Source organism: Bidens hawaiensis, unplaced genomic scaffold (genome assembly GCF_021521415.1).
Source record: "Bidens hawaiensis isolate Kalapana, Puna unplaced genomic scaffold, B.hawaiensis_p1.1 tig00019361_1, whole genome shotgun sequence".
NCBI lineage: Eukaryota > Viridiplantae > Streptophyta > Magnoliopsida > Asterales > Asteraceae > Bidens > Bidens hawaiensis.
In genome coordinates, this window is record NW_027492942.1 from 294,806 (window position 1) to 366,894 (window position 72,089).

General features: G+C 36.1%; 2 protein-coding genes and 2 pseudogenes across 4 annotated transcripts in view; 1 reads left to right on the top strand and 3 right to left on the bottom strand.

Annotated features, from left to right (window-relative positions):
• Window positions 1-12,505: 12,505 nt before the first annotated feature.
• On the bottom strand, window positions 12,506-21,319 carry LOC143558218 (putative CoA ligase CCL13). 2 transcript variants are annotated; one of them, XM_077047101.1, is made up of 2 exons: window positions 21,069-21,319; window positions 12,506-13,955 (listed from the first exon to the last, which is right to left on the bottom strand). In XM_077047101.1, the coding sequence occupies exon 2, from the start codon at window positions 13,923-13,925 to the stop codon at window positions 12,528-12,530; it is 1,398 nt and encodes a 465-aa protein (XP_076903216.1). In that variant the 5' UTR covers window positions 13,926-13,955; window positions 21,069-21,319; the 3' UTR covers window positions 12,506-12,527. The 2 variants fall into 2 exon arrangements, with proteins under 2 accessions (XP_076903216.1, XP_076903215.1); XM_077047100.1 differs by having other exon boundaries at window positions 21,124-21,242.
• A 1,556-nt stretch (window positions 21,320-22,875) lies between these two features.
• Window positions 22,876-25,234, top strand: LOC143558216 (isovalerate--CoA ligase AAE2 pseudogene; annotated as a pseudogene).
• Window positions 25,235-25,540: 306 nt separating this feature from the next.
• On the bottom strand, window positions 25,541-29,670 carry LOC143558220 (protein DETOXIFICATION 45, chloroplastic-like). The gene is made up of 12 exons (XM_077047103.1): window positions 29,406-29,670; window positions 28,518-28,660; window positions 28,267-28,410; window positions 28,019-28,143; window positions 27,791-27,926; window positions 26,950-27,046; window positions 26,774-26,874; window positions 26,470-26,705; window positions 26,273-26,389; window positions 26,070-26,165; window positions 25,861-25,982; window positions 25,541-25,774 (listed from the first exon to the last, which is right to left on the bottom strand). The coding sequence occupies exons 1-12, from the start codon at window positions 29,666-29,668 to the stop codon at window positions 25,711-25,713; spliced, it is 1,644 nt and encodes a 547-aa protein (XP_076903218.1). The 5' UTR covers window positions 29,669-29,670; the 3' UTR covers window positions 25,541-25,710.
• A 39,083-nt stretch (window positions 29,671-68,753) lies between these two features.
• Window positions 68,754-72,089, bottom strand: part of LOC143558217 (butanoate--CoA ligase AAE1 pseudogene) — a 7,777-nt pseudogene continuing 4,441 nt past the window's right edge. Inside the window, exon 2 of the transcript XR_013139699.1 lies at window positions 68,754-70,199. The product of XR_013139699.1 is annotated as a butanoate--CoA ligase AAE1 pseudogene (transcript). The remainder of the gene's footprint in view (window positions 70,200-72,089) is intronic.

The following is a 72,089-nucleotide window of genomic DNA, read 5'->3' on the forward strand; positions in this document are numbered from 1 at the left end:
TATTGACACATTAGTTAAAAAACTTAAGGATCAGAGATACTAACTTGTGTTTTCCTTGTAGGCAAATCTGCTCCCGTTTTCGTTCTTGACGACATTGATAGTATGGTCTTCACACGTAGCACCAAAAAGAGGGAAACCATTCCCGTTACCCAGCCAAAGCCCGAAAGCAGTCGAGCCAAGGTTTCAAAAAAGAGAAAGACCCAGGATACCTCTGACTCCTCTCCGACGTGTGATCTTGAGTTCAATCAAGTAAGTCTTATCCTGTCCTCATTTCTCGAAGATAATGTATGCTGAGGATAGTTTGTTTTGAGCAGGGTCTAGGGCTGTTGTCTGCTAAGTTCAACGATCTTCACCATGAACTCCTTGATGCCAATACCCGCATTGCCGAAATGCTGAAGATTGGGATTGCTAAGACCAATCTCCTTTACAAGAAGACCAAGGAGATTGAGGATCTGAAGCAGGAACTTGCGCTGGCCAAGAAGGAACTCGTTCATCAAGAAGCGGATTGCCTGGTGAAGATCCAAGAGGTTACAGAGGGGGGCAAAGAGGTCAGCTGCCGTTTCCATCTTCCAATCACGCCTTCGTATGGCAAAGGAGGCCTAGGACGCTAGCCTTGATACTCCCTTTTAGGATGTAACTACTTGGAAGAAGGTGCTGGCGGAATTGACCGGGGAAAGCTTAGAGAAACCGGGTTCGAGCGAAGTGGATAAGGCAGCAGACGAGGCGGTGAAGGTGGCTGTTGGCGAGGTGGCGATTGGTGATGCTGTGAAGGAGGCTGAAGGTGGCAAACAGTTGTGCGATGAGGGCGATAAAGACAAGGCCTGAGCCCAATTTTTAAAGATGTCTGTTTGTAGTTTGTTAATGGTTTGGCGTTAGATTGTGAACAATTTACTTTTCTGTCTTTGAACAATTATGCTTAGGATAATAGGATGCATGGGTGGAGGGATCTTGGTTTTCAAGACGAAGCCCGGACATTGCCCTTTTATTTTCCTGCACTTATGGTTAGTAATGACATAATCTTTTGGTTTTAGCATTGTGTTTTATTTGTATGTCATTTTAGATAGCTTATCTGAATAAGTTTTGATAGAAACATGTTTATGAAATATTCTTAAGTTCTTGAAATAAAATATCTTGAGGATAATGTATCTTAAATATATTTCTCAAACTCATCATACTTCAGTCTAAAATATCTTAAGGATCATATTTCTAGAAAATATGTTTTCAAATCCTATTATTTACTAAGATAAAACATCTTTAAGGATAATATATCCCTAAGTCTTGTGCAAATCTGAGTTGTCACAATTAAACCAAAAGATCATGTTTTTGAAAGATAGAACGTGCAATAAGACTAAGTGTAAAGAGTACCTTTATAGACAGCACTTATGAGTTCTCATATGATGTCCCCAACTATTGATCCTTTTACATATCATGCTTTTAGAATTTTAAAAGCAATTTAGTAACATTTCAGCACTTAGCTAATCTCCGACCTGCCAAAATAAAGTTAAACAATTCTGGCGATAAAGCCCATTTTCTGGCGATAGAGCCTATTTTCTGGCGACAAGGCCTACTTTAGAGACATGAGAATGTCCAAACCTTAGATAAAACTGGGGAAATTCCCAAACGAGAGCGACATGAAAATGCCGAAACCTTAGATAACATGAAAATGTTATAAACCTTAGTACGTATGTGTGACGCGTCTGCCACTTATCTTGAGGATCCGATCTATAGCCAACAACAACCGGATTATCAGCTGGTCTAGTCCAGCTGCCTCGAACTATAGTCGATCATCGTGCGCTCCAGGCAGGGTGTTACCCAATTCGTGGGAAAGGTGAAGACCTTTAAACCTTAGAAGATGTCAAGGATATCTTATTCGTGTGGGAGGTGATCAGCCTATAACTATTGTCAAGATAACATATCCTTAGGATACCTGCAAGACACTGAACTCTTGATGAGGGGTGGGTGTTATCCTAGCTAACACCCCTCCGATGCTTAAGTCAGTAAACTTGAAAAAAGATAAGGTTCAAATACGTAAAAATTTAAAGATAGGTTAGGGAGCATACCTTTATCCTAAGATGTTGAGGGTATGAACGTACAAGTTAAGGATACTAACAAAAATATGCCTTAAGATGGATAGCATTCCAAGCTCTTGGTATAGGGACTCCTTCCATAGTGATTAATCTGTAGGCCCCTTTGCCTGCTTCTGAATCGATCAAGGACCTTCCCACTTTGGAGCTAGCTTTCCATCTGCTGGGTTAGTGGTATTCTGGAACGCTTTTCTTAGCACCATATCTCCTACTTGGAATCTTCGAATTCGGATATTTTTGTTGTAGGATTTGGCCTTTCTTTGTTGATATGCTGCCATTATGATCTTAGCTAGATCTCTGAGCTCGTCAATAGTGTCCAACTCTTCAATAAGGCTTTGGTTGTTGGACTCAGTATCTTGGATGCTGGTTCTTGCTGTGGGGATCACCATCTCTGTAGGGATAACAGCTTCGGCCTCAAACACCAAAGAGAAGGGTGTTTGACCCGTCGCATTTTTTGAAGTGGTTCTATCAGCCCAAAGAACGAATGGCAGTTCTTCATCCCACTTTCCCTTCTTGGACCCCAACTTTTTCTTCAAATTGTTAATGATGATCTTGTAACTTGATTCTGCTTGACCGTTGGCTTGAGATGTACTGGTGTTGAAGTTACCATCTTGATTCCGTAGCTTTCACAAAAGTTGGTTGTCCTACTACCGATGAATTGTGAACCATTGTCACAAACGATCTCTGCCGGGATATCAAATCTTGTCAAGATATTGCATTTGAGAAATGAGATCACATCCTTCTCTTTAACTTGAACAAACGCCTCAGCTTCGATCCATCTCATGGCAAGCATAAAGACTTTTCCACCAGGAGCCTTTGGCAACTTTCCCACAATATCCATTCCCCATTTCATGAATGGCCAAGGGATATGATATGATGTAATGGTTCAGCTAGTTGATGAAATATGTTGCTGTGTCTTTGACAAGCATTACATTTCCTGGAGAAATTCATTGCATCTTTCTTCATTGTTGGCTAAAAGTCGTTAGGCGGTCGACTGGGGAGTTATGAGTACTCGGGAGTAGTCGGGGATTACTCGCAAAATACCTACGGAGTACTCGGCCGAGGCGGGGAGTACTCGATCTAGGCGGGGAGTAACCGGGGAGTACTCGGCCGCCTACTCGGGAGTTTTACAACATTGGTCCTCAGTATCTTCGATACTAAGGCTCTGCCCCCAGTGTGGTTTCCACAATCGCCTTCATGTTTGTCTTTGAGAACTTCTTGTGCTTCATGGTGTTCCAAGCATCTCAAGTATGGACCTGCAAGTGACTTTCTATACAAAACATTATTTAGGATAATATACTAGGTTACCTTCATTAGAAAGGCTCTGGGATTTTCTCCTTCTGGGATCTCGTTATCCTAAAGATACCGTATTATTGGACGGGTCCAAGATATTGGATCGTCTTCAGGTTTTGAAGTCTTCATGACTTTGTGGTTCTCTTTAGTTGTTGGAGCCAGGATATGCACGATGGGTATCTTGATATCATCTGGTATCTTGGAGAGCTGATGCTAAATTTGCTAAGGCATCTGCTTCAGCGTTCTTTTCTCTTGGTACCTGTACTATATCAAATGTTTCGAAATACATAGCTAATTGCTTAACTATTTCTAAATATTTCGCTAAGTTTTCTGCATTTACTGCATAAGAGCCATTAAATTGGTTAGCTAATAATAATGAATCAACATAAACTTGAAGATACTTGACCTTCATATCCTTAGCTAATTGTAAACCAGCTATTAGAGCCTCATTATTATTAGCCTGAAATTCACAAGATATAGATAGAGGTATAATGTCCCCCTGTGGCGATTTCAGCAGGATACCTAGACCTGTTCCCCTTATGTTGGAGGCACCATCGGTATGCAAGGTTCAACTCTCCTTGACCTCCAGTTGTTGAACTTCTTTTTCTACTTCTTCAAGTATATCCTGGCTAAAATCAGCCACAAAGTCGGCGAGTGCCTGAGATTTGATGGCTATCCTTGGTTCATACACAATATCGTATGCACTCAGTTTTACAGCCCACTTTGCCATCCTACCTGACATTTCTGGTTTTCTCAAAACAGCTTTAATAGGATAGTTAGTTTTTACGTAAATAGCATGAGTTTCAAAGTAATGTCTTGATTTAGTAGAAGCCATTATAAGTGCTAAAATTAACTTTTCAAGATAAGAATACCTGGATTCAGCATCTAGTATACTTTTACTTACATAATATATCGGATGTTGTTGACCCTCGTGATCCTTGACTAAGACAGCACTTATAGCACTCCCAAAAAAGGCGTACAAGGATAATGGTTCACCATCAACTGGATTCATCAGGAGTGGTGCTGAGGATAAGTATTCCTTCAGGGATACCAACGCTCTTTCTTGCTTCTCTCCCCATTCGAATTTTTGATTCTTCCTCAAGATATCATAGAAGTCTTTACACTTCTCTGAAGATCTTGAGATGAATCTGTTGAGAGTAGCGATTCTTCCGGTCAATCTTTGTAAATCTTTGACGTTCCTTGGCGATTTGATATCCAGGATGGCCTTGATCTGTTCAGGGCTTGCTTCTATTCCTCTTTTGGTGACCATGTATCCAAGGAATTTTCCTGCTTTAACTCCAAAATGACACTTGGCTGGATTTAACTTCATGTTGTATTCATCCACGATATCAAATGCTGTTGCCAAGTCTTTGAGATGATCCTCAACCCTCCTTGATTTTACCACCATGTCATCTATATAGACTTCCATCATGTCCCCCAGTTGGTCTTTGAACATCATGTTGACTAGCCTCTGGTATGTTGCACCTGCATTTTTTAATCCAAAAGGCATTGCAATATAACAGTATATAGATGTGGGAGTCATGAAGGCTGTGTCTTTTTGGTCTGTAGGCTCCATTTGAATTTGTTGAAATCCTGAGGATGCATCCATGAAGGTTAGCAGTTCATGGCCAGCAGTTGCATCCATCATTGAGTCAATATGTGGGAGTGGAAATGGGTCTTTTGGACAGGCCTTATTCAAGTCTGTGAAGTCCACGCACACTCTCCACTTTCCATTCTTCTTCTGGACTACAACTAGATTGGCCAACCATCTAAGATAGTGTACCTCTCTTATCATCTTGGTTTTGAGCAGCTTCTGCACTTCTTCTTGTATGATAACGTTTCTCTCAGGAGCAAACTTCCTTCGTTTTTTATGTACCGGCCTGAAAGATTTATCTATACCAAGTTTATGAGTAATTATGGATTTAGATATACCTGTCATATCCTCATGTTTCCAGGCGAAGGTAGAAACTCTTTTCTTCAGAAAGGATACCAATCCTTGTTCGATATCCTCAGACATACCCGATCCTATCAAGACTTTGATTTCGGTATCCTGAGGATCTAAGGATACTTCCTTCACATCCTGGTCCCTGGCTTGCAGAACCTCCCCTGGTTGCTTATGTAATTGCTATGCTTGAGTGGGCTTTGTAGTCCACTTTATTGATGAAGCATAGCATTCTTTAGCATCTTGCTGATCGCTTTCAATCTTGATGACCCCCCATGGGCTCGGAAGTTTCACACATTGATGATAAGTTGAGGGTACTGCCTTCATGCTATGGATCCAGGACCTGCCTAATATCATATTACAACAAGATAATGAGTCAATAACACAAAATTTTTGTAGGCCAAGTGAACATGGACAATTTGTGACTGCCTACTGGAACTTCCGCTATGGGACGTATTATCCTCGGGATATTGGAAATCATATCCTTCATTTTCTGCAATTCCCTGGCTATCTCAGGGGATATCCCCTTATCCTGCACAGATCCACGGTTAGTGCATAAATTAGCATTAAATAAATTGTTATCGAGATCGTGGTTAGGTCTCTGGTATCCTGAGCCTTGATGACCAGTTCTTTCATTGTGGGTATCCTCAGAATAAGGTGACGTCTGCATAGGGATATCGCCCCCAACATGCACTTCAGAAGACACCATGGGAGATCCTGATGAGAATATGTCAGCTGGCATGGTTGAACGAGGCTGCTTGTTGACGGAGTCTAGCCTGGTTGGTCTAGATAACTCCGAGGATACCGGAGGGTGAATTCTCCAGTATCTTGACTGCTGCTGAGACGGAGTCCTCGTTGATTGTGTCCCCAAGGATCCAGGATTCTGAAGGATAGATGATCCTGGAGAACCAAAATCAAGAGCCCTGGGCATGATTGGAGTAGCCTCCTGCCCTGGTTTTTTCTTGATCCCTTTAATCTCCTTGAATAGCCTTGAGTTGGTCTTCTCTTGCTGCTCCATGTGAGTTTTGACCTGTTTCATCAAAGCAAAAATATCACTGGTAGAGATAACCGGATCCACCCGTGTAGAGGTTCCCAGGTACGGTGGAAGTTCTCCTCTGGGTTGAGTGTTCTTCTTCGGGACTGATGGAGTACCAGGGTTAACACTTGAAGCAGTGGTGACCACCGGAGCAAAAATGGGGCTAGTTTTTGGTTGTGAGGCCATGATGAAGGGATGAAAGTAATTGAGAATGAAACAAACGGTTTTGATGGATTAAAACACCGATAGCCCCACGGTGGGCGCCAAATGTTTTGGTCAAAAATTAACAAAGGAGATTTCGTAACCAAATTAGTAAATGGGACTTGTGCTTGCTTGAGATGAATGCAAAAATGCTAGAACACAAGTATTTGTTGCGAGGAAAAAACCGTTATCCTGAGGATAACAAGAAAAAAACCCCGGGTGGTGAAAACTATCACCACCAGTTTATTACTAACAAAAATGATCACAAGTGGTGGAGCTTTGATTGGATAGTGATTACAAAGTGCGAGTACTACTAAGTCTTGAGTGATAAGAGTGTGTGTGTATGTTATGATCCAAATGAGCTCTATTTATACAAATAGTTAGCTAACAATAATCCCTATAATTTCTGAGATAATTGACTCCTTCCAATTAGTCGTTTGATTTCCACGTTTCCTTTTTGAAAACGTTCTAATTGAAGTAATCCAACTGCAAGTCCGAGATTTTTGGGAATCGTGGTAACGTCCCTTGACCTGATAAACAAGGAAAAACAGCGAACAATTTGTTAATTATACAATATATTTCGGATACCTGTTGCATTGGAGGATACCATATCCTGGAATTATCCTGTGGTTGGATCTTTCAATATAATATCAAGTATACACGTAGTTAGGCGGAAACTAACCACATGGTTATTTAAGAACAACAGTAAAATATGAATGATGAACACGATAACTTCAAAACACACGGTTATTAGAAACGTCGGGTACTTAAGTCCCAAGAACCAATTACAATACCTAAGTGAATAATATGAGACGTCTGACCTTAAACAATAATAAGCATATCTATATATATAGGGTATTACAAAGCCAAGCCCGTTCTAAACCAAAACCCCAAAAGCCCACCGAAATCCCAATGGGATTTCAGTTATCACTAACAAAACCGTAAACCCAAATTCAAAAGCATAAACTGAAAATATGTCCCAACAATCTCCCTCTTGGTTTATTGCTTTCTTTTATCACGTCTTTTTTCTATCACGATTTATTGAAAAAATGTGCATCAGCTTCTCTCAATGCTCCTGCCCAAAGCTTAGTGCGTATCATGGAGGCAACCATGCCTGTAAATTTTTTGGCAGCAGGCTCGTATAACGGATCTGCTTGTATTTGAAAGGTGGTAAGCTTCTTGATATCTTTCTCTCCAAATTTTAGTAAATCTCTAGGATCCTTGATTCTGTGTTGTCCCTTGTTGAGTCTGATCACAACAGAATTGGTTTCACTATCATAAGTCCAAAATTGCATGTTATCCAAAACACCTTCAGGAAATCTTTTAGTAATTGGAAAAGATTTCACTAGTATTGTCGATTAAACCGACAAACTAATATTTTATCAATCTATATTGTCATGAAATTATTTGAACTAATAACAGCATATTGAAGTACAATTTTTACGAAAAATTACTTTGGAAGTGTTTTGTTTAAATTAATGTAAATAAAACATAATTACTCAACCGTTAACTTTAATGAAACGGTTAACCGGTGTTAGAACTGAACCTTGTTTTAAAATATGGATTTTAAACTAAAACCTATGATAACTTATCATATGCTCAAATATATTATTCAAAGAATTTTCATTATAGGGTGCGAACATTTTATTTAGAAAACCGAACGATAGGCTTTACGCGATAATTGTGTTTAAGATCACGAAATAGATGTTTGAAAACTCAAATATATAGAATAATGTTTTCTTATAGAAACTAACATAAAATATTTTAGTTTAGTTTATAAAATACTTCATTAACTTACATAGTCTTACTTTTGCAAGAAACGGTAATTAAACGAGATTTACGATTAAACCGACACGAACCGAACAAAGAACTTTATAAAATATAAAAACAGAAACCTTTTATAATATTCAAATAAGTTATTGTTCGATAGCTTATATTTTAGTTACAAAGTATTTTGGTAACATTTGATTTAGTTTTTCTACTTAAAACTCTTATTTTCGTCACTTAAATTAAGTACGGGCACCGAAACCGTGCGTTTGAAACTTGCTGATATTTTCAGAACTAAAAATGATATATTTTTGAATGATATATGTTTATTTTTAAATGGAAGTCGTATGATATCCGAAACTTAATAGAAACCCGAGGTTGTTAAAAATAATAACTTTATCAAACTCGACAAAGTTACATATTATTATGATGTTTTCTTGTTACACGTGAATTATATGATCCAATATGTGATACTAATGCTATAATCATATATATGTATGAACTTTCCTAAAAAAGGAAACTTTAGAACATAAATAATATGTTGGTCAACACTTTGGGATTACAAATAGATAATAGTATGTGAGGTTATAAGAACTTATAATAATTTAATGAAGTGTTTATCTACAATGAATTGATATGTGAAAATCAAACTTAATTACTAAACAAACAACAATAAGTCATAGCAGTTAAGCAAACCGGAAGAGCTCAATCGAACGATAACGCCAACAAATATTGCGTTGTTGTTAAACGACAAAGCCAAAAAATATTGTGTTGGTGAAGTGAAAGGGGTCCACTTGGTCTGTCGTAGTGAACGAGAACCAGATTTTTAATTAACTTTCGTGTGTGAAACGAAAGTGTAACATCCCGGCTAAAGCGGAAACGCCTAAGTGTGACGTACAGATTGCTCAAACACACGTGACACTATTAGGTGACCATAATAACATTATTTCAATTAAATCTTCATGTAACACAAGTTTATCAAATAATACAAGTTGTAACAGATAAACAAATGATAAATTGTTCGTTGAATATCCTATAGGCATGCTATGTGTCTTCTAACTTTCATCCTCGTATCTTTATACCTGTAACATATGTATAAAATAAAGTCAGCTACGAACATAGCTGGTGAGATTCCCACAGTTTGATATAATACATAAAAATCATACAATTCCATGAAACTTGTGAAATGAGCATATAAGGGTTCTTTACACTCGATGCAATGGACCTGAGTATAAAGAACAAACGAAGGTCCTTTCCAGTTGGAGCTACCAACGTACTCGGATATGAGGTCCCTTTTCCACTCTATACAAATGGACCTGAGTGCAAAGGGGGGCGTATGATCATACTTATTGAGGCAGCCACTGAGCAAGTAATCAAGTAAACACACAACTCCATATAATGAATTGTAGTTTGTATATGACTCGATAAATCATTGAGTAAATAGGATACATATGCTACCCCCAAAAATAAAAGCGTCAAAGGGGAAAACTCACCTTGAAATTGTAGATAAATTTGTAATGAAGACCGAGAGCACAATAATGAAACCGAAGCAACCGAAAGTGCGTTAAAGAATCCGAAACGATTGAACTTCTCAAACTATAATTAAAACAAAAGCAAAGTTTAACTATCGGGATTGAACAAGTTAAACAAATATTTGGTTAACGGAGTATTACATTATTTTAATGTGTTTTACGGGATTTTAAGGCATTTTCATATAATATTGTTTTTAAGTCTTAATGAAAATTTAACGTCTTATATGCTATTTTAACTAATATTTGATTAATAATTTAACACTATTATAAGAACTATAGTATCTGCGAAATACGGATTTTAGTCATAGTTTAACTCGAAAATGATTATGGTAACAGATTATAAAGGTAACGAAATATAAGCTTACTTTAACGGTTTTAAATTATTTTAATACTTAATTAATTTATGAGGATTCTAACGTTTATGGAACGTTCATTTTAACGTAATTTTATCTCATATCATTAGCTTAGCATACTAACATTATTAACGAAAAATGTAATATCAACGGAATGAAAATAACTTAAATAATATAACTTGTCGGGTTTCAAGAAACTTTAACGAATATGAAAAGTTGGCTCTCTTTTTTTTTTTGGTTGGGAAAAATATAAGTTATAACTAATTTTATTAAATTAAAAATGATAATATTTATTTTATAATGACTTTTAAATAATTTATTTGATTAATATTTATAAGAAATAGGTTGAAAAAATAAATTGAAAAAGGATGCACTGACCCGGGTTCGAACCCGTGTCTGGTGTGTGTTATCCCCGTGACTTAGCCATCTGAGCCATAATGTTACTTTGAATGTTCAACAGAAATAAAAGTAGATATAAACCCCTTTGTGTTCATCATCTTCCCCAATAAAACCCTAGCTTCTAATTCTTTTAAACCATTCCATGTTTGCAAAAACTAGTTTAGAGGTTTTGTTCTACGGCTCAATACGAATAAAATGGATATAACAATTACCTTGTATATTTACGATTTGACGAAGAACCAACGCTTGCCGAAAAACGAATTTGGTGACCGATTTACGTATTACAGAGAGTATGTTTCATTGATTTGTGGATTGGTACGAGTTTAGGTGTTGACTATGGGTCTATTTATACTAGCAATTGTAACAATATAACGTTTAATGTTTGCTGTTGAAATTTTAATATTGCCGGCGATTCCAGGATTGAATCACGAAGATTACGGGATTCCTTTGACCATTAAAACGTAATTAAAAGATTGTTTGAGTCGTTACACTAATCATTTGGGTCAAAGAACGAGATTTGCGGGGTATTAATGATTGCCGGACAATGTTGCGGTCGCCGGAATTGTTTCCGGTCGGAAATACGTAAAAGGGACGGGGAAGGGCTGGGGGTTGGAATTCTAATTTATTATATTAAATTACAATAACAGTCCCTGAAGTTTCATGCTATATTTAAATAAGAATTTATAATATAATTACCCAATAGACCTTGAACTTTCATATGTTATAAAAACTTGTTAAAAGTTAATATATTTGGATTATTTTCGTATTACATCCGATAGTTCGCAAATCGATTAAATCAAGACGTTAAAACTCGAAGTTTCATTAATGAACAACGTGAATTGGAAACGAACGAACCATGACAATAATTCATCGTAATTAATATAAAATTGATGAACGATAACTACGAACACAATGAACGACGTAACGGTCGGTTTAACTAATGCGAATACGGATACGAATAACAATGACGAAAGTCACATAAACTACACGAAACGAAACTTAAGATTAAATAATGACATTACAATATAATATATATATATATATATATATATATATATAAATGAAAAATCGAAAATTCGAAATGGATCGGGTTTTTGGGTTTGAAAAGTAACGAATGTTACAGAAAGTAGGTCTTGGTCCAGTGGGGGCAAGGTAATGTGCGAACTCTGGTCTAGTGAGGACAAAGTAGTTTTGAAATAAAAAGCGTGAGACTTTGTATAATTATTGGCTTTGTATTGACAAAGTGAAGTTTTGTTTTAAAAAGACACTTTCGTTAAGCGAAAGGGGTCTAATGGATTTCCGTGAGACGAAAACTAATTTCGATGTGACTTTTAGTTTCGTACCAATTAGGACGAAACAACATTTAACAAAGGAAAGTTTTGCTTTTTAAAGTATTGCTACGACTGTAAGTTGTTAACGCGAATTTTGCTGGTTCAATAAGAGTTGACTTATGACCATATGGACGAAGTGCTATTTATGGAAATATTGAAATAAGAAAATCTTTTTTTCAAATACATAATATCTAAAATTGAGAACTCACCAACCGTTGTGTTGGCGTATTTTTAAACGTGTTTTTTCAGGTAAAAGAGTCGGAGCTTCGTGAAAGAGACGTGGGAAAAGGTTTAAATCCCAAAAAGTTGGACGCGTTATGATTTTAAAACAAACTGTGTACTCTGATACATAAAACTTATGTTATCTCTTCATAAATGTCCAACTTGTTTATACATAATGTTGTGTTTGAATAGTATTGGTGGAGGGGGCGTTTGTCACCGACCAAATTAGTTGACTAGATCTCCACTGTTAAATTAAAGTTTTTGGGGCGTGACACTTGACTCGCCCAACAATCTTTTAAACTATACGAAATCTTAGAACATATTTTGTAAAAAGAACACGATAAAAATACAAGGTTATAGATTAACCTCATGATATGCTACCAAGAGCTTTTGCTTTCTCCCTCAACAAAAACTTTTGCACCTTCCCTGTTGAGGTTCTCGGCAAATCTTCAAAAATTACAGTTTTAGGAGCCATATATTTGGGCATACGGTTGCGACAATAGTCAATAATATCCGCACCATTAACACTAAAACCGTCTTTGAGTTTCACAAACGCACAAGGCGTTTGACCCCAGTGGTTATCCGGTCGTGCCACTACCGCGACCTCGAGAACCGCTGGGTGACTATAAATCACGGTTTCAACTTCCACCGTGCTTATGTTTTCACCTCCCGATATAATAATATCCTTTGACCGATCCTTGACTTCTATATATCCGTCTGGATGTTTTACTGCTAAATCACCACTCCGAAACCACCCGCCCGAAAATGCTTCTTCTGTAGCTTTCGTATCCTTCAAGTACCCGCTCATAACCGTATTCCCCCTAAACATAATCTCCCCGATCGACTTCCCGTCACACTCGACACTCTCCATTGTGATTGGATCTTTCACGTCTACCGCTTCCAACCCCATATGCCTCACTCCTTGTCGGGTTTTGAGCTTCAATCGTTCTTCGCTCGGTAACGAGTCCCACTCGGGCTTCCACAAACAGAAGGTCCCGGGCCCGTACGTCTCCGTGAGCCCGTACAAATGTGACACACCAAACCCTAGCTCCTCCATCTGTGACAGGATTAATGGTGGTGGCGGTGCACCTCCCGTCATAATCTCAACTCGGTGCGGTAGCGGTTTACGGTCCGTGACCGGAGAATTCACAATCATGTTTAAGACGGTTGGCGCCCCGCTCATATGCGTAACCTTATGTAGAGCTATGTTGTCAAATATGTCTTTAGGGTCACATCTCCTAATGCATATGTTACTACCCCCAATAGCCGCCAGCCCCCACGTGAGGCACCACCCGTTGCAGTGAAACATGGGCACGGACCACAAATACGTTGTCCGTGCCCCCATTCCATGCATGAAAACCGTCGTGATTGCGTTTAAATACGCGCCATGGTGGCTATAAACCACCCCTTTGGGCCTCGAAGTCGTGCCCGAAGTGTAGTTTAAACTAATCGGATCGCATTCGTCGGTTGGTCGGATTACATTAAAACTCGTGACTCCTTTGTCAATTAAGGTTTCATATTCATAAGCGTTGGTGTTTAGATCAGACGGTTCGTCGGTGATGGTGACAATGAGAGGGGGTTTTGTGTGGGTGGTGTTGAGATGATCGAGTGCGGTTAAAGCAGTGTCGAGAAATTGATCATCTACGAAGAGGATCTTGGTTTCCGAGTGAGTAAGAAGCGTTGCAAGCATGTTGGAATCATGGCGGGTGTTGAGAGTGCAGAGGACGGCGCCGGCCATCGGAACGGCGAAATGGAGTTCTTGCATCGCCGGAACGTTTGGAGCCAGGGTGGCTACCTGCATCATTAATTTTTATTAACACAACAGTTTAATGCATCCAATAATTTAAGAGCATTAAGCAACTTTAACACTGTTTAGTGATAATTACCGTCTGATATACAAAGCCAGTGGGTGTTTTCCATTTTTCTTTTCTTTTTTTTGTTAATTAACGTGTTCCTTTCTCAAGTTTTACATTAATGCATCAAACCTCTTTGTTTTAAATATTGCTATTTTATTATCTTTTACTATAATTATAAAAAAATATTTTTTAAGAGTTTTTCTTACTTTTTTATATATAAATTATGATACGCTTTTAAGCCTTTTTATTTTAAAATAACCAAAAACGTTTTTTTTTTCCTAATTGAAAAAACATTTTTTTTCCTATTTTTAGAAAACGTTTTTTTTCCTCCTATATTGTTTTAATTTTCTTAAAAGAGTGTTTTATAAAAATAATGTTTGAGGATGGTTTACATTCTAAAAAGAGCATATTGTATTTTAATAAACAAAAATGATTAAATAATATGTAATTTGGTCAACAAGTTTTTTCTTTTCTAAGTGTCATTAATCTCATGCATCCGAATCTAACACAGAAAACCAAATTGAATTGTTATGATAAGACAAAAAAATTTACAAAACTCTTTTTTGTTGTTTTTGAAAAGAAGTTACATCATTATTCTTTAAATATTATTTTAAAGAAAGTACTTTTTTAGTTTTTTACAAATAAAGAAAATTTTTAATTTACTTAAAGTACGTTTTTATCTTTTAAATATAGTTTTTCTTTTACTTATTTTCAAAAATTAAAACTATTTGAAAAAAACTTCAAAGTGAAATGTGATAAATTTTGATTTATTTAGGGTCCTGCTAATAAGACACCCATTTTCAAAATTCAGACACCCTTCATACGACTCTTATAGCTTATACGAGTCGTATAGACTTCCGTACTCTGACACCCACCAGCTAGCTTTTTGTAAAAGGTGTTTGACCAAATTCTTAAACGAGTCGTATGACTTATACGAGACGATGTTGATATTTATACGAGTAGTATAGCCTATACTACTCGTATAGTGTCCTTACACCCACTAGACGACTGGTATAGCCTATACGAGTTGTTTTTAATCTTTATGCACCCTTTTCAAATCATACATACCAGTTTCTCAAACGGTGTTTGACCTGACTAAATACTTATACGAGTAGTATAATCTAAAAGAGCATGTGTATGACTAGTTTTATACGAGTAGTGTAGGTTATACGACTTGTACAGATAGGGTAATAATTTCATACGTACCGAGATTCTTACGGGTTTGCATGATGAAAATTATTTGACACGATATAATATTCTGAAAATTATTTAACACGAAACAGATTCCACCGTTAATTATATGACATTACATAATGGTGTAAATTAAAAAAAAAGAGAGAGAAACAGACTGAAAATCTAAGAGTTTATTATTTTTTAATAACTAGTATTTATTTTTCATAAAAAATTAATTAAAAACTAAATAATTAATATTCAGTTGTGTAAAAGTAAGTTATAAACGAGCTTAGAATGTCGTAGGGTATTCTATATGTTCAATGAGACAAGAAATAATTGATTTCTCAGTTAATCATAAGAAAAATCCAATAAAATATTTATTTTAGAAAAGTTGTAGCATAAGTGTTTTTTATAGTGAGAATTTATAGTGTTTAATAATTTAAGTCATGTAGCCAATAATACTCGTATTTGTGTTTGAAAAAAAATCAATTTTATCTATTACAAATAAATGCTACTAATGTTGGTAGAAAAGAATTTAAAATTCATCTCGTATAGCCCATACAACTCATATGGCTTCCACTCATGAAAATTCAAATTGTCTTGTATAGCTCATACAACTCGTATAGGCTTCCACTCGTATAGGCCTTCTCGTATTAACTAGTCAACGGATACTGAAAAAAAGCTGCCACCTATACGAGTAGTATGAGCTATACGACTCGTATATATGGGCCAAGGTGTCCAAATAACAAAATGGGTGTTTGAACAGAGAAAGCTTTTATTTAAGGGGGAGTACAAAACATAAAAAGGTGTATGTTCCCAATGAAAACTATTAAATAATGAGCTCGGTCAAATATATTAATGAGATCTTATTTTAAATTCATTATCACTTATTATATTAAATATTATAGTATAACACATCTTAAAATGACTGGTTATTACTTATTAGGCTATACGGGCATTCACATACAAACGGCCACAACCGATAAACGAGCACATTGTTATCAAATTAGATTTTCACTTATGTTGTAACATTTTTTCTTAGTTAGATTATTCACAAACACCCTTACATTTTTACATAATTGTAACTATTTAATTTAATTTTCGTCATGTAATAAATTAAATTAATTGTAAAATTTAAATTAACCTTTATAATAGAAAAAGTTACTTTGTTGATGGTATGAAAGGAATTAAGGCGTAAAAAATGTAAGAATAACGATTTTGAACATAAGATATCAAACATTTTTTGTTATTATTATATAAATAACTACTACTGCTACCAAAATGATATAAAATAAAATGTAAATACGGTGTATATATTTTAGTTTTTTACGCATATGCCATATGATAGAACTCGTAAAACAATAAAAACTAGATTAAAATTTAAAAGAAAATATATAGAAACCGTCCGAATTTATATTGTTTTCTCATCCGATGGAAGAATCGCACAACACATCAATGCAAAACATCTTGATGGTCTTAGAGCATTCTTAGTGTTGGAAAATTTAGTAAAATGTGTTTTTACTAATATAATAATGAATAAGATATCGAATGTGTGGTCGGTGTAAATAATGCTATGTCACTAATCATGTTATGACCAATAATATCTTGTATTCAAATTGATGGTTCATGTAACCTATTTAAAAAACATTTCAAGAGTCCTTTTTTATTACAATTTAATATGCTAATTAACTCTTGTTTATGGCATGATTAATAGACATAGAATTTTTATGGTTTGTGCTCTTATGTAATGAACATAAAAGGTTCATTTTATAAAGAAAAGATAAAGCTTCACTACTACGAATCACACCAACCAAAGAAACATAACATATTTCTTTCTTCCATGAATAATTAGAGAGGAGTACTCTTTAAAATTTATATTCATCTTTCCAAGTTCTAATACACTAATCTACCCGGTGTAACCTCGGGTGCGTGGCCTTTCCCGACAGTACATACTGTTTCGGCTGTTGTACCTTAGGAAACAGACGGACTCTTTAATAGAGACCCGAAATATGTTTTAAGGGACCCATGTTTAACACAAATCCTCAGCCACAACCGCCAATATTTTGTTTGCTTTTTTGTTGTAGTCAAGGTGCTTAGTCGAAGACCAAATGTGATGATGACACAAGACAAGGATAGTATATGAAGACCCGTTAAAGACATCGGAGCATATTAATTTTGAATATGGAGAGAAAAATCATATTTTATATTCAATTTATTCGTTTTGTAAATGGTATTGTACTACTTTATTTCTCAATACCAACGAGAGTATCGTTAGTGTTTACGTTATTATTTTATTTTTTTTAAATAAAAAGAGATCTATTATGTTATTATTATAATTGAATTTAAGTAAATCTTAAGAGTAATATGCTTACAAAATTGATAAATATATAGATGTTTCTACTTTCATCCATTTTGTTTGAACTATGTGAAAGTTTGTCTTTCATTTTGAGAGAGTATCTCAATAAATAGTTTCAAAAGACAACAATAAAATGTATAAATCATTTTATGCAAATGTGAATTCCAAGAGTTTGAGTGTCAATCTAGTTGACTTTATCTCAACATAATAGTGATTGTAGACGAGTAGCGTTCATCTTGTTGGTAATAAATGTATTCATCAAAATGATTTGGATTAAGACTTATGTTCAAAGTCCATATAAGTCAATGGTGAAGCCTTGAAGATCAAAGGCAAAAGAGTTATGTTCCTTAAATGAATGAAAAAGTTATGTATGTTCTATATACAATAACTTGTGAGACTTTTCTGAATATTAAGGTTTATGGATTGTGAATAAGTCTTGTAATTTTGTCTAACAAATGGTGGAGTGTTTCAAAGTGATAGTGTAATGGCTGTGAAGGATCAGAATGATGCATCTTCTGTTCACATGCTAAAGTATTGTAGTCTAAAGCATGCTAGACTAATATTTGTTAATTATGTGCTTTGCGAAGACTATTTAACACGAAACATTTGAAACATTACAAGAACGAATTTGTGTAGACAAATTTAAAGAAATTTTCATTTAATCGAAGGAAATGATATAACTTATGAGGATCTTAAGAAGACCTCAATTTTTTATGTATGTTCTAGAGGGTGATTTATAATCCTTCTAGATTTGTGATGGTTTGTTAACAACCTTATGACAAGTTTAGCTTAAACTTTATCAAGTGGTGCAAGCTAACACAAAGGCATGTGCTACTTTATAAGTTAGTAAGCATTGAAGAACTCAATGATACAAAGACGTGGTCTTATTCAAATCATGAGTGTCGAGTTGTCTTCATAAGTAAAGTTAAACAAACTATATTAAAATGCAAGAAATGTGGGGGGAAGTTATTTAAGAAACTGCTCTTTAGAAGTATACAGGAAAGGTAATTGATATGATTTATCAATCTTGTGTAGAAAGGAAGAACCTTTCTTTACCCCATTCAAAAGTTTGATGATGTTATCCAATAGCACTTAAATTTGAAGGTGTCTTGCATTTGAACTTGGAAGGTTTAGCAATGAGGATTATTGTAAAGCAATCTAACATTGCAAACACACGACAACGTGGAGCACAAAAAGGTCAGAGTATGTAATGGAGATGTGTTTGCCTTAATGATAAGTGTATCTTAAAAAGAAAAATATTATAACCAGATTCAGGTGGCCACTGAGGTTATAGTCTTAGAAAGTTGACAATAGGAAAAATTAACTTATAATTTAAGAACACATCATGACAACTGATCTCAACTACGCAAGTTATCTGTAGTGACTAGACAAAGTCAAAGATAATGTTATGGATCCAACAACCCGAGGGTTTAGTAGAGATCAAGTTACGGAATGAGACTAAAGCCCATGAAAAAGGGTATGTAAAGGAAAACCTAACTTAGTTGACTGGAGATCCCAAGATCTAAGTTCAATAGGACAACCTAATTATATATCTAAGGTTGGTCGCTGTGGGGGCATAGCTTATGTATAAGTTAACACATAAGCTGATGTATTATCCTCCTAAATTTTAAAGGGAGTCTAGTTACTTCCTAGTTCATTCCTATAACAACAGTGACATGTTATGAGGCTAAGCATAATATATGGTTAATGATTTGTGTAAATCATTATAGCCTTAATGCTTTTAATGATTTGTGGATAATCACCTATGTGAAAAAGAAGTGGGGTCGCTTCGAATGAAATTGTGGGGTGCGCAATTCCTAGAGCTTTCGCAGAACCAGGCTAGTGTTCTAGGACCATAATGGACACGACAATGAGGGGATGTGCCCGGCTAGGGAGAGTATTGTGTGAAGTTTATTGTCGTCTACACAAATGTGGGTTTGTTCAAGGACATCGCGTCTACTAATCGCTAGGAGACTAAGTATGCTTCACAAAGGAAGGTTCAAAGGTAACACCTACCTATCCCGCAATACCAACTGTCGAGGTTATATTGGAAATTTTATGTGTATTGATCGATCTCCATTCATGTGGGGGATTGTTGGAAAACTTAGTATAATGTGTTTTTACTAATATAATAATGAATGAGATATCGAATGTGTGGTCGGTGTAAATAATGCTATGTCACTAATCATGTTATGACCAATAATATCTTGTCTTCAAATTGATGGTTCATGTAACCTATTTAAAAAACATCTCAAGAGTCCTTTTTTATTACAATTTAATATGCTAATTAACTCTTGTTTATGGCACGATTAATTGACATAGAATTTATGGTTTGTGTTCTTATATAATGAACATAAAAGGTTCATTTTATAAAAAAGAAAAGATGAAGCTTCACTACTACGAATCACACCAACCAAAGAAACATAACATATTTCTTTCTTCCATGAATAATTAGAGAGTAGTACTCTTTAAAATTTATATTCATCTTTCCAAGTTCTAATACACTAATCTACCCGGTGTAACCTCAGGCGCGTGGCCTTCGCCGGCAGTACATACTGCTTTGGTTGTTGTACCCTGGGAAACAGACGGACTCTTTAGTAGAGACCCGAAATATGTTTTAAGGGACCCGTTTTAACACGAATCCTCAGCCACAACCGTCAATATTTTGTTTGTTTTTTTGTTGTAGTCAAGGTGCTTAGTCGAAGACCAAATGTGATGATGACACAAGACAAGGATAGTATATGAAGACCCGCTAAAGACATCGGAGCATATTAATTTTGAATATGGAGAGAAAAATCATATTTTATATTCAATTTATTCGTTTTGTAAATGGTATTGTACTACTTTATTTCTCATTACTAACGAGAGTATCGTTAGTGTTTACGTTATTATTTTATTTTTTTAAATAAAAAGTGACCCATGTCCTACACTTAGCCCGTTCCCTACCATATATCCATACATATCAAATAATTACATTAAAAAACACTGTATTTTCTCTCTCCTGTTTAACTAAATAATATTTTTTATACCTTTATCATCATATTTTCTCTCTTTTCACTCACAACTATTTTATGAAAATATTAAAAAATTAGGCAATATCTACAGTGAAACTCTAGATTTAACTTTCTCATATAAATTCTCTCTCCTTACTCACAACCACTCATAATACCATATAATTTACAAATCTCTCTCACATAATTTTAAAGAACGGATTAAGAATGCTCTTACGGATCAAAAGTAAACGACGGGTAGAGATCACCTTCAAAATAAATATGATATCTTTTTCTATTAAAAAAGAAAAAGAAATCAAAGACATGTGTTGAATACTGTACCAATTCATTTTATATAATTCTTGAGAACTGTGTAGATAATAATATAGTCTAGCATAAATAATATAAAAACAAAAGCGAGCTATGGCCATGAGGTGTTTTAGTGTTAGACCACAAATGAAATTCATTATTTTCTTTTATATATCTTAAAAGTAAAATTAATTAAAAAATGTGAGGAGAAGAAAGCAACTTACAACGTCACCAGGAGCAATCCCCAATTGAGTAAGGCTAGACGCCAGCTTGACGCACCTTCGATGTGTTTCTTCCCACGTGTACGTAAGCGATTTATAAACCACGGAGGTCCGATCTCTGTACACGTCAGCAGCTCTCTCCAGGAAGCTGATCGGCGTCAGCGGAACATAGTTTGCCGAGCATCGGACAAGTCCTTCCACCGATCGCCATGATTCCGCCTGCAAATCATCGCTAGGTGCAGGTGCTACTTGAAAGTATCCACGTAATCGCTGAGGATGATTCGATGCGGCCGTTCGGAGGAGCTGGATCGTTGACTTGCGGAAGATTTTGTTCATGGTGATGGTGATGGTGATGATAAGAGGATTAGACTGACAGCTTTTATTCAGTTAGGAACATTTTAGACAAGAGGATTAGATTGAGAGCTTTTATTTATATAAGAATCGGAACGTGGAAATAGGAACATCCATAGTAAAAACTTAAAATGAAAAAAAAAAAAAAAAAGACATAAATGAAAAGCGTGAAAAGAATTTGATAAAAAATGAAAAAAATTAAAAAACCAAAATGTTTACTTTGTGGTTCCCGTTTCAAAAAAAACTATGAAAAGACACAATGTCGGATATGAATAAGCAACACAATAATAAACAAAAAAAAAACGTAATAGATCGTAAAATGTGACATAATGTCAAACAAAATATGGCACAATGTCGAGTAATATAACACAATATCAAGAAAAAAAAAGATAGATCGTAAAGAAAAAAAACACAATCAATAACGAAAATAAACACAAAACATTTATCTGTTTTGAGAGAGAGAGAGAGAGAACGAGGAAGATGGTGGAAGTATTTCTGTGTTTTTACATTTTTCGTTTTTGTATTAAAATTTAAGTTATGACTTTTTTAACTTAAATTACATTAAAAAACACTACATTTCTCTCTTCTTTTTAATTAAATAATATTTTTTATACTTTTATCATTACAGTTTTCTCTCTCCACCCTATAATATACAAAAAATTATTACATTTTTCCCAAATTTACAAAAAAAATCACTACCTTTTCTCTCTCCACCCTATAATTTACATTCACAATCACTTCTAGTTGGGGTAGTGACCCTAAAGACATATTTATTTAATAACATAGGGGGTGTTTGGCCTAGCTTTTTTAACAAGGCTTATAGTTTTTTTAGTGTTTTTTTACAAAATAAGCTTAACTTGGTGTTTGGTTTAGCTTTTTAAGCCTATGCTTATAAGCTTATATAAGCTAATTTGAATAAGCTTATTTGAATATGGTTTTTTTAACTTATTTGAAGAAGTTTATTTGTGTAAGGGTGATGAATACACCTAGGAAGATGAGAACACAGTGGGAGCACTCACCAACAACAAAATGAGAACACAACTATACAACAACGGAATAATTGATACTATCAACGTATCACATAAGAAGAGGTGAGGAATGCACTTAGGAAGATGGGAAGGGCTAAGGCAGTTGGCCTAGACAACATACCGATCGAGGTGTGGAAGTGTTTGGGGGAGAAAGGAATTATGTGGTTAACCACTTTGTTTAATACTATTTTAAAAACCGAAAAGATGTCCGATCAATGGAGAAGTAGTGTCGTAGTCCCTATTTATAAGAGCAAAGGAGACGCCCAATGTTGCGGTAAATACACAGGAATCAAGCTATTAAGCCACACGATGAAACTGTGGGAAAGAACTATTGTGGTTAGACTTAGACGGGAAACTAAGGTCATAGTTAACCAATTTGGTTTTATGCCAGGACGGGCACTACAGAGGCGATACACATCCTAAGAAGATTAATGGAAAAGTATAGAGATAAAAAGCGTAACCTACATATGGTGTTTATTGACCTAGAAAAGGCGTATGACAGTATGCCACGTCGACTCCTTTGGGATTGCGTTGAGAGGATAGGTGTTTGGGGAAAATATATACAGATAATTAGGGATATGTATGCCAAGTCTAAAACAAGCGTACGTGCACATGTAGGGGATACTAACTTCTTTCCCGTGGAGGTAGGCCTTCATCAGGGATTAGCATTGAGCCCGTTCCTTTTTGCAGTAGTCCTAGATGAGCTGTCAATGTTGATTCAGGATACTGTTCCTTGGTGCATGCTTTTCGCAGACGATATTGTGTTGATCACCGAGAGTAAAAAAGATCTGAACATGAAATTAGAGGAGTGGAGATCTGCTCTAGAGAGTAAAGGTTAAAAGATTAGTCGGTCAAAGACGGAGTATCTTTACTGTGACTTTGGTGGGGTAAACGATGATGAAGACGTTCAAATCACCATTGAAAGCTAGGAGGTTCTGCAGTCAACAAAGTTTAAATACTTAGGATCGTATGTACAAAGTGATGGGGGCATAGATAGTGACATAGCCCATCGTGTCCAAGTAGGATGGTGTAAATGGAGAGTTGCCACAGGGGTACTGTGCGACAAGAGGTTCACAACTAAATTAAAGGGAAAGTTTTATAGGGTTGCGATTATACCGGCGATGCTATACGGAACAGAATGTTGGGCCATCAAGAAGACACATATGCTTAAGTTGGAGGTAGCAGAGATGAGGATGCTAAGGTGGATGTGTGGGCACACAAGGTTAGACCGAATAAGAAACGAGGTTGTTCGGGAAAAACTAGGAGTGGCCAGTATATCAGATAAGATAAGGGAAGGCAGACTAAGATGGTTTGGACATGTAAAAAGGAGATAGACAACGGCTCCCGTTAGATCAGTGGAAACTCTTATTATAGAGGGGATGAGAGGTAGAGGTAGACCCAAATTGACTTGGGATAGAGGATTAGAAGGGATTTGCTAGATTATTATTTTGTATCTATTATTGTTTGCTTAATCTTACATTGGTTTTTGTTTTAGTTTAGCTATAATGAAATTTGTGCTTAAGAATTACTAATATCATAGTGTTTTAGTTTAGTATCGTATATCTATCTACTTTTGAGTCGGGGGTCTCGCCGAAAGCAATCTCTCTATTCTTAGGGATAGAGGTAAGGTTTGCTTACATCCCACCATTCTTAGACCCTACTTATTGATAGCCTATGCTATTTGTGGGAAAAACTGGGTATAATTGATATTTGTGTAAGGGTGTATGTTACTCATTTGCCCTCAAATGGTGATGGATTAATAATTATTGAGGCAACTTATTACTCTAACAAACTAAAGAATGATGGATTTAACAACTTATAGAACATAAGCTAATCCAAACACTTAAAATAAGCTTATCAAATAATAAAAAATAAGCTATAAGCTATTTTATAATATAAGCATAAGCCAAAAAATAAAAGTTAGGCCAAACACCCCCTTAGCTCTACATAAGTTACACATTTGAGCGGGGCGCCAACCTTCCTAAACATGATTGTGAATTCTCCGGTCACGGACCGTAAACCGCTACTGCACCGAGTCGGGATTATGACGGGAGGTGCACCGCCACCACCGTTAGTCCTGTCACAAATGGAGGAGTTAGGGTTTGGTGTGCCACATTTGTACGGGCTCACGGAAACGTATGGGCCCGGGACCTTCTGGTTGTGGAAGCCTGAGTGGGACTTGTTACCGGCAAGGAGTGAGGCATATGGGATTGGAAGCGGTAGACGTGAAAGATCCAACCACAGGGGAGAATGTCGAGTGTGACGGGAAGTCGATGGGGGAGATTATGTTTCAGGGGAATACGGTTATGAGCGGGTACTTGAAGGACACGAAAGCTACAGAAGAAGCAAAATCAGGCGGGTGGTTTCAGAGTGGTGATTTGGCAGTCAAACATCCGGACGGGGTATGTAGAAGTCAAGGATCGGTCAAAGGATATCATTATATCGGGAGATGAAAACATAAGCACGGTGGAAGTTGAAACTGTGATTTATGGTCACCCCGCAGTTCTAGAGGTCCCAGTAGTGGCACGACCTGTTAACCACTGGGGTCACACGCCTTGTGCGTTTGTGAAACTCAAAGACGGTTTTAGTGTTGATGGTGCGTATATTATTGACTATTGTCGCAACCGTATGCCCAAATATATGGCTCCTAAACTGTAATTTTTGAAGATTTGCCGAAAACCTCAACAGCGAAGGTGCAAAAGTTTTTGGTGAGGGAGAAAGCAAAAGCTCTTGGTAGCATATCATGAGGTTAATCTATAACCTTGTATTTTTATCCAAAGAACAAATGTTCTTTTTACAAAATATGTTCTAAGATTTCAATCTACTATTGTAATCATAGTACAAATGTTAGTCGGGTTAGCCCTAATCATGACAACACAAACACCAAATCATACATATATTAACGCTTAAAAACAAATAAGAGTGATTGTAGGTAGACATATAACAAGATGCTAACATCTGCAATATTTAGAATCACCACCACTGTACATACATGTAAATATGAAGGCAAATAAAGCATTCGCCTCATAGCAAAAATGGCTTCATGGATGGCTGTTGTTATATCTTAACCCCTTCGGTACTTCAAGATAGTGACAGTTTTGTTCCAATTATTGTAGAGGCCATCCTAATGTGAAGATTTTGGTATTCAACTCCTAGTTTTCGTAGGTTGAATTGTGCCTTCAACAAGCTTTCTGTGACACAGCAATCCGCATACATGCTTAATTAATAATTTTGAGATAACACTACATGAAAATAACTGTGTCACGCTAACTAACCTCGGTTTCAGGGATCCCTTGCAAGAACCACCATGGACCATTCTTTTCAGCTAGCCTACAATACAAGAACATTAAGTCTGTTATTGGTTTCTTGCATAAAACTAATGTCACTAAATCAACAGTCAACAACATATATATTACCTTATATATCCTGCAGCAGCACGCATACCCATGAACAATGTTAGGCCCGCCCAAACACCCGCAAGACCGAAAACTGAAGGAGCATAGAGCAGAAACACGGACGACAATGCTCCCACCAACATCTGTACACCATTAATAATTAGTCATAGACGTGTAAAGTTGTAATCCTCACATTTCTAATTATTTCTTTTATAAAATATGTCACGTACCATGGAGCATGCTGCAAATGAGAAATCTGAAACTCCATAATGAAGACCATCATAGATATAAGCAAGAGCGGTAATCGGTTGACTCACACTAACAAACTAATAAAAAATATTAACCGAGTTACTGAGTCAGACGCAACACAAATCGACCTGTTTATTAGTAATAATAAATTATATAGTATGAGTCTTGGCCCTCGGGTACATACCAATACACCAGATCTCACGATTTGTAAAACTTGCGCATCATTGGTGAATAAAGTAGCCAACGTACCAAAAGTCAAACCCAATATGACAGCTAAGCTAAACCCAGTTATTAATCCGGTCTGCAACACAATACAGTAAACAAACAAAATGTTTCAATTTTGAAAGTCAAAACAAAAGTAGTGAAAATTAACTGTAGTACCTTTAAAGCATAATATGTGATCTCTTTAACTCTGCTAAAGTTGCGTTTTGAGAACGAGCTCGCGATCAGAGCCTGACCCGCGGATGCTTGTGCGTCTGCAAGGAGAGAAGAAGATAACCATACTTGTAAGCATATTTGATGTGCAGCCATTGAAATCGGCCCTTGGCGTGCAGCCATTGACGTGCTTAATGTTACTGTTGCAACCGCAGCTAGTGTTCTCCCGAGCAGAAACCCGCCTGAATAAAACCGTAAATGGTCAAATATCAACCATTTTGACCACCTAGAATAGTCAACAAACACGTACCGGATTTCAAATAACCTCCAAAATGCAAGTCCTCCATTTTCGGTAGTTTCAGAACGGTCTTCTTATTAAGACACCATATCATTGCAAATGTCACAATATATCTGAATCATTTAAATAACACCATAAATATTAATGTGACGTTGATAGTCGGGCCCAAAAGTTAAAAAAGTACGTACTGTGACGCGATGGTGGAAATGGCAGCACCGGTGACACCCAACCCACAAACATACATGAGAACAGGGAAAAAAAAAACCGCAGCCAAATTTCCTACTCCTGTACATTTCATTATATGTATGAGTAAGTTGTTTTGACACCTGATATGTAAGATAACCAGACGTCATAAAAATGCAATGAAAATAGTAAGTCTGGCAAAACGGACAGGTTTGGGTCTAGAAATGGGTCAAAACGGGGTCTGCCTAAAATGGGTACAGGTCAAAACGTACCGTTTTAAAAAAGCATCTTTGATTCATGTAAAATCGTGTTCTGACCAATAAGAAGGGGTGTGCACGGGTCAGCTAGTGTCAAAGCAAAAATTTGTGTTTAAGCTTGTGTTTTAAGCTTTTAAATCCGTTCAGTTTTGGTTTTCATTTCTCACAATGGGTACGGTTCAGTTTTGGTCTTTTAGGTTTTACCATTTGGCCTATAAACTTTGGGCAAAAAGGAAAATGATACAAAATAATGAATTTAGGTCAGAAACTCCTCCGGGAATAAAGTTTTCGTTAACTAATGATTAATTACTTATTACATATTTGGGCCTAAATTATTCGGTCCACACCATTTATCAAATTTTTATAAATTACTTAACAAACCATCGGTTTTAAGTTGGATTCGATTATTTCGGTTACAGGTCAGTTATTTCGGTCTCATGCACACCCCTACCGGAATGAGCTTGGTTTGAGAGAATTAGTGTTTGGATGTCCTTGTATTGTTTGAATCTATTTATCAAACATTAGAAACATCCAAACACCTTTCAGTATAACTTTACTGATGTGAGATATAATGAAAACAAACACTTGCCTAGACAAAATACTGGTGTCTTTGTATCCTTGAACCCACGGAAGACCCCTTGAATAGCCAAGGAAAGTACCACAGCCGGAGCACCGAGTGCTCTAAGTTTAAGAAACCGCTGAGCGGGAACACGCATGGAAGAAGCCTAATCAACATATAAAATGTATACACTATATTATTAACTTCTAATGAATCGTGTCAATCGTACAAACATATATGTGTTAAGTGTATGCTTACTGATGATATTCCCATTAAATTTAGAAAGATCCCAGCTCCAAAGTACAACGCTGTCGCCTCGAGTATACCAATCCCGATAGATAATACTAATGCGGTAGAAACGGAAGGTAATTGCCTTCTTTCTTCTGTACATTTTGTGTATCAATATGGTCATATATATATATATATATATATATCCATCCAAAATTGGGCAACATGATTACTTTTATCTATTTTAACCATTTTATTGTTAAAACTTAAAGGTATACCTGAATCAGAATCACCTTGTGCATGCTTAGCTATATCTTCAGCCACAAATGAAGTTGCAACACTAAGCAAAGGTATATTGAACACCTTTGATACTATATTGAAAATTGATATCGACACACCGGCTGATGCCAGCTCCAACGCACCTTAAATTGCAACCGAGTACACAATTTATAATATCCTATGAATCTGTGCGCGATGTGGTGTCGCATATCACATTAGTTTAACAAACAAGTTCAGCTTGAATGATTACCTAGTCTACCGATATAAGCAGTTTCCATAAGTTGTGCCAAGGGTTCAATAGCTTGGCCTGCAATGGCTGGCAATGCCAGTAGTACAAGCTCGGTTTGCACGCTTGGAAACCGTTGAGCATCCTTTGAAGTTCCCACAGATTCACTAACGAAAAACAAACATAATAATCAATATCCGTACCTATATAACATAGCATGAAATCAGGGCCAGCTCAAAGAATGTGGAGGCCTAAATTGAAGCAAGATTTTGTTACCTTTTCATCACAATTGTTAAGAAAATTTTTTTTTTGCTTATTATAAGTTTTGAAATCATAACCTATACTTTAGTAACAGCCAAGCTTACCACCACACCAATATATTAATTTGAGTTTACTTGACCCATTATAATATATACATACATATATATAGGGTTAGGTTAGAATAAAAACCCACTTGACACTTAATTGTGAAAACTCTAGAAACTCATTCCCAACCACATGTTTTTAACTTTTATTAAATCTTGTGGTCCACAATTAAGTTAATAAAAAATATAAAAGTTTATTTACATTTTCTTCCTCCTGAAAACATATATAAAAATTACTAAAAAAATGTAAAAAAAATAACAAAACATTTTTTATATGTTTTAGATGTTTTGTATTAAATGTAACAACATGTATTACATTTAACAAAAAAAAAACCGATGTTACATAGGGTTTTCGCGGGTTTTCTCAACTCAAGAGCTTTTCAAACTATACTTCTCCAATACATATATATATATATATATATATATATATATATAAAGTTTTTATTTTTTTTTGAGTTGAAGGTATTAATTAAATGTGGGCAGACCGCTCTAACTTTCAGCTGTCCCACAAGCCAAAGCCAAGTGATGAATAATTGAAAAGGCTTACATTTGATCATCAATCACGAGGCCATTTCGTGTTAGGGCTAACCGCTGTTCCAGATCATAATCCAAGCTAGCTTCTTGATCACTAATCAATCCACAGCTCCTAATGACTCTGTTGAATCTCAACCTCTTGTCTTGGATTCCGATTCGGTTTCTTACGGTAAGCTTTTTTTGTAAAGGTAATTGTGTAACCAATGGCCTTGTAATCAACTTCTTTTCACTTATTACACCACCAATTCCACCACTCAATGCACCGGCAACAGCCATTTTTGGCCCAAGGCTCAAAACAACAAAGCCTGGAGTTTGTATAATAAATTATGGAAGAGAGATAGAAGTTTGTAATGAAAGGTACCTGGAGTCGGTGAAGAAGATGAATGAATGAATGAATGATATTGGTAGGTGGGAGGAGAAAGCAGACATGAATGAATGAAATCAAACAAATTCATGTGGGTTATACAGAGTGAAAATAATTGTATTTTATTCGGGGGCACGTGAAGGTAATTGGAAAGTGTAAAATGAATGATTAATTTAATAATGATAATAATATTGTGGCGACCATTTGATGGGATCTGAACAGGTAATCGTGGTCGTGGATGACCTAACCATGCTGACCCACGGTTGATAACCGTTGTTGTTTTGTGTCCCACTTCATCAACCGTGGGTCTGCATCTTTCTGCACATCTGTCAAGTGCTAACAGATATTGCTTTAAGGAAATATATATTGTCTAATTATCTATATAATTGTCTATCATGAAATCCTACGTGTCGCTCTCTCCCACCCCTCTAAAGCTACCAAATTGTTTGATTTCAGAATGGAGGCTTCTCATTGAATCCTTGGATTTTGTGGGTTATTTGTGGGTTTCTAAATCCGAATCTCCCTAAACGGGTTATATCAATCTCATAACCTCTTCACCACCCCATTCCCAAATCAAACCCACTAATCTCCCCTGCTATTCTCATTCAGGTAGATTGAAATCTTCGCCGAGTTCTTTAATTCAGAAATCAATCCTTTCCATCGATTTCTTCAATTCAGGTTTCAACAATTAAAGCCCTCATCGTCATCTCTATCCTTCATTCCTTTCTCATAGGTTACTTAACTTTCATTCAATTATTATTATTCTATATGTTTTAATTAAGGGCTATAACAATGAGCATACTTCGTTACTTCGTCTCAAAATTTATGCGTACTACTCGATTGCACGATTCCAAAATCATCAAAGGGTTAGTTATATGTTTTGTTTTAATCAATTTGTATATGATGATATACGACAGAATTCGATATCAATTTTGGGGATTTTCAAGCAGGTCATACCGAGGCTCGAAACTTTTGATCAGCTGCTAGTTTCATACCTCCCAAATCATTTCAATTTGTATGGAACTTGATTCTTATTCAATTTGTTGGTTGAATACAAAGTAAATTGTGTGGTTTTCTATTGAGATCCCTTAAATTTGTGTTTTTAGGTTAGGTTAATTAGGGATTTATATGTTAATGTAAGTGGATATGATAATTAAACATAGATGGCATTGATCTGTGTTTCGGAGAAGAATGGTTTGTTTCATGATCCAAAGGGCAAGGCTTTGAATTCGTATGCGCAAATGTTGTATAATCTGAATATGGTTATGAATATGATGAAAAAGAATATTTCCATGACCATACCATAGGTATACTGTTTTGCATTATTAATAAGTATCTTTCAATATATACATGTTATTTATATACGAGTTCTCATAATTACCCCCTGCAAACCATCACTTTTGCTTGGGCTAACTTCTTTTTCGGGTTTGTAGCAGGTATGCCCCTTTTTTGCTTATGATGTGTGAAGCAATCAAAGTGGATGAAGTTATGAAAGGTTTACTTGATAAAAAGAGTTGATATGTATAACTGATAGGGTATGTAACAACTCGGTTTTCCACATATTAATTTACACCTGCTACCCGACTCGTCTTATGTTCGGGAAATTTTAGCACTATAAAGTATCGCGTTTATCGAGAAATTATTATACAATTCATATTTGTTTATTATATTTATTTAATATATATTTAACTTTGGAAAATGTACATTTTTAACCCAAACACAAACTTTAATCCTTTATTGTTTCCACCTTCAATCTTCAAGGACTAAATTTCAATTTCTACATATTATTTATATAACCTTTTGGTCCCTGATTCAAAAACCCGTATACCCGCGACCCGTTTAGCTAGATTGAGCCACAATTGTCGTTCTAAATTAGGAATTGAATCGTGTTTGTGATTTCTATTACCATTATCGGCCTAATCGACAACATTAATTAAGAAACAAGATCAGATATAACGCGTATTGATTCATTAGCTAAACCGATTTGACCTAAAACCGATTATATAACCTAGGATTGATTATAATTCAATTACTCGCGTCTGCACAACTCTAGAACCAGCTTCAACTGAAGCCCAATGGTTAATTGGATTATTGACGTCTTGTTATACCTGTTCGTCGTCCTCCTTGCCGGCTCTGTTAACTCGAAATTGACCCGTGTTTAAACATTTAATCAGGTAATAAGTTATATGATTGAGTTCGTCTTGATTTTCTTTACAATAGCCCTAACATCAATTCATCAAACGTTTAACGGATTGATCGATTGTTGATTTTGGGTTCTTGTTGTATCTGGCTTGTGTTTATAATAAATCCATGTCGATGTAATAACAAACAAAACCACCTAGCCCAGTGGCTAGGGGTGTGCGTGTTAAGGTTGTCCAGGCTGAAGGCGCGGGTTCTAACCCCACCCAGCCCGAGTTTTTTAGTTATATTTTGTTAATAATTCATTTAGTTATTTTATCAATTATTTAAACTATATTACCAATTTTTAAATACCCTATTTATTCAATATTTATATAACACCAACGATTAAACTAGATGTCCGAATCCTGGTCAAAAACCATATATGAATATATGTATGATTATGTATTACGTATAAACACTGATTTTAATAAGGTTTTTAATCTAATATATATATATATATATATATATATAGGGAGAGAATCAAGAGAAAACTCACCTTTAGAGAGAAAACTTCAAAACTCCTAAAGAATTATTTTTAATTAAAAATAAAAAAATATTTTCAAAATTCTGTTTTAGCCATTATTCTTATATTTCACTCGAAAAATATAAAAAAAAAATAAATAAAAAAAACCGTTGTAATGCACATACTGGATACCATTGTATTACACATGTGTATTACTATGTATTTTTGTGTTTAATAATGTTTTATTGCATATATTCAATATTTGTGTATTGTATATGTGTAGTAGTGTTGTATTATATGAAAAAAAATAATAATAAAATAAAAGTCGATGTGGTGCACATGTGCGTTAATGTTGTATTACACATACGTACTAATGTGTATTCGATGTGTGTATTAGTCTTATATTGCATATATACAATGGTGTGTATCAAATATGTGTAATAGTGTTGTATTCTATACAATACAAACACTTTTGCATATATGCAATGCACACTATTACACATGCGCACTATACCGACGAGGTTACCGACAAGTTGTTTTTTTTTTGGAACCAATAACAACATATAAGAATAATGGAAAAAAAAAACTTCAAAAAAATTTAAAAAGAAGTTGAAAATAGTTTTTTAGAAGTTTTTAGGAGTTTTTAAGTTTTCTCTTTAAGAGGAGTTTTCACTAGAACCCACTCCTATATATATATATATATATATATATATATATATATATATATATATATATATATATATATATATATATATTATAATCTCTTTAGTTAATGTATTAAAAGTATAAGTTTAAGTATTGTATAAAAGATCATATTTTATATGAAAATTATTATTTATTAATTACCTATATTATTTACAATATTTAGTTAAAACGAAATCTTTTCTAATGGTGAAAGATATATATAAATACATTAAATATATCTTTGGTTTAAAATAATCATTTAAAACAAATCTCTTTATATAATCTATGGAAGAATGTAAATATTTAATTATTTAAATATTTTGTTTATAATTATAAATATATTAAGATATGCTATTTATTATAAAATTAATAAATAAAATTGATAATAAGTCTAAGTAATATTTAACTTTCGCAAGAATACACTCGATCATCAATTCTCGAGTCTCTATCTAGTTTTTAGGTTCGTTGTTAGATTCATATTCATTCTCGAAATTGTTGTAGTTAGGATTCTTGTCGCTAATACCCGAAGAGCGTGATTATCGCTTCCTTGTCGTATTCATTTCCATTTGGCTTATTTGATCAGGTGAGTTTATCATTCCCCTATTTTACCAATTTTTCTAAACGTTTTGAGGACATATGCGTACCTATCCGTATTTCATAATATATATATATATATATATATATATATATATATATTCAAACAAATACATGCGTGTAATTGTGAGAAACATACGTTCTATTTGCTTACTTGTGTTACTATTCATTCATTTGTATATTGAGATTACTATTCATTCATTCGTATAGTGGGTGCTCCTGCTAGTGACCAACGCCCGATTCGCTTGGCAACGATCTACATACTTGTTATGGTTTGATTATATTTACCGCTTTTATCACGTTATGCTTATTTATATTGTTGTGTCAAAACTGATGATATTCTCACTCAACTTTATGTTGACAAAACTCCATTTTCTACGCATATGCAGGTTGCTTGTATTGAAGATCGAAGTTTGGACACGTAGACAAGACCTTAGGATATAAACAAGAAAACATTATTTGACCTTGCATTCATATACTTATGTTATTTGCTATATTTGGATATTGTGTATATTCTTTTAATAAAATAATTAATTAGATATTGTCACATTTTATATATGATAGTATATTCGAGCTGTGAGCAATCGGATCACGCCCCGGCATTTCCGCCTTAGGTTGGGGTGTGACAGGGTATGCATTGATCGCTTTTGGTTTGAAACTGAACAAAATGGCAAAAATTCGTTTTCGAGTTTTTGAAAAATGTTCGGTTTCATTTTTTCAGTTTGGTCGGTTTTAGGCTCAAACCAAACCAAAACTCAAAATTCAGTGGTTGAGCTTTCGAATATTGTTCGGTTTTGGTTTGGGTTCGATTTAGTTTAGGTTCTGTTTGATTTTGCTTTTACTATTATCCTAAATAATGAATATAGGCCTATAACCTTTTTTTAAATTAATAATTAATTGATTATGATACATTGAAGAAAATGCACATTATAAACAGTTTTAATGCTTACAAAGGGTCACTACTGTATTTTATGTACAAGCTTATTGTTTATTTAAGCAGGTTGTTATATAAGTAGGACGTTAAATTCTTATGCTCAGGTTGAATGTAGAAATAAATGGTAGCTTAATGTGTTTTTTTTACAATTTCTATTGTCTCTTAAAGCAATGGAAATGGTTGGAGGTTGTATAGTCTTTTTTACAAGCTTAGGGTGGTGGAATGATACCGTTTGAATGTACAATATTTCTTTTTTTTTTCTAATGTACAAAATCATTGATTTGAGATATGCATGATCATTATTTATTTCATATAATGCGCAAAAGATACCTGTGATGGTATTGTTACTGCCAATATTGCTGCTTTATTTAAGAGGCCCAAATGTAAATTAGGACTTAGGAGGAGATGATGGCCAAGCGTGGATGTATGATGTGAGTTCAATCTGTGTTTCTTGATTTCAAACTCAATAAATAAGGTTTAGTGTATGTACTGCTCATTATATCAAAACATTTAGATTGGTGGATGTTATGTTCCAAATATGAGTTTAATTTTGCACACCTCTAATTGCTTATTATATGACAAACATTTATAGTGATGGCTGTTTAATTTTGCAGCCATGGTAGGTGATGTAAACATCATGATTGATTCGGAAGATTCCCAACTAGCCGAGATTAAAATAATGATAGTCGAGCCTAAAAGGAATTAAACCTGCATTTTATGATCATATTTCTATTGCCATTTGTTCAAATGTTTAATCTATCGATGCCATTGTTGCTAGATTAGTGGTGGTAAAGGACTTGGGCACCATTGAAAACCACAATACCAACACCTTTTGTGCCAAAATCGGAGACTCAAATGAAGCTTCTTTGAATATGTTTCATATCTCCCTGTAGACTTATTTAACATACATTTTTAATATTTTTACTTATTATATATTATCATGTAGGGATTCAAGCAAGTCTCTCATAGTGAAATCTTCAAAGAGGTGAGTCTATTTTAAATGGGTAATGCAAAAAGATAAAGATAATGAACCATGAAAGGTTTTGTTTTGAAAATTGATTTTGTGAGTGCATGTGACTCTTGAGCTACTGGTGACAGTAGGGAAGCGCAACGAGTTTGATGACAGACAATAAATGCACCTTGAATTGTCAAAGATGGGGTTTCTAAGTTTCTGTTAACCATTTTAGGTGGCTTTTATTTTCTTGGTAATCACTGGTTTTATTTGCTTATTTGTTTGCATACTATATGTTCTCTTGATCCTTTCTATTTCGGATCCTGCATAGAGCGTTGGTACCACCGCTGCGTCGGTGTAGATACCTAAATCTCATAAATCGCTCAATCTTGCTGCCAGACTTTCTTGGCGGTGTTGCCCGGCGAAGATGATGATGAAGAGATGCTCATTGGTCCCAGTTTCTTTCACTCTCTCTCTCTCTCTCTAAAAGCCAAAGGTAACCTTAATATTACCACTAGTTCTTTTTTTATGACTCAACAATTTAGAGCTTCCATCTTTTTTGTTTTTTAAGCAGATTAACAAATTAATTGTTATTTAATTATTCTAATAGTTAGATTCTATTTATTGCAGGTTTTTTTAGAACTTCTTCGTGTCCGTTATGGTGGCAACACAAGGTAACTGATTCATACTCGGGCTGATTTAAGATTTTCACTATAATCGGAAGTTGGAACCGATTAACTTTTAACTTTTTTTCAGCTGTAATTATTGGGAACACTTGATTGAGCCAGAAGGATCTAGATCTTAAGATGACATCGATGAATTCGTCGATTTCGTATACGATTAGGATTGATTACATTAACTGTGTGTACTGTGTGTGTTCAGAGTGTATTTGGACAGAGTAACGAGGTGGAAGAAGGAATAATCAGAACTGTTTCATTAGAATTAGGTACACGGGTACAAATAGGGGATGAACTCATTCGTTAAGATAACCTTAATGAATGAGTCATTCGTTACATTAAAAGATTAACGAATGAAACAAGTCATTCGTTATACATTACATACCGAATAGCCTTCATTCGTTATGTTCCATTCGTTAATCAGGTTAACGAATGGAGCTTACATTAGAACGAATGTGACACATTCGTTACGGTGTAACGAATGTGGCTTACAATTTAGGCGAATTGGCAGAATACTTTAATTACCAAAATGCCCTTTTACATTAAACCCCCTATAAACTAAAACTATTACATTATCAGACAAATAAAGACCGAGACGTACAAAACATGTATCAACAAACTCCCCCTCGTCTCGAGCTCTTTATTCTTCAATGCTGGAACATCCTCGTCTTCCAGTCCACACAACTATGAATCTTGTATGCATAACAGACTCGAACAACCTTCTGAAACTACATAGCAAGCTCGTAGTCGCATACATTAGCAAATCTGACCTGACTTGTAAATAACGCATCGTTGTTAGACTCAGATAAATTAACAAGCCACATCGGATCAAGCACACGTATAGTCTTCGTGTTTGAACCGGAACCAAACACGATAACCGCTTCACCTGTATGATTATCATAATACCAATAATTAAACGAGGTGAAAAGACTCTGAGGAAATGTCTTCATTGGAGCCCTCTTCATTGTCTTTGGCGGCTTTACTTGTAGAATCATCTTCCTCCAGCCTGTGCGTTGGTCAATCTCATCAATTAACTTATGAGTAGGCACCTGCGGCTTGAAGAATTTGAAACCATAACGGGTTTCATGCAATAAATGAGCATAGAACCACTAAGCCCACTGATCTTTCCCACGATTCACGAACGGTCTATTGGCTAGTGTTTTAACATCCCACATTGGCATAAATAATATATCGTGTGGGCGCTTAAAATAATAAATACCATGTTCCCACTTTACGATATATACTTTAAACTCAGAATCAAACTGCCATGCGACTAAATCACCTCTCACATCTTTCATCGGCTTGTACTTCTTCATATGGTATGCAGATGCTCGAGCCTTTGCCAATCTGACTTCCTCCTGTTCGTGATAACGAAAGGTCTCGATCATCTTGTTCATCCTCTTCACATCATGCTTGAGCATACCATCCAAAGCACGTTTGCGCTTCTTTTCTTTCACTGATAGATGACTTGTCTCTGCAGCTTTATTCCATCTTTTCATTTCTTCTCGCAACCGATGTTCTGCTGATTCAAAATGTTCTATAGTGAAAAACGGAATACATGTGTCGTTGTTGTCAATGTAGAACTCAGGATACTCCTCAGCAGTAACATCCTCTACTTCCATTTCATCAAATTCAGGCACATTCCCGCGTGGAATGCCTGTATTCGTCCTTTCCTCAATCTCAATATCCACATCCACACTCTTACCCAATTCCTCAACCTCCTCTTCATTCAGATCCAGAAGCAAGGCTATTTGCTCTTTAGTCAATGAATGACCTACAAACTCGCCTTCTTCGATCTCATCAGCATTCACCATACCATACACAATACCATTCATCCCAACAAATAGAATCATGTTAGCCGGTATAACATCAATCGGCTTGGCTCTTGTGTAATCCTTGTATGGCACTATCTGCAAATTACTTCCTTCAGACCCACCACTTGCACTCGTATCAGTCTTATTACCTGCTGACGGTGCAGAATTACCGCCCGGTTGCTGATCCACCCCACCTGTTCCATCCTGATCATCGTCATCATTCTTTAACTTCTTCATCTCGTCATCTTTACAAGTGAGTTGGAGGATTATCTCAACCTGTTTATCCAATCTATCCCCCTGAGCAGCAACTAGGGCTTTCAATTCCCGATTCTCCTTCTGTATAAACTGAATATGTCTGAACATATTCCGCTGCTCTACCCGCATTTGTTCCTGAAATGAACGATCTGATTGAATCTGGGTTTGTTGCATATGAACCGGATTCAACAGATTAAACCACTGGGTATTGGGAGACAACTCATAAAAATGTGGATGAAGCAGTTGCATCGGACCCTGAGGACGGTTGAAAGTCATAAACGAATGCTCAGGTCTTGGCAACGGTGTTGGAGTAACAGGTGTAGAAGCAGTCTGTTGTGGAGATGTCATACGTGCCAATACTGTCTGCAATACATCTCCAAAATAAGGATCTAGTCTTGCAGTAGTAACCAAAGTCATAGAGAGAGGCATAGGAGAAATAGGCATCTGAATAGGTGTCGGAGATCTAGTAAAAACAGGAGTAGGAGATCTCGGAAAACTCTGAGTCAATGGAGAAGTAGGAATAGGAGCTGAAATAGATACCGGTGGAGTCGATCTCTCAAAAGGTTGACTAGGAATCTCAATACCAGAACCACGTCGCACCTTTGCTTCTTTGGTTTTTCTCCTTTCTCCACCATCGGTTCTTTGCCTTTACGTTTAAGTTTATGTGCATAAGTTAACTCAGCCTGTGGTCCTGGACCACCATCACCACCTTCACGTTCAGAGTCGGAATCATCATGAGCCCAACGATCATTAGGTGGTGCAACATAATCAATATTCACAAGACGACCAATCAAATGCTTAAATCTCGGTCATTCTTCCAGACTCTGGCCTCGGTAAGATCTTAAACGTCGCATTGTCTCGTCATTAATTTGCTCAAGCTTCATAACATCATCTTGATCTTTAATCAAATCCGGCTGTAGATCATTGATCATCATTTGCAGAAATCTCGGATACATAAGAAACTTGTGACGGCTCGTGAGATTTTCCTTCAAGTGATAATAAACCAATTCAGAGAAGTTGAATGGTTTATTCAACACCAAGGCAACAAACGCAGATTGTAACATTACTCGGAACTCGTCAAAACCTCCTTTGCGTCCACCGAGACAATGTATCAACACATGAAGCAAGTACTTGTATTGTTCGCACAAGTTTGCTTTGTTGTACATTGATTTACCCAAATTTCCATTATACCTTATCCTTCCAAATAACCCACATATCAAACTCCGATCAAAATTGCATCTATCATCTAGTATCATGAAAACCCAAAGAATCACGAATAACCCCAACATCGATCACTATTCGTTTATCCTGAATTACAGCTTCAATTTGGTTCTCAGACTCATTCAACTTAGCTGTATCCCAAAAAGCTCGAATAATCTTATGATAAACAACTGTACGAGTAGAGATTTCCTTGTGAATTCTCGAACGTGTCAAGAAAATAATCATTCCTCCAAAGATTGGAGAGTCTTCAAAGTTCGGCTCTAGGTATGCACAGATGTTGTGGCTCTTGTTCCATGATAGTAAAACTGGAGCCTGTTCAGGTTCAGCTTGAGCCTCGGGTTGTTGCACTGGATTAACCTCTGGTTGTTGCTCGGGAGCCGGGTTTTGATTAATCTCGTCAGCCATTACTGTGTAATCAAGAATAAATATTTGTAAAATATTCAAAAATTTCACCCTAATTAACGAATAAGCATCTCATTCGTTATAAAAGATTATACGAATGAGACATTCATTATATAATTAAAAATCACATTTGTTATATAACGAATCATTCTTATTTGTTAAGATATTCGTTATAATAACGAATCTTAATTCGTTATACTTATTCTTTATGAATCCAATAACCCATTCGCTACCCTAGCGAATAAGACTATCATTCGTTTACTCTTAACGAATCCATTTAATCATTCGTTATATGAATAACGAATCAGGTTTAAACTTAACCATTTGACCAACAAAAGTCAATATACCAATAATTTTGATTAATTACAGTCAATGACGACGAACATCGTCATTCAATCCATATAAATCATATTAATATCACAATCAAATTCTATGAAACGACTCGGAAACTCTTAAACGCCCGTTAATTTCAGATAAGTGATTTAAAGCATGTATAGTTTGTACATCTCTCGGGATTTATCCGACTTTCCTCGGAGGCTTTCTCGTCATCCCGGTACGTTAAATTCATTAGACCTTTCTTTCAAGTTGCTATATCCTTCAAATGGGAGGGGCTAGAGTGTAACATTTTATATTATAACATAAAAACTAAAACCCTAGCCCTCCTCTTGGCCGATCGGACCATTGCTGCTGCCATAGGGCTCCCATTTTCGTTTTTGGAAGCCAATTCCAAGTGCCAAACTTCAATTCAAGGTTAGGTCTATGTTTCCCCATGTCTTTTACACCTTAATTGATCATATTAACGCGCTTATTGGTCGTTAAGATTGAGTTTTGATGATAACAACTAGCTGACAGATTCGTATATGTTTATTGTAGGGTCTTTAACGCGATGTCAATCCACTGTTTATGATCGATTCTTGATTCCATGAGGTTCTACTTTGAGTCTAGTTTCCAGAAAGGTATAATACGTAATTTTTGGACGAGATTTGAATACTTTTTATGATTTTATAAAATCGAGTGTCAAACCTGATGCGGGACGACGGATTCTGGTCCGTTTTCCCGACATCATAACCTTTTTTCGACAAGTCTAATTTGGTTGGTTCTACTTCTGGAAGTTAATATTTTGAGTTAGGAACCAAACCCAATTGGAATTGTTTAATTTGGCTGGGTAATGAATTTTATAAAAATAAAACAATTTTGTTGCGCAGCTGAAATAGCTGCACGTACCTTGCTGTGTTGGAGGAATTTTTATAATTTTTGTGTCCAATAGAAAAATATAATAAAAATATTTTTATAAACCTAAGACATTTATTAAAGTCTGGTAAAAATTTAATAATTTATTTCAAAGGTTATCCTATGTAATTAAATGCATCTTCGCATGCTAAAATCTACACGTTTTACTCGTTATTGATCGATAAGTTCGTTTTAGGCTTAACCGGTGGATGTTCAATTGTGTTCTTGTCGGGGCTGTTTGAAGTGAGTTTTTGCACCACAATCTTCCTAGGTATGTCCCGTATATCATACTCAAAGATCATGTTCTTAGGTGTTCGTTAAGTTGATCAACTAGTTGTAGTTTGATTGTTATGTTCGGTTGTCTAGAATTGTTGGGTTTGATGAGTTAGTTGATCGGGTGACCGACCGATTCTGTTCGTGCAGCCCTAGGGGGGTTTAAGGGCTGTGGGAAAATTGTTTTTTTGGTGCTCAGGGCTGTCGGGGTTAGTGTTTCGTCAATCGAGTCGGCGGTGCGCGAATTTTCGTTTAAATGTTAAAGTAAGTGTTGTAAAAAGGAATCGTCAACCCTATCAACTCGAGTGACATAATTATGATGAATGAAAAGGTTTAAGATGGAATTTGGTCCATTCAGGGCTGATTCGGTTAACAAATGGTTTTAAGGATTATTTCACGCGTATTCGACCCGATTTGACTATCTTTGGGCCTTGGGCCAGGTTGTTGGGCCTTGGGCCAAGTTGTTGGGCCTTGGGCCAAAGTGTTGGGCTTGTACGGCCCATTAGGCTAGGGTATTCCTACAGTCTAGTTTAGTAATGCGTTATGTATAATTTACAGGCCCTTGCTTGTGATTGTTCCCTTAGGAACTTCCTAGCTCGTTGCAAGTATTCGATCGATCTCAGGTGAGTTCATGATGCCCATTTTACTCATTTTACTTTTGGGCTAGCATGCGCACCTAAATGTTTTCTTACTTGATGAAATGTATTGAATGGTTTTACATAGGCTTGCTAGTATTGGTAGGCCTTGGAATGTCAGAGAATGTGTATGTATATATATATATTTATATATATTTAGAATGGCCAATATTTGGCGAATGTTGTAGTCGTCTCGACTACTGAATGTTGCGTATGCTTACCTTGTGTTTGCATGCGCCGAATGTTACGTGTTTGGGTTGTACGTTTGCTCGACCCTGAATGTTTGTAGTCGTATCGACTACTGAATGTTGCGTATGCCAACTTTGTGTTCACATGTGCTGAATGTTACGTGTTTGGGTTGTACGTTTTCTCGGCCCTGAATGTTATTATTGAATGTTATATATATATTGATATGTATAGGAATACACGTATAGAGATGCTCATACGTAAGAATGACTATTTGTCGAATGTGGTGACTTACTCGATGCATTTCCGTTTACCGTTTTAAAACCGTTGGAATGATTATTTAAGACTTTTGATACTTATTTAAAACTTGAACTCACTCAGCTCAAGCTGACTTTGTGTGCATGTTAGTGTAAGTTTCCGGATTTGGAAGAGGATGCCTTATCGCTTGGACGTGCACGGAGCTACTTGGATGGTGAAGGGCATACTGGAAGGAAGAATTGTTTATGAATATTTATTTCAAGGAAACTTATAAAAGTTATACTGATTTTGGTTCTTGGGCAAAATTCCCGGGTTTCGGGAACTTATTTCATTTTTCATGTTTTCCGCAAAATTTATACTCTGATACGTTTGTTTTAATGGAAGAAACGGTTTTTAAGTATATTAAATTTTACGAGTGTTTGAATGATTACCAACTGTGGGGTTCCCGGGGTTCGGGGCCTTACAGTTGATTATCAATTAGAAATTTAATCAAAGTATATGTTTTAATTTGTTAACTGTTTGTTTTATGAACGATCATCAAAACAATCAATTAAACCCTAAACACCCGATGAAATAACATGATTCTGGTATCTCTGATTAATGTATAAAGGTCAGCCTTTTGAAAATCCATGTGAATTTTATCAATCGAAATTAACTTCTTTTCAAAGCAATCACGTATAAAGTGATAACGGATTTCAATGTGTTTGGTTTTCGAATGGGGAACCAGATTTTTGGTGATAGATATAGCGACCGAATTGTCAATAAAAATAGGAGTAGTAAGAAACTTCAAACCGTAATCCCGCAAATGTTGCTGGATCCAGAGAACTTGTGAACAGCAACTCGAGGCCGCCACATACTCCGCTTCGGCTGTTGAAGTTGAAGCCGTCGTCTGCTTCTTACACTGCCAGGAAACAAGCCGGTTTCCTAAGAACAGTATTGAATGAGTAACGAATGGAGTGATATTCGTTTACCAATTCAAGCGAATGTGAGAGAAAACTAATGAGTCTTGTAGCGAATGTGAAGTTTAAGCGAATGTGAGAGATAACGAATGAGATATTGCGAATGAGTTTTACGAATGATGACTGTTTAACGAATGAGTTATAACGAATGAAATGTAGCGAATGTGTTGTAACGAATGATCAGTTATAGCTTAACGAATCAATATTCATTAGATAACGAATCAAAATTCATGTTAACGAATGAGTCATCATGTTCAAAAATTTTCAGATCTTAGTCTATAATCGTTCGTGATCAATAAGTGTTTCGGATATGAAGTTTCATTTGAAGCTTTAGACAAAGGTGCTATTGAGATAATGGGCCCTTATGGTATCTCGTACACGCGCGTGGTTAGGAAGATTGGCCGCAATCTGAGCGGTACCACCCTAGATCAATCAACTCGCAATCAAATTCCAAACCTCCTCTTATCAGTCTGAAATCATAACCAACTACAATACTAATCCAATTAATCTGTTCGTGTACCACAACTTCGTATAATACTCAAATCATCTCAGTCCGAACTCAATCACGTCAATCCGAACTCAAACCATACTTAATTCAAACTAAAATCTTGATTATCTATTTTCAATTACCTAAATCTTAGTCCACAACCTTTAGAACAGTCTAATTACAGTTAAACTGAAAAGCTTTGTATCACCGGAGCTTAACTAATCATGAATTAGATCAATTTATAACGAAATTAATTCATTCCTTGATTAATCAATACAATTATACAACGAACAACATCGAAGATCAGATCAGAAGGCTCTGATACCACTTGATTGAGCCAGAAGGATCTAGATCTTAAGATGACATCGATGAATTCGTCGATTTCGTATACGATTAGGATTGATTACATTAACTGTGTGTACTGTGTGTTCAGAGTGTATTTGGACAGAGTAACGAGGTGGAAGAAGGAATAATCAGAACTGTTTCATTAGAATTAGTTACAGGGGTACAAATAGGGGATGAACTCATTCGTTAAGATAACCTTAACGAATGAGTCATTCGTTACATTAAAAGACTAACGAATGAAACAAGTCATTCGTTATACATTACATACCGAATAGCCTTCATTCGTTATGTTCCATTCGTTAATCAGGGTTAACGAATGTCGCTTACATTAGAACGAATGTGACACATTCGTTACGGGGTAATGAATGTGCCTTACAATTTAGGCGAATGGGCAGAATACTTTAATTACCAAAATGTCCTTTTACATTAACCCCCCTATAAACTAAAACTATTACATTATCAGATAAATAAAGACCGAGATGTACAAAACATGTATCAACAACACGGTATATAGGATTGTCATACCCCGTTTAGCGATATGCGGAAGCGTAAACGGTAGTGGAACAGTCACAACTAGTATCAAACACATTGTTCATAAAAAAACATTACTAACTAATTTACAATATATTGCATTGTTCTAATATTTTTTACAAACTAGGTGAACAATCAAAACTAGTCCATTAACTACTTTACTTCATACTTGCATCAGTTTACACGACCTCGATCACAATCCAAACAAGTAGCACATAATCAATCTACTTCACTTTTCTGAATACCTGAAAAGCATGTTAAAACAAACCATCTACGAATAGTTGGTGAGTTTCATAAGTTTTAACGAAATCAGTTCTGCGTACCACACAGTCATAGTTTGTATGTACGCGTGCATGCAAAAAAATGTATTTACGTCTGCTTATATGTACATCTGGATCTTTTTATGTACATGTGTATGTATGTATGTTTATGATAAAAGTTTGAAAATTACGATAGAATTGTGACTATTCGTTCGTACTACGTGCCTTCATTTTTCACGTAAAATCAACCATTGTGGCTCCCCTTCCGTCCACAACGATACCGCGTGACATCAACCACTATAGCTCCCATTCTGCCCACAACGGTTCCACATACAATCAACCATTACACAGAGTATATATATATATATATATATATATATATATATATATATATATATAGTACATACATATATATTCATGTATAGTATTTCTCAAGTACCATCAATCACTGTTGTAACATCTAGGAAAAACCCATTTTTAATTTGGACTAAAGTTGTCAACTTTGAAAGTTGAAGGATTAAAAATATTCTCAAGATAAAGTCATGAGAAAAATAAGATAAGAAAAATAAAGGCATCTTATAATAAGGAAATGAGAAAATTCCATCCCACATGAAAAGATGGAAAAAAATGGAAGCATTTCACATGAGTATAAATAAGGAAGATAACTTTCATCCCACATGAAAACAAAGAAAGAAATGGAAGCTATTTATAAGGAAGCAAGATTCCATAGTAATATTCTTATGTGGCTAATCACTCTCCATAGTCCTAGCGGAGGGTGCGAAGCACCCGACGCGCACACGCACGGACACGGACTCGGGGGATGAGCGGAATGTGGCGTTTTGATGGCGCACTTTGCACTTTGCAAGCTCGCATCGCCATGAACTGCATAAGGGCCGCTTTAGTATTTTTGAAAAATGAAAGTATGATCAATAAGTGACAAGTTATCAAAGACGAGTGACTAAAAATAAAAATTTGAATTCCGAAACCCATCGCGCTACGCGATGGAGTATGATGACGCATCAACATGTGTCACGACGGGGAGACACGTGGCAGATGCTAGGGCTGAGTCAGCAGCCAGCGTCATTCCTCTGACATCTCGCTACGCGATGCCCTAAGTGAAGAGACCATCGCGCTACGCGATGGTACCCAAACTCAGCTATAAAAGGGGAGGCTCACTACAGTTCATCTCACACCTTAATTTTGCGTGCCGGTCTCGTGGAACGTGCCAAGCTCCGAAGCTCTGATAGTCTAAGATCTAGTACGCGATATAGAGTAGCAGTGCCGCTCGATCAGTCATAGGCATTTAACTCCAAACACCTGTAACATCCAACTTTTTTTAAATAATAAATTACAGAAAGTTTTGTTATTAACCGTGTGTCGTTAAATTAGTCGTGCATTAAGTGTTTGGATTGTCAGTGGGATTTGGGCTTGGGAATGGGTTATGGACCTTAGGGCCCATGAAACCCCTATATATACCCAAACACTCCTCATTTTTCCTTTTCTCATTTCCACCGTACACACACACACTCAAGAAACACACACGCTCTCTCTAGATAATGGATCTAAATCCTAGCTGAAAAGAAGGAAGAATCTCGCGTACAGACACCATACAACGACAAGAATCACCACCAAACCTCGGGTTGGTCCAGATCCGAACCGAACCCGAAGCAAAGGTGAGTTTTGGTTTAAAAGGTTAAGTTTTATGGTCGGATTCGACATGCAAACCGATAGAACGATAGATCAGGTAGTAAGACGTAAGAAAAACATGAAATTGGTGAGTTATAACCTCACGGGTGTGTTGTAGGACAAAAAGGTGATACATGAACCTTGTAAAACACGGGTATACAAAGTTGGTACAACCCAAAACCCACAAAAAAGGAAGAATCAGGTCCTAAGGAAGAGTCACGGAGGAAAATGGCATTAAAATGGTAAAACCAAAGAAAAGGAAAAGGTTTCGCATCATATACATACGAAGCGAAATCTTTTAAATTGTTATAAAACGTGACCCGATTCATTTTCTGATGCGTTTTTGATAAAGGACTATTAATGAAAATAAAATTTTTCCAAGCTGCTAGGGGCTGCCGCCCCTAGACCCCACTACCAGGGGCGCTGCCCCCGGACCCCGTTAGTTGAGGGTTTCATTAACTTAGATGTAAGAAGTAGTAGTAATGGATAATTGACACGCATATTGTATGGTACAGTTAGCCATGCACAACTAAGTAAGGGCATTACCATTAACGGTGAGAGAAATCGGCTTCAGGTGAGTTCTAGCCCCAATTCTCTTTGAAATGTTTTCGGGGCTGTGTGCATACTTGTAAGACTAGAAGAATACTTATATGATGAAGGTAAATACCCAATGCAAGAATGAAAAGAATGTGGTAAGAATTTGTATGTGATTAGTTTGATAACTAAATATGATTTTAAAAGACGAATATGAATATAATGTAAGAGTTAGGGTGGCAGGCCCTTCTAATACCTGGGCAAGAATAGAGTGGCCGACTCTATGATATCGGTGCAAGAATAGAGTGGCTGACTCTAAGATATCTTTGCAAGAATTCAGGTGGCAGACTCTTATAATATATGTGCAAGAATGTAAGAATAGTACTAAGTGATACTTGTACGTAATGAAAGAACATGTAAGAATGAGTATATAAAATAACGTGTAAGAGTAATCCTGTAACTGTTAAACTAGACTCACTCAGCGTAGCTGAATTTTAGTATGTACGCAGGTAAATAGAATGCGGCAGGTTGCTTGAGGGGAGGCTCGTGGCAATGGAGTGAAGACTGGCATCGAAGAAAGAAGATTCATGTCCTATTTATGTTATGTTTTAAGACAAGTTAACTTTTGTTAAGACAAGATTCGATGTTTTGTAATGTAATGCATGGAGTTTTAATTATTCCACAAAAGTTTTAATTAACTCTGTTTTAGAACCGTGTTTATGAGTAAATCCAACACCAAAGTAGCGTTACCAGGATCGGGGCCTTACAACACCCGTGCGAGGTAGGGGTTCTGATTAAGTTATTATTTTATTGTTATTATATAGCTTAGACCATAATCGGGGGTATAGCCCGAACCTTAATCACTGTTAAGTATAATATAACTTTTCATAAACAAGGGGTATAGTTAATCATTGTTTCTTCATGATTAAGAAATGTAATCATTTACATGCAAATGGTATAGTTAAAATAGTATTTCTTAATGATTAACAAATAAATTATTCATTCACACAAGTTATAGTTAAAGTAATGTTTCTTCTTGAAGAATAAACCTGATATAAATGTTTCTTCCTGGAGAAGAAGAAACCTGACATATAATTGATAAACAAACAAAAGGACTAAAGGTCCAAATGTTTTATACAAACAAATAAATTGTCAAGGTTACAGTTATACAAAACATACTACAGGGTCTGAAGCTAAATCATTGATCTAAACATTTATACAAATGTTAATCTCATACTATAGATTTGAGATAACAGTCAATCAATCAATCAGAAAGCTGAAAACAGAAATAGGAATCAGCAACAGAAGCTGATTTACAGACAGGGGCAGTAGCAGAAACTGATCATATACAGGAATCAGTGTCAGAAACTAATTACAATCATAAAATGTGAATACAACCTAAACTTTTACAACTCTTAAAGAGTATGAACTGTTTGCAAGGGATTTACAAATTCTTAAAACTTTGTGTTACAATAATAAGAAATGGCATACTCAGATTAAGAGTATACATGTGTCTGGATCCATTCATACATGATGATTCGGAGTTCCCCGAGGCCATGCATATCATCAAACATGCATCTGGAAGTCTACGTGACTATTCAGAGAAATGATATTATGTATATGATTAATTGTACATTACTTAGGGTAATTTTATCCCAATTGAGTTGGGTGCCTAATGAGTGTTGTCATAAAGGTATTGTTATTGATTTTCACAAACATATTGATACTGAGTCAGCGTCATTCACCGGCTATGTGCTGACACATTTTTCCCCCACATTTCAGGGAAACTGTAAAGAATAAAATTGACAGGCAAGACAGACTAGAATATTGGAGACATAGTCATTAGAGGTGATCTGATGGCTCAGATATTTTATTCAAAATATTATTAAAGAATTATATTTAAAAAGGCAGGATTTTGAATTTTCAAACGGGGATTCAAATCCCAAGTTTTCAATATAATAATATTTTATCTGAAAAGACTACCACTGATATTTTATTATACAATATTCAAACGGGTATTCTAAACTGACATTTTATAAACGAATATTATATTTTAAAGACTTCCGCTAAAACTAAGCAGCAACTCTGATATATTTTCAAAACAGATACCAACTAACGGGTGCCGCACCTAGGCCCTAAGTCGGGGTATGACAGGTTGGTATTAGAGCCATTGGTCTTAGCGAATTAGGTATACTTTATACCTAGGATTTTATCAGAAATAAGGTGTTGAAAACATTGGTATTCAACTGAGAATATCAACTGATATAATCACTGAATGATTAAACATGATAAGGATAGGATTTAATCATATTATACATATACTAATTCAAACAAAATAGGTATTGATTAAAAGTATCTAAATACAATCACTGAAAATTAAAATTTGTTACGGATAAGATAGGAACACAATCCTATTCCCCATCTAACATTGTACAGATGTCCGATCGTCAATCCAGCCAAGGATCATATCAACCTTGGTCAGGTAAGGGAAAAGGATGTATAGGGACAGCTTTACTTCCAATTCCTGTATCTAGTGAAAACGACTCGCATCAGACAACAATAGAGGAAGATTCAGATTCCTTCGATTCTAACGTTCCACTAGCTCATATCATTCCATGACAAGATATGCAGGGAGCAGGATCAAGTAGATCCAAGAAACCAACAATGCCGAAAGGAAAAGAAGTAATGACTGATCCGGAAGAAAATCCCCATGGGCAGGAATATTTTAATTATCCATTAAATCAAGATCCTTACTTTGCTCACGCTCGAGATGAGTATCGGAGCATAAATTATAATTCCTCAGAAGGAATGTACAACATCATAGATGATTCAACATGCTATGGAGTCGATGTTACAAAAATAGCCAAAGCAATGCTCAACGATATAGAGATGGAAGAAAAGAAGGAAAAAGAAAAAGGAAAAGAAAAGGAAACAAATGAGAATACTAAAAAGGACAGCAAGATCAAGAAATTGATTATCAGCTGGAAGAAATAGATAATAAGAACCGCTGTTATAAACAAGTGTATCTATAATAATATTGTGCACTGTTGTAAACTACAATATGATAAATAAAAGATATGATTTGAATTCCCCGAATATATAACTTATCTTTAAAATTTTATTGTAGTATGTCAAGAGAAGAAAGTGCACAAATCTCAGAACAATCCTTCCAATAGAGTTGGAAGTAAGGAGAACGTTAACCATGAAAACAAGGAACTTCCAGCCCAATATAAAGATGAAATCCAGAAAATGATACTAGAAGCTATCAAGGATAATTCTGCAAAACAAAGCCAATCAAACAAGAAAAGTCAAAGTAAATCTGTTCATCCAAGAAACCAACTTATGATAGCTTTACATCTGATGGTAACTCAAGGGACGAATCCCGTAAGAAGCTAAAGCTTCAAAAGGGATGCAACTTCAAAAATTTCAAAGCTTATAATCCTAAAGAATTTTATGGATACAACGGTACTATAGCCGCTTTAAGATGGCTAGAAGAACAAGAAACAATTGTCTATATTAGCATGTGTACAAACGAAGAAGCTTTCCAATATTTATCTCAAATGTTTAAGGGAGAAGCTCTTGAATGGTGGAATACCCTAATTTGGAATAAGGGACGAGAAACAATGTACAATCTAAGCTGGGAAGAATTCAAAGGTCTCGTTATAATGAAATATTGTCAACTCCTTGAGATGGATCGAATTCAAACTCAGTTATGGAATCACAAGGTTGTTGAAACAAATCTCAGGGAATACAATACTAAATTCCTTGAATATTGCCGATTGGTTCCACATTTGGTTACTCCAGAAAATAATAAGATAACTCGTTTTATATATGGGATACCAAGGGAAATAAGAGACTTGGTAAGAGCAAATATGCTATAAACAATTGAGTCGGCCATGGAAGTAGCCGGATACTTGATCATTAGTAGGATAAGAAATCAAGAGGAAGAAAAGAAAGAAGAAAAAGAAATCAAGATACCGAAAGATTTCGAGAAGATAGAAAAAGAAGGAAATATTCCAAAATCCACTTATAAAACTTGTGGAAGAAAACATTTTGGGAAATGTCGATTAGAAGGCACAGATAAGTGTGCATACTGTAATAGAGCAGGGCACACAATAGAAGAATACCGGAAGAAATCAGGAGTATGTTCCATATGTGGAGAAACGGGTCACTTCAAAACAAATTGTCCGAAAAGAAAAGCTAATCAAGACTAACATCAATGCCAGAAGAAGTCAGAAATATTTGACAAAAAAAAAAAAGAAATGTCAGATAGATTAGTTAAACTTCTGTATATTAAGTTGTAACTCATTTTGGAACGAGAAATTTTGTAAACCGAGAAAGGGTTTTTAATTCCCTCTGTTCTAAATAAAATATTAGCATACAGATCTTGTCAATACACAAGAATGCTCGTATTCAGTATCTCTAAAAGAAAAGACAATTGAGTGTCTGAATTTAAAGCCGACATTCAAAACCGATAACATACTGATTTGGTTTATCATCTGACAAATTCATACTAAACATCATATGTAATAAAAATATAAAACAACTATAAAACTCTATTAAGGTTAAGTTTAGGTTAAACCTAAGAGTCTGCTGATCAGACCAAGAGTCTGCTGAACTAAATCCAACCTAAAGTTTGCTGATCAGACCACGAGTCTGCTGCCACGAGTTTTCTAAACTGAAACAGACTTAAAGTCTGCTGATTAATCAAAGAAACACCATCTAGATACTTATGTAAGTCTATTTCAAATATAGATTAATAACATACTGAGGGAAAAATTAGATGTCGAGAGATATCAAAATATATAAAGACAACATATCACTGAATTCTATCTCTGCTTGATCGCAGGGTATTCAAGAAATACTGTTAATAGAATATCAACAGAGACTGATCAAAAATTCAAAGAAAAAGGGCTTGAGAATGTTCAAGAGATATGACTGATGGCATATCAAACATGACTGCTTTAAAGTACAAAGATACTGTCAGAATACAAGGAAACAAATGATCGGGAGCAAGAGAAGGAATAGATTCGACAGATCGAATCCAAGAAACAACAGAGCTAAACTCAGTAAATGCTTAGAATACAAAAGGTAAGATAAATAGTTAAACACAACTGATCACTATGTTTAGAAATTTATAATTACTTATGATATTCTGAACTATTGACTGATTACATCAAACAAGATATAAAGTTAGCACAGATCTGAAAATTTTCAATCACTCCACACTGACAGTTGAACTCAAGAATCAGATTAGATAGAATCTAATCCTGAATCAACAAAGTAAGAACATCCAAACCTAAGACAGCGAATCTCGAGGACGATATTCATCTTAAGATGGGGAGGATGTAACATCTAGGGAAAACCCATATTTAATTTGGACTAAAGTTGTCAACTATGAAAGTTAAAGGATTAAAAATATTCTCAAGATAAATTCATGGGAAAAATAAGATAAGAAAAATAAAGGCATCTTATCTTAAGGAAATGAGAAAATTCCATCCCACATGAAAAGATGGAAGAAAATGGAAGCATTTCACATGAGTATAAATAAGAAAGGTAACTTTCATCCCACATGGAAACAAGGAAATAAATGGAAGCTCTTTATAAGGAAGCAAGTTTCCATAGTAATATTCTTATGTGGCTAATCACTCTCCATAGTCCTAGCGGAGGGTGCGAAGCACCTGACGTGCACGCGTACGCGCACGGACTCGGGCGATGGGCGTAATGTGGCATTTTAATGGTGCACTTTGCACTTTGCACGCTCGCATCGCCGCATAAGGGCTGCTTTAGTATTTTTGGAAAATGAAAGTATTATCAAGAAATGACAAGTTATCAAAGACGAGGGACTAAAAATAAAAATTTGAATTCCAAAACCCATCGCGGTACGTGATGTGCTCTAGAATGAAACCATTGTTGGGTCGTATCTTATGGCTTATGCTTTGTCTGGTTGGGCTTTTGTATGTAAACCAAGATCAGTTGATCTTGGTGGGCTTTTGGTTTGTTTTGGGCCTAGTTAGTAGTCTATATATAGAACATATGTTAACAAAGTTAGTGTTATTAATTCAAGTGTATTATTCACCCGTGTAAGTTGTTGAGGGCTTAAGCACCCGACGTATTAATATACGTGCATTTTGAAGCTTATTCATTGTTTTACGTGTGTTCTTGTTTGTTTCATAGAATTGGCTTAGTGATTAGTTTCCGCCTAATCATTGAGTATCTTGATATCACATTGAAAGATCCGTCACGGGACTTACAATTGATATAAGAGCCTATAGACCTATTCTAGGCTCGGTTATGGTGATATCATGGATTCTACCGGTGATTTACGGGTGTTTTTCTTTGGTTGAGAATTTCTAGAGCTTTAAGAAGATTGTTCTTCGTGTTCTTCGTGTTCTTCGGCTGATCAACAACAAGTTGGTCAACTCTCTGCCACAGAGCTGGGATTTAAATGTGGCTGTCATTAAGAAGACCAAGGATCTGGCTAGACATACTCTCTCTGAGGTGATGGCGATTATCAAGGCTTGTGACATGGACGACAAGCAGCGTGCTATCAATCATGCAAGTACCTACAATACTGCTGGTTATGGTGTTACGGCTAACAGTGCTCTAGTTTCACAAGACAATTTCTCACTGTTCAAAGTCAGCCAGCCCAACCGCAGCAATGTCAGCAGACCTTCTCCATGTTCAGGTCATCACAAGGTCAACCCGTTCCACAACCTACACCAGCTGCTCCTGTTTTCTTTCCACATCCTACTCCTGCACCGAAATCACAAGCCTCTATGGCCACCTCCAGCCAGTCTCCTGTTCAAACTCCTATTATTTCCAAAGAGACTCACGAGAACATAGCTTTAATGGCATGTTTTATGAACTGCTATAATGCTTTTCTTACAGGAGACCTGGTACAACCCGTTTTGGCTGCTGAGTTGGATCAGATACATCCTGATGATGTGGAGGAGATGGATATTTCTTGGCAAATCGCCATGGCTGTTTTTAGTGCTAAGAAGTTCACTAAGAGGAAAGGCAGGAACAACTGGAATGTGCCTGCAAATCAGAAAGTGGGATTCAACAAAAGTTCTCTGAGGTGCTACAACTGTCATGAGCCGGGTCATTTTGCTCGTGAGTGTACCAATCCGGCTAAGGAAGGAAATAGAGAGAGGACAATGGTTCCGGTAAATGGTGGAAGAGAAGAAAATGTGGCTAGTTCGGGTGCGGGTGAGCTAGGTTTGGTGGTTCAGAACTTCTCTTTGGAAGATCAGATGGCAGCACTGAACTTGAGTGATCAAGTTGCAATTTTGCTGAGATGGATGTTGAGGAAGAGGAGAACGAAGCTGAGGAGCAGGTCGGGGATCTTCAGCATGCTTTCATGGCCTTCACCTCCACCAAGCCAACTGAGGTAAGTCCTGTACTTTGTTCTCAATCGTGAATTGATAAAGTAGGCTTATATAAAATACATAACAGTAACTTAATTAGGGAAATGGAAGGTGTAAACTATGAAAATTCAACACTTAAGAAACTTGAAAAGGCTTTAAATGACAAAATATAGGCACAAAAACAAGATTTTTCCAAACTGTAATCGGATTTTAGCATAAAATGTTGTCACCATTTAGATGCTAAAAAGAAAATCGCTGAACTAACTGCCGAGTTAGAAGCATCGAGATTGGAGATAGCCAAACTAACAAATAAATTCGAAAATGCTGAGTTCAACTTTAAAAAATTTGATGCCTCTAGTGCTGTTGTTGAGTCGATGATAGAAAAACAATTAAAATGGAAAGAAAATAAGGGTGTGGGTATTGGATATAACTCGGTTCCCCCTCCATATAACAATAATTATACTTGTCTTCCTCTCACCAAGGAAGAAGAAGAAAAGGAAAAGTGTTTGCAGTATGGTAAGTCACTTGCGACTGAAAAGGGTACGGCTGGTTCAGACTTGGCATCTGAATCAACCTCCAGGGCGACCGATTCTAATGTATCTACCTCATGTGCAGATGAAGTAATTGTTAAGGATTGGATCGATGAGGATGATGACTCACCCATTGACTCTGTTGTTCTAACTAATTTGTCTATTTTGCCTATTCTAAACAATGATATTACCGATGTGTGTGTGGGCTCAGGTTTCAAGAGCAAAGATATTTGTTTGAATAATTTTCTTAAAACTGCAAAAGGCAGTGATCTGTCTATCAATAAATCTGATGAGCTTAAAAGTCGTAATAAATATTTATCACCTAAGTTTGTAAAAGAAAAGAGTTTTTGTGATAATAAATGTGGAAGCTCAAATGATAAGTTCAAAGAGGGAAAGATAAACTCACACAACAGAGCAAGACTGGGAATCATCCACAACAATTTTTATGTTAAAAGGCAGACCTGTTTCAACTGTGGTATTGCCGGTCATATTGCTAGAAACTGCTCTCGTCTCCTGTATATCCCTTACTATAGACGACATCAGAGGACCATGCCTCAAAATGCCTACAAAAACTTTCATTCTAATTATGTAACAAGGCATTATGAAGCAAGGCTCCTGATGGAAATTGGAGAAGAGACAAGGCTGATAGGTCGAATTCTCATTAGACCACGCTCGTTGTGAATCAAAGGGGAAATGGAAACTCGATTTCGGTTCCAAGACCGAAGTGGGTCTCAAAACCGAAAACGTTTAAAAGGTCAAAGGCGATCGATTTTTCTATCCACAAACCGGATACTAAGTCAAACACTTGTGTAAATTACAAATTTTTGAAACCAAAATACAAGTGGTTACCCAAGTCTCCGGTAACAAAGTCCTTATCGTATTCTGACTCGAATTTTGATAATCATGTTGATATGTCATGGCAAACCGTAACACGGTTGACCAAGTTAGGCTTACCCAGAACTACAATGGACTGGGTACCCAAAACTAACTGATCTCGCACATCGTGCAGGGACAACTATGGAGGAATATTATCAGACCATGGTTTGTTGATAGTGATTGTTCCAGGCACATGATAGGAGACATTTCCCAGCTGAGTGATATTCAAATTTTTAATGGTGGATATGTCTCCTTTGCGGGAGGAGAGAAAGGGAAGATTACCCAAAAGGGTACCGTGAGTAACGGGGTTTTAAAGTTTGAAAATGTTAACTATGTTCCAGAACTGAAGCATAGTCTGCTCAGTGTGTCACATATTTGTGATAAGGGTTTTTCTTCTCACTTTACCAACAAAGAATGCTTAATTCTGAAACCTGGTATCGTCATACGAGAGGAGTGGGTCCTGGTCAGATCTCAGAAAAAATATAATCCCTACCTGATTGACATGAACAAGAACGTTCCCGACGAAATTACATGTTTGTTTTCTAAAGTGTCGGAACATAATGTCATGCTATGGCATCGTCGCCTTGGTCATGCCAATATCAAAACCCTGAATCGTCTTGCGAAGAATCATACTGTACGTGGTCTTCTAGTTAAAGATTTTGTGACTATAGTGAAGTGTGTGGCTTGTGCGTTAGGCAAGCATCATCGAAAAGCACACAAGCCGAAGCTGATCAATACAATTTCCAGTGTCTACCCGTTGCTCCACATGGATCTGTTCGGTCCAGTTTGTGTCTTGAGTCTATCACGTAGTAATCACTGTCTGGTCATCACTGACGACTACTCTCGTTTCACTTGGGTATTTTTCCTATCAAATAAAGGTGAGACAGCTGAATTGATCAAGAAGTTCGTAGTACTTATGGAAAATCAGTTGAACTTGAAGCTCAAGGGAATTCGTTGTGACAATGGCACGAAGTTCAAGAATTCTACACTGAATCATTTTTGTGCCAAAAAGGGAATATTTCGCCAGTACAGCTCAGCTCGTACCCCGTAGCAGAATGGTGTTGCTGAAAGAAGGAACCGTACTTTGATCGAAGAGGCAAGAACGATGTTATGTGATTCAAAGTTACCATTATTCTTCTGGGCTGAAGCGGTCAACACCGCCTATTATGTTCAAAATCGGGTGTTGATCAACAAATATCAGGTGAAAACTCCATATGAAATCGTTTACGGTCAAAAGCCTATAGTCGCACACTTTCGAGCATTCGGGTGTCCATGTACTTTGTTGAATCTTGAGTCGACTCCTAAGTTTGAAGCCAAGGCAAATGATTGTTATTTTGTTGGTTATGCCGGTAGAACTGCCTATAGAGTCTACAACAGGGCATCGAAAGAGATCGTATAATCCTATGATGTGTGCTGGCTTGAAGAAAATGAGACATATGCCCGCGTGGGGCCTGACTGGTTATTTGATTATGACAATTTGTTCAAGCCATTCAATGTGTTCCCTGTGATTGATTCAGATAACTCAGGAGGAGGAATTTCTTCTGCTGTTGATGATGAAGAAGATATTTCTGTTAATACTCAAGAGTTTCCTATGCTGAGTGTGGACCCGTCTGAACCTTCAAACACAACTCAGCCGTCATCAGAGAATCTGGAAGAGAATGTCGCCGAGACTGTATCCCCACTAGAACCCTCTATAGCAGAGATTTCACCAGTTGAAGGGGAGAGTTTCATTCGTTAGATATTCGATAGCACCCTATTTCCTGATGCCATTCCAAACGAGTATGTTGCCAGTACCTCGTACTCGCACAATACCGCTGCATCAGGAAGGAGAAACCCTCTAACTAAAGTCCTTGAAGATCCAACTAATTTACCAGCAAACTGTTCTGTTCCTGATCATTCTTTTCCATCAAGAATTCAACGGGATCACACAATTGACAGCATTATTGGTCCCCTTGAAGCTGGCGTCTCAACTAGAAGTCAGACTGGAACAATCAACAACTGCTTGTACTCTTGCTTCATTTCACAAATTGAGCCCAAGACAATTGACATGGCTCTGCAAGAACAAAGCTGGGTTGACGCCATGCATGAGGAACTTAATCAGTTTGAAAAACTCAAGGTCTGGAGGTTGGTCGAGCTACTTGCTGGGAAGAAGTCACTAGATACTAGATGGGTGTTTCGCAACAAGCAAGATGACTCTGGGGTCATTGTTAGAAACAAAGCAAGGCTTGTGGTCCGTGGTTTTCGTCAGGTTGAGGGTTTGGACTATACTGAGGTGTACCCTCCAGTGGCTCGTCTTGAGGCCATTCGGATCTTTTTGGCTTATGCATCGTACATGGGTTTCACAGTCTATCAAATGGATGTCAAGAAATCATTTCTATATGGCGAAGTGAAAGAAGAATTTATATAGATCAGCCACCAGGTTTTGTGGATTCCAAGCATCCGTCGCATGTCTATAAGTTGGACAAGGCTCTCTACGGCCTTCATCAGGCTCCTCGAGCATGGTATGCGACGTTGACTGCACATCTTCTGGAGCACGGGTATAAGCGTGGAACCATTGATCAGACACTGTTCATAAAGATTGTTGGAAAGGATCTGATCCTAGTTCAGATTTATGTGGATGACATCATCTTTGGCTCTACTAGCACTGCTCTCTGTTCTGAGTTTGAGTAAGTGATGATGAAAAGGTTTGAGATGAGCTCGTTGGGGGGAGATGACAATGTTTCTGGGCCTGCAAGTTCGTCAAAGCTCGATAGGGATTCTGCTACATCAGGGAAAATACGTCGAGGACATGTTGGAAAAGTTTGAGTTTCAGGACTCCAAAAGTACGGCGACTCCTATGGCTGAAAGACCTCTTATTTCTTCAGATCCTGATGGGAAACCCGTAGATAAAACGTACTATCGGTCGATGATCGGGTCCCTAATGTATGTTACTGCTAGTCGCCCTGACATCATGTTCGCAGTCTGTCAGTGTGCCCGTTTCCAGGTTAATCCTAAACTCTCTCATTTAATTGCTGTTCAACGATTTTTTAGATATCTGAAAGGGCAATCGAAGCTCGGCCTTTGGTATCCCAAGTATTCAGAATTTGATCTGTATGCTTTTGCTGACAGCAATTATGGAGGTGATGATATTAACCGGAAATCGACGACTGCTGGATGTCAGTTTTTGGGGGATCGGCTTATTTCATGGCAATGCAAGAAACAACAAACGGTGTCCACCAGCACTGCTGAGGCTGAATATGTTGCTGCTTCTGCCCGTTGTTCTCAGGTCATATGGATGCAACATCAACTGCTGGTCTATGGTTTGGAATTTCTTGATACTCCTATTTTCTGTGATATATTGATGCTGCAATTGCCATTGTTCAAAACCCAGTTCAGCATTCTAAAACCAAGCACATCGATATCAAAATTCAATTTATTCGCGACTGTTACGACCGGAAGTTAATTCATCTTGAACAGGTCCACACTGATAATAATGTGGCGGACCTACTTACGAAACCGGTCGGAACAGCCAGATTCAGTGTTCTTGTAGGGTTTCTTAAAATGTTACGCTTTGAAGACTGAGTACTTTTGAGGTTAAATTTGTACAAAAATATTTTATGATTTTATCTTAATTTCTGTACAAATTTATGGGGAGAAAAAGAAAAAAAGAGTGTGTGTGCGTTCTTTCTTAAAAAAAATTGTTTTTTCTGTCGCTTAAAATTATGCCGGTTACTCAAGTTCAAGGGACATATCTTTATGTTTGGTCTCGTTGTCAACCGTTGACATACGTGATAGCCATTAACCTAAGGACTGAAAATGACTGGGGCGACTGAATATAAAAATATATATAGTTTTTTTTGGTTTAACTATCTGATTTTAAGTTCCTTCACTGAAAATTATGTCGGTTATCTAAGTTTGAAGGACATATATTATTATATGTTTGGTCCTATTGTCTACCTATAGACATATAGGATAGCCATTTATCTGAAGACTGAAAGTGACTGGGGTGATTGATTCTAAAATTGTATTCTAAGTTATCATCTGGGAAGTGACATTATTATTCAGCTAAAAGCTTACTAGAAGCATAAAATATTTTCAAATGAAAATTGATCCAACCTTTAAGAAATGATAGATAAATTGATTATGTGTGCCTAACGTGTGAAGTTATTAGGATAAAAAGGCTTTTGATTAGTCATTGATGTGTATGGTAGCTCTCCATGATAAGTAAAAGCTTGAAGTGATATAAACTAAATCTGCTAAACTTATTGTGGAGAGTCATTTTGAAGATGCTTTGCATGTCCCTAGATACATCTCTCCGAATGATAGGCAGAAAAGTAATTACCCAGTCATACACGAACCAGTTAGTGTCTTGATTAACAAAAATTATTATATTTCATTATTAAAAAAAATTGTGTACATATATAAATGAAAATTATTACAATTTAAATTTGTTTCAAAGGCTTAAAGGGGCACCAGGGAACTACAGGGTGGGGCATACAAATAAGTCCTAAACACCTTGAATGTAAGGCTTGTAAGTCCGGATGGCATGTAAGTCCGGATGGCATGTAAGTCCAACATTCAACCTTAAGGCTTAAAATTATTTTTCTATAGAGAAATTCTTTTGATCAAGCACTAGGGGTTGGAATCAAATTGAGGTGATCTAAGAAAAGCCAAATAAGCTTTGAGAAGAGATAGGGGGCATCATGGGTCCATAAGTGATGTCCATATAAGCTTTATGCCTAATTGAATCTAACCACATCACTGGCGCAATGAAAGTCATGCTAAGTTTTTAATTACCTGCTATCAACCTTTTCACTATGTCATAATAATGCTAAAAATGAATCATTGTGAAAGTATCTTAATCAATATGATCTCATGTTCGGGTCTTTTCCTAAAAGGGAATGGATGTTTTCAAACAGCTGAAATTTGATCCCAAAATTTGATAAATCTGCTAGACATGTAAATTATTTTTGTTTTAATTTAGTTTTATTGTGATTTTATTCCTTTTATTTTATTTTATTTTTACCTCATGTATACTCGTGTCGAAACAGATGTCTTTAAGAAATCTACTTTTCATGAGTTGGGATTATTTTTATTTATAAAACTATGACAACTGCTGGTCTTGATTTGTAGGCAAGTCTTTTGGCCCAACGGGTGTTTTTGTTCTCGGCCTGATCCAATTGGCCTAGTGAACTCCACAGATGTGAGTTCTCGGCTCAAGATAAGTGCTCTGGGTCTGTATGAGTTCTCGGTACAGGTTGATGTAACTTGGAAGTTTAAAAGGCACTCAATGCACTTTATTAATCATTCTTGAAATTTGTATCTTCCAAAATCTTCCAAGATCTTCCGAAATTATAACTATCTTTTCATCCATCTTTTCATGTCTACTCCTAAGTTCTTTCTGAAAAATCATTGAAAAAGGTAAGTGAATTTAACCGATATCTATCTTTGATTCTTGGGTATGACGGCTTTGAAGTAACAATGACTCAATCGATTTGTATTTATGATCTGTCTTTTCGGGTTTTTTTGAAGTTACTGATTGTTTTTTCAGAGTTGTTGATTGTAGATGCAGGTTTGGTCATCAATGGTGATTGATAGAATGGTGAAGACGAAGGGTCATGTTTTTGTGTTCCTGATGGAGGTTGACTGAAATCTCTTAGTCAACCAGATATTTCCGTGGTCAACTGACATTTCAAGGGACTCACGATCAAACCTTGATCGGGATTTTGTTTGTTCAATCAAAAGTACATCATATTCGACGCTTCCGAGTTTATCGAGCCTAAGATTTTCTACTGTTTTCATTAACCAACCTCATGAACATCTACTTCTATTGGCAAGTAGCATGACCTGTGCTGGATTACTAGCCGGGGTTACTATTACCGGAATAAAGGCAACAAATAAGACACTCAACTTCCAATAGTCTATTTAGAAGCCACAGTATATACGCCGGGAGCAAGAAATGGAGGTATAGGAGCATATTAGACGTTTACAGTTGACATTTTGATAGTAGCAGGAATCAAGCAATAAACCAAGGGGGAGAATGTTTGGTCGTAGCTTATGGTTTATGCTTTGTTGGGTTGGGCTTTTGTATTTAAACCGAGATCAGTTGATCTCGGTGGGCTTTTGGTTTGTTTTGGGCATAGTTGGTAGTCTATATACAGAACATATGTTAACAAAGTTAGTGTTGTTCATTCAAGTGTATTATTCACCCGTCTAAGTTGTTGAGGGCTTAAGCACCCGACGTATTAATATACGTGTGTTTTAAAGCTTATTCATTGTTTTACGTGTGTTCTTGTTTGTTTCATAGAATCGGCTTAGTGATTAGTTTCTGCCTATCATTGAGTATCTTGATATCACATTGAAAGATCCGTCACGGGACTTATAACCATCACGCTACGCGATGGAGTATGATAACGTATCAACACGTGTCGCGACGGGGAGACACGTGGCAGACGCTAAGGCTGAGTCAGCAACCACGCGTCATTCCCCTGATATCACGCTACGCGATGCCCTAAGTGAAGGAACCATCGCGCTACGCGATGGTACCTAAACTTAGCTATAAAAGGGGAGGCTCAAGGCATTTTATCTCACACTTTAACACAAACTGTTTCACACACTTAGCCTCGGTTTGCGTGCCGATCACGTGGAACGTGCCAAGCTCCGAAGCTCTGACAGTCTAAGCTCTAGTACGTGATATAGAGTAGCAGTGCCACTCGATCAGTCATAGGCATTTAACTCCAAACACCCGTGTGAGGTAGGGGTTCTGATTAAGGTACTATTTTATTGTTATTATATAGCTTAGACCATAGTCGGGGGTATAGCCCGAACCTTGATCACTGTTAAGTATAATATAACTTTTCATAAGCAAAGGTTATAGTTAATTATTGTTTCTTCATGATTAAGAAACGTAATCATTTACATGCAAAGGGTATAGTTAAAATAGTATTTCTTAATGATTATGAATGCCAAGAGCATACTGTGATTATACATATTGTGGGTGGAAGGGGGCCACCGTGATTGGTTGTGTGTGGGAAATACTATATTGATATGGGCTAAATTGTATATAAATATTATAACTATTCCCTACTTTTTTTGAGTAATATTGGGGTTATTTTATTAAGTAAATTCATCTAAGTGACTCATATATTATGAGCGGCTAGAATGTCATACTGCATCGGTTTGGATGAATACTTTTAGACTTGTTTTATTTTCGGTTTTGGATTGTTTATTGATTGGTTTTTGCTTTGGTAAAAGTTTTTATTGTCTTTGGTTATGATGCGTATGCGTATTTGGTATTAATTTATGATCCGAACCATTAAACCGTTGAGCTTACATGAAGAGGCAAGAAGGGAACAAGAGGCAGAAGTCAAACAAAAAGGGGGGCGCCACCGCTTTTTGGGGTTGGAACCGATCGGAAAAAAAAAAGCAAAACAAGCAAGCATACTACCTGCTCAAGAGTCATCGGCCAGTTTAAAAAGTCAACGAGAATTGAAGATATATAAAGAAGCAGCTAGGCAAGGTGGTGAACAAAAAGTCAAGGAAACCAAAAAGTGAATTAATTAGAAGCACGCAGCCAAGTATCTCAAATATATTTATTTCTTTTACGATAAATCGCAATATATATTTTATCTTTGTTTCATCTATTATGAGCGGCTAGACTGTGAAACTACCTGGGTTTGGATGAATACTTTGTAGACTTGTTTTATTTTCGGTTTTGGATTGTTTATTGATTGGTTTTTGCTTTGGTAAAAGTTTTTATTGTCCTTGGTTATGATGCGTATGCGTATTTGGTATTAATTTATGATTAATTTATTGTTCCATATACGTCTTTGTGAACGTCTTTCATGTATGGATGCGTATTAGCTTATTTACTGTGTGTTTACAACTAGTTTATGGTTTATAGTTAGCATATTCCATAGGAACGGTAATTGAGAGTTTAGAGATACCTTATATTCTGCCACTTGAGAGACTGGGAGGTAATCGAGTGTTGTCTGTTTTGGTCTTTTGCGGGTTTGGGTAGTGATTGCACGGGAGTGAGTTACCCTAGACTTCTTTAGATTCTTACAGATCCGAATTATAACCGAATTTAATAAGAATACCCCTTTACGCCTTAAGGTATATTGTGATTAGAGAGACCGGGAGGTGATTTAATCTTTGGGTACCTTAGCATAGTTAGGCAAGGTGAGACCGGGAGGTGATCCAAACCATTAAACCGTTGAGCTCACATGATATTTAGGGTTCTTAGGTATTGTTGGTGAGACCGGGAGGTGATCTAGCATGCTTTAGTTATGCCTTAAGTTTCATATTTTTAGAATCCGGTTACCGATCATAAATTCAATTCCGAGAGTTTATGAGTTGACTAGTAGGATTCCTTACCTAGGTAGTTGTTTCCCCTATATAAGTTCCTTTCCGATTTGTTTGTATCTAGTTTTCGTGTCAGTTTTAGTTTAAGTATTTTTATTAGTTTATAGTTAATAATTAAAACACAAAAATCAATTAAATCAATATATTTAAGTTATTAGTCAGAATCTAGTTTAGGTGTCGCTAGTGTCCTGTGGGTTCGATATCCGGACTTCAATAGGCTTTACTATAATGATAGGTACACTTGCCTGTCTAGTGGTCTAGCATTAGGAGAGTCTAGATTTATAAATTTAAAACTAGAGTGTCTAATTTAGGTTAGAGTTTTATAGACCATCTCAGCACATCATATATATATATATATATACACACACACACACATATCTATATACATACTATAAAGGTGTGCGTGGGAAATACTATATATATACACACATACACTATGTAGTGCTTGATTAGTCACTTGGAACCTATTATAGGCGGAAGGGGGCCACAGTGGTTGATTTTACATGGAAAACAGAGGCACGTAGCATGAACAAACAGTCACGATCTCATCGTAGTTTTTCATACTTATATCATAAACATAAAAACTTACATATGTACATACAAACAAACCGACGTACATACATACAAACGTAAATAAATATTTTCATCCGCACATACATACAAACTATGATTGTGTGGTATGCAGAACTGATTTCATTGAAACTTATGAAACTCACCAACTATTCGTAGTTGACCTGTTTTCAACATGCTTTTCAGGTATAGAGTTACTTGAAGTAGATTGCTTATGTGCTACGTGTTTGGATTGTGATCGAGGTCGTATAAATTGATGCGAGTATGAAGTAAAGTAGTTAACGGACTAGTTTTGATTGTATTGCCTAGTTTGTAAAAGATGTAGAACAATGTAATATATTGTAAATTAGTTAGTAATGTTTCCTTGTAAACAATGTGTTTGATACCAGTGGTGTCCGTTACATTACCGTTTTAGCTTCAACAAATTTCTTAACGGGGTGTACAAATTCACTTAGTAATTTGAGGGATTGTCTCATCTTGAAAGTAAGTTACCTCATGAATACTTAGTATAAACCAACTTACCTACATAAAATGATTTTAAAGGTCATGAAGTTATGCATATCTCTTTCTTTAACTATCATGGAATAACATGACTTAGGAACAATGTGCTTTTCCCACATTTAATTACCAAAGTAAGTTTATATCATATGTTTACCAATTAACTATTAACTCAAGTTAAGAGGAGTTCTAACCAAGAAGGTACACTTTTATCCTTGATCATTTTTATAAAAATATAAAAGTTAAAAAATATTGTCTATAATTTATGATTTTTAAATTCATTTAAAACTTACTTGTTAAACCAAAACCAATAAGATGATTCACTTCCATTTAAAATAAATAAAACGATTTAGTAGTAAAAAACAAACAAATGTATCCGTGGATCGATACTTGGTTATTACCTATACTATGCTACATATACGATATGTACACTTGCCTATTTGTGTGTAATCTAGTTAAGATAAAAATCATTTTATAAATTTAAAACTCGACTTTGTGTGAAGCAAAAATCTTTTGAAAAGCAAACAACTTTTCGTACCACTACGCACGCACCATCGTTAACCTATTTAAACATGTACCCTTGTTAATCCATAGCAAAGGAAGCTTTTCGCCGTTAGGGAATCCCTCGTTAAGAAAAAATATTTCCTATACCAATTGCCATCATTTTTATTTGTATTCTCAATCAAATGGATTTAACCAAGGGCTATTTGGAAGACAATCATGTTGGAGCCATGATTTCTCAATTTGTACACAAAGGCAAGGTCGGAAACATCAAACTATAGGTTATGGGAAGTGATAAGCGTATTAAGCAAGAAGAGGATCCTCCATGTCATCGGCATCATCTGAGCATAGCTCAAGCCGGTAATCTAAAAGAACCAGGTAATGAAAGGAGGAACGGAATAGGAAAGCCCGAGAGAGAAAGGATATGCAAGAAAACAAATCCAAACTTCAGAAACATGATCAGCACACAACCAACTATCGAACAGTCGGAAAATAGTTCCCTCTAAAAACAGTTCGTCCGATTTTAGCCGGGCAATGTCCTAATTGTTAAAATTGAAGGTATCAGCTAAGGGGAAGCAAGAAGATTTTTCTTTATAAAATCGCTCGTCGGACTCCCAGATAAAGAAGAAGATAATCGCGTTGTAGTTTTATGCATTATCCCCATAGAAACCCTAGAAAAACAGGAAGAGACAAGGATGATTCTTGAACTTCTGCCGAGATATTATAATAAATAACAAAGATCGAGTTAATATAGGCATTGATCTCCTATGTTCTAAAATGTGGCAGAATTGCACTTTGGAAGTTGCACCACGTCTAAATCAAAATCGATCACGCTGACATCATCAGGAAGAAAATATAACAACTATAGCATGGGCCACATCTGCTAGATTAAGGATCTTGAGTCTCAGTATCATGCCAGTAGGAATCCCAAAGAGGTTCAGTATCCTAAACCCTTTATTTAGTTCAATAACATATATATTTTTGCACGTGATCATTCGCGACATGATTGACATTAAAAGCTCATTAAATGCTTAAGTCGAACATCTGAAAAAGTCTTGTAGTTGCTAAAAGTAACGATCACATTAAAGACATGTTAAATGGTCGGGATCCTCGCTGTCGGTTATGATTTTGAAACAAATCTCAACTAAACCAACGGCTAGTACCTCAAGACTTGATCAACAAGTGCATGGAAACAAAGCTGACTAAGTCCAACGGCTCTTTTGAAGACTTAGTTAATGCCATTTGTTGTCAAGATAGTCGTTTAAACTATATAATGAGGCTATGATGAACAAAATAGGGCACTTGCTCACTTTCACCACACTACTTACACAGATATGTACTCTAGAACTTGTTCATCAATAGTTCTCAAGTTGTAACACTTTTATTTATTAATAAGTCTAAGGCAGGCGGATAGTTTTCCCCTCCTGTGGTTTTTTGTCAGAGGCCCTATTAAGAATCAAGGGTTTTTCCTCGCTATCTGAGCCATTTACTTCTTTACACACACACACACACTTGCAATATTGGTAAGAACAGGTTACCTCACTTACAAAGTTTGATCACTAAATAGCTTATGTAACTTTTGACCAAAACAACCACCAGCAGAAAGAAGCTTTAATTAACTTCTTCTTCTTTTTTGGTTCTTTCTCATATGATAATTCGATTACATTGTGAGGGATTAATGTGCTTCTTATAATTCAGACCTCCAAGTCCAACATTGCTATCTTTCCCTATTTTTTAACAAAATTATTGATTAACAAATGAAGGAATGAAGAACTACAAAACGCACCGGATGAACCCTAATTTAGATTAATATCAATTGGATCAACACTTACAAGTAACTCACATGATGGTTAAGAGATATATGGGATTGAAATGAATTATTTACGAATGATCGATTCTGAATTATAGAATACGAAAAAAAGCGGAATCGAATCTAGGCGTTTGTTAAGTCCACGATGAAGAAATTAGGCGTAGCCCTAGATTCATGAAAATCTTGGTTATTGGAATCGCGGTTCTTGCCACCAGATCTGTTCAAACCACCACTTCCATCCTGCACCATAGCCGCCACCACCATCATTACCGTCGTTGGATGAATCAACAAGGACGGGGCCACTGAAATGCAGCCACCATGAATTTTTATGGTTTCAAGGTTATCTATAGCAACTACGGTAGTGGAGGACATGAAGATTTCAGGGTTTCGAGGTCATCCAGGCGAATTGATGAGTTGAATTCAGATATACAACATGATTGAGATGGTGGCAGTTGTGGTGGCGGTTGGAATTTTTCAGTGATCCAAATAAGATGATGTTGGTGGTGGTTCATGGTGGATGTTGGGCCACTGCCAGTGGTGAGTACATGACATGGTGGGTAAAGAAGATTTGAGAAGAGGATGAAGTGCAGGGAGGAAGGATTAAAAGGGTTGAGAAGATAATGACTTTTTATTTCTTTTAGATATAGTAAAATGGTCCCACATGCGAGACTTAACTTGGAATAATCTAACCACATTAGTGAAAAAGGACAACCCGTGCAAGGATTCTTGAACATGAAGGATAATTTCTAGCATTTATAAAGGTAAAATGACAACCACTGAAAATTCAAGCAAATATAAAGGATGATGTCTTATTCATATTATAATGACATAGTACAATTGTATTTTCCAATATGCGAAATTGAGGATAATATCACTTTCAGAAGTTTTATTCATATATTTATTTTTAACACCCTTGTTATGAATGATAACTTCAAAGTTCAATTCCCATTCGAATAAAGAATACCCTTTGCTTTTTCCCTAAGGACAAATTTGAGAACTTTACCCGTTGAATTTTTCGGTAAAATTCCAAAACACACATTTCCAGGGATCATACTACCAGTCAATGACTTTTCCATACAAAATTCGATGATATCTTTACCACTTAAACAACATTCGTCTTTTAATGTTACAAAGGCATAAGGCGTTTCACCAAGGGTGTTATCAGTTTTCCCAACAACTGCAACTTCCTTTACAAATGGGTGAGTCCTGATGACCCGTTCGATCTCAATGGTGCTAACAACCTCCCCATTTGTGATAATTCTATCTAATTTACGATCTTTCATCTTTATATCACCATCAGGATTTCTGACCCCGAGATCCCCTGTCATGTACCATCCGCCCTTGAAAACATTTTGGGTCCTTTCTAAGTCTTTATGGTACCCTAACATTACAATGTTACCTCTAAACATAATTTCTCCAATTGTGATCCCGTCTGATGGTACACTGATCATGGTCTCAGGGTCTTTCACATCAATATCTTCTGTTAAGATGTTGTGAGTTCCTTCACGATATCTTATCTTCGTATTTTCATCTTGATCATTTTCTTTCTTATCGCTTGTTATAAATGGTATATCAGTGATGGGTCCTAGAGCTTCGGTCATTCCATAACCATGATGTATATCAAACCCAAATTTGTTGACTTCCGATATAATTTCTGATGAGGGCAAAGGGCCAGCAACAATTACATCAACCCTAGTCGGAACCGCCCATTGATCCTTGGTTTTTGAACTTGCAATCTTGTCTAAAATTGTTGGTGGACCACATAAGTGTGTAACCTTATGGACCGCAACCGAATTAAATATCACTTCGGCAGTCACTTCTCTAAGGCAAACATTTGTGCCGCCCAATGCCGCCACCGCCCACGGGAAACACCACCCGTTGCAACGAAACATATCAACAGTCCATAAGAAAGCCGACATTTTCTTCATATCGTATCTAAAGATAACCGATAGCGAGTTCAGGTAAGCTGATCTATGGCTATAAACCACCCCCTTTGGCTTCCCGGTCGAGCCAGAAGTAAAATTTATGGAAATTGGATCACATTCATCATTTGGGTGTATGACTTTGAAATCGTCTTTCCCTAGTAAAAGAAGATCGTTGTAATCAAGTGTCTTTGGAAGAAAGACGGTGTGATTCTTTCCACCACCAATCAGAATCAGGCTCGGTGATGTGGTTTTCTCGTTTAATAGTATATTTAATGCTCCACTAACTGTTAGAAGGTATTGGTGGTCAACAAAGATAACTTGGGGTTCTAGTTGTTGAAGAGTGGCTGCTAGTGTTGGTGGGTCAAGGCTCGTATTGAGTGCAGAAAGTATCGCACCAGCCATTGGCACCCCAAAGTGAAGCTCATAGTGAGCGGGTGTGTTCGGGGAAAATGTTGCAACCTACGTAAAAAATACATGAAATCAATTAATTAAGAATGTTCATGGTTCGTCATACAGAATTTGATTTAATGTTATATTAAATACGATTTCTATGTTTAAATTTCTTTACTAAATCTTAGCTTATCTTTCAAAATTTTGATATGATAAAGAGGTATATAATATAAAAACATATAATAACTCATTCTATATATATATATATATATATATATATATATATATGCCAAGCGAATGATTTCATATGGGTCTTACTAGAGACACCCCAAACACCCCCATATACGCCTCGTATATGGCTATACGGGGCCCTATACGCCTATTATAGTGCTATAATGGCCGTATAAGGCCCTCGTATAGCCCTATACAGGGCGTATAGGTGGTTTTGGTGTTCCGAGAAAACCCCTCCACATTTCATACTAAAGCAGTTGAATTGGGTGGGTCCGTCTTAAAACAATTAGTTTTAACACTTCGAAATTATTTTTTTCTACGTCATCCTGAAAAAATAAAGATAGTTGATGAATATAACGCATACACATAAGTAGTACTCTAAAATTAAAAATATATATATATATATATGTAGCAAAATTGTTAAGACTTCACTTACCTTTTTTTATAAAATTGTTGAATTATATTCATAATTTTAAATTAAAAAGATAGCTGATGTATTAGATTTTCAAAGTAAAAGAAGTTAAAATGAGTAAATTACGGATTTCGGTCACGTCGTTTGGTTGAAAATTGCTATTTTTTAAAATAGTTTATAGTTTACGTTTTTAGCCCCTAAAAGAAACATTAGAGACGAAAATCGCAATTTACTTCTTTAAAATTTAAACAAACAATACATTATACCTTATACTGAAATAACGATTTGACCAAACAAGATGAATAGAAACTAGAATTTTACTATTTTAAAAGTTAAATATGCAATATCTTTTAACTAAATAGCATCCTAACCCAACCAGGGGAAGGAAAACCCCGATTTACAATTATTAAGTTGATCACAATATTAGTTTCAAACTACATGCTGGATCCATCCAAAATCGAACAACAAAATTTTAAACGGATCTAACAAACAAACAGACTTGCTATAGTCGGTTTCAATGATATATATTTATAACATTTAAAATAGATTTATTAAAAATCTGATATTGTTTAATATCATATGCGTCCTCTTCACGTTTTGATTTACTCCTAAACCGATCAGTTTACCTATTGCCGTGTTGACTATATATTCTTAAAAGGAAAAGCCAATTCATATTCAAAATTATCCTTCAACTTACAAAACTGCAATGTCCTCAATCTTTTCAAAGACTACAAAATAGTCCCTCGAAAAACAAGTTATTATATTTAACAATTTACTAAAAGTGAAAAAAAAATTACTAAACCAAATAAACAACATATGTTACTGTTCTTTTCAGATAGTTCGCTGACACTTGATATATGAGCAAACGAGTCTTTAACTCAATGTCAGGCTTCGGTTTTAAAGTGCAAATTTTTATATGATTGCAGAGTTTTGACAAATAAAATAAGGGTGTGTTAATAAAAAGGGCTTTCACTTTGAAAATCAATACCTATCTTACTATATTAATAAAAGAAATGTTGAAACTTAGTTGTCAAGCCTACATTTCTTCTAATTTCTAATATCTCATCTCATTCTTTCGAGCTATTCATGGGCCATGGATCAAAATTATTTTGTCAAGCGGGTTATAATATATTGTGAATTTTATAACATAGTGTCATTTTTATACCTGAAGTTTGACTAACTATTCAACTTTAACACCCTTTTTAAATTTCTTGCAAATACGTTTCCAAAACCATGCTATTTTAGTAATTTTTGTTAATCTTTTTATTTTTTCCTTTAAGTCTCCATTAAATTAATTCATAACTATTTTGAGAATC

Excerpts from the sequence above, each read along its gene's own strand:
- LOC143558218 (XM_077047101.1), bottom strand. The coding sequence starts at position 13,925 with ATGCAAGAACTCCATTTCGCCGTTCCGATGGCCGGCGCCGTCCTCTGC.
- LOC143558220 (XM_077047103.1), bottom strand. The coding sequence starts at position 29,668 with ATGGCTGTTGCCGGTGCATTGAGTGGTGGAATTGGTGGTGTAATAAGT. Across the intron at positions 28,411-28,517 it reads TGCTTATATCGGTAGACTAG|GTGCGTTGGAGCTGGCATCA; the intron begins GTAATCATTCAA and ends TTGCAATTTAAG. Across the intron at positions 26,166-26,272 it reads TCGTGAGATCTGGTGTATTG|TTTGTTAGTGTGAGTCAACC; the intron begins GTATGTACCCGA and ends ATTTTTTATTAG.